This window comes from Oryx dammah, unplaced genomic scaffold, assembly GCF_014754425.2.
Source record: "Oryx dammah isolate SB20612 unplaced genomic scaffold, SCBI_Odam_1.1 HiC_scaffold_13, whole genome shotgun sequence".
NCBI lineage: Eukaryota > Metazoa > Chordata > Mammalia > Artiodactyla > Bovidae > Oryx > Oryx dammah.
The window spans coordinates 8,002,555-8,063,926 of record NW_024070197.1 but is presented as its reverse complement, the minus strand read 5'-3'; the positions used below and the strand labels follow the sequence as shown (position 1 = coordinate 8,063,926).

The 61,372-nt window shown below is 51.3% G+C and overlaps 6 protein-coding genes and 1 long non-coding RNA gene across 8 annotated transcripts; 1 reads left to right on the top strand and 6 right to left on the bottom strand.

Annotated features, from left to right (window-relative positions):
• Nucleotides 1–2,271: 2,271 nt before the first annotated feature.
• On the bottom strand, nt 2,272–15,021 carry ETFB (electron transfer flavoprotein subunit beta). The gene is made up of 6 exons (XM_040252175.1): nt 14,833–15,021; nt 9,104–9,262; nt 8,819–8,977; nt 8,017–8,079; nt 6,225–6,383; nt 2,272–2,482 (listed from the first exon to the last, which is right to left on the bottom strand). Exons 1-6 carry the CDS (start codon nt 14,887–14,889, stop codon nt 2,312–2,314), a joined length of 768 nt encoding a protein of 255 aa, XP_040108109.1. The 5' UTR covers nt 14,890–15,021; the 3' UTR covers nt 2,272–2,311.
• Nucleotides 14,396–15,367, top strand: LOC120872099. Its single transcript, XR_005723180.1, has 3 exons — nt 14,396–14,539; nt 14,700–14,759; nt 15,260–15,367. It is a non-coding gene; the product is annotated as an uncharacterized LOC120872099 (long non-coding RNA).
• A 279-nt stretch (nt 15,368–15,646) lies between these two features.
• Nucleotides 15,647–17,716, bottom strand: CLDND2 (claudin domain containing 2). Of its 2 annotated transcripts, XM_040252201.1 has the most exons (4): nt 16,766–17,716; nt 16,292–16,429; nt 15,978–16,097; nt 15,647–15,765 (listed from the first exon to the last, which is right to left on the bottom strand). In XM_040252201.1, the coding sequence occupies exons 1-4, from the start codon at nt 16,977–16,979 to the stop codon at nt 15,692–15,694; spliced, it is 546 nt and encodes a 181-aa protein (XP_040108135.1). In that variant the 5' UTR covers nt 16,980–17,716; the 3' UTR covers nt 15,647–15,691. The 2 variants fall into 2 exon arrangements, with proteins under 2 accessions (XP_040108135.1, XP_040108134.1); XM_040252200.1 differs by lacking the exon at nt 16,766–17,716 and adding an exon at nt 16,548–16,630 and having other exon boundaries at nt 15,647–16,097.
• Nucleotides 17,717–19,077: 1,361 nt separating this feature from the next.
• On the bottom strand, nt 19,078–21,788 carry NKG7 (natural killer cell granule protein 7). The gene is made up of 5 exons (XM_040252191.1): nt 21,693–21,788; nt 20,325–20,558; nt 20,101–20,250; nt 19,865–19,999; nt 19,078–19,740 (listed from the first exon to the last, which is right to left on the bottom strand). Exons 1-5 carry the CDS (start codon nt 21,778–21,780, stop codon nt 19,682–19,684), a joined length of 666 nt encoding a protein of 221 aa, XP_040108125.1. The 5' UTR covers nt 21,781–21,788; the 3' UTR covers nt 19,078–19,681.
• A 3,913-nt stretch (nt 21,789–25,701) lies between these two features.
• Nucleotides 25,702–32,116, bottom strand: LIM2 (lens intrinsic membrane protein 2). The gene is made up of 4 exons (XM_040252203.1): nt 31,942–32,116; nt 27,761–27,910; nt 26,286–26,420; nt 25,702–26,048 (listed from the first exon to the last, which is right to left on the bottom strand). The coding sequence occupies exons 1-4, from the start codon at nt 32,114–32,116 to the stop codon at nt 25,987–25,989; spliced, it is 522 nt and encodes a 173-aa protein (XP_040108137.1). The 3' UTR covers nt 25,702–25,986.
• Nucleotides 32,117–32,937: 821 nt separating this feature from the next.
• On the bottom strand, nt 32,938–34,881 carry CUNH19orf84 (chromosome unknown C19orf84 homolog). Its single transcript, XM_040252198.1, has 2 exons — nt 34,762–34,881; nt 32,938–34,095 (listed from the first exon to the last, which is right to left on the bottom strand). Exons 1-2 carry the CDS (start codon nt 34,794–34,796, stop codon nt 33,591–33,593), a joined length of 540 nt encoding a protein of 179 aa, XP_040108132.1. The 5' UTR covers nt 34,797–34,881; the 3' UTR covers nt 32,938–33,590.
• Nucleotides 34,882–41,776: 6,895 nt separating this feature from the next.
• LOC120872064 (sialic acid-binding Ig-like lectin 10) lies at nt 41,777–49,103 on the bottom strand. Its single transcript, XM_040252215.1, has 11 exons — nt 48,997–49,103; nt 48,530–48,904; nt 48,075–48,359; nt 47,402–47,449; nt 47,044–47,307; nt 45,725–45,772; nt 45,339–45,596; nt 44,969–45,253; nt 44,361–44,454; nt 44,107–44,248; nt 41,777–42,729 (listed from the first exon to the last, which is right to left on the bottom strand). Exons 1-11 carry the CDS (start codon nt 49,031–49,033, stop codon nt 42,469–42,471), a joined length of 2,097 nt encoding a protein of 698 aa, XP_040108149.1. The 5' UTR covers nt 49,034–49,103; the 3' UTR covers nt 41,777–42,468.
• Between the last annotated feature and the right edge of the window lie 12,269 nt (nt 49,104–61,372).

Here is a 61,372-nt window from a genome sequence, read left to right as displayed (position 1 = left end):
GTTTTCCACCCAATCAAATCTCCTGAGACCCACCCAGAGCTGTGTCTCCTTGACCCCTAGACCCCTAGTCACACTCTCTGTCCCACTAAACTTAGGATCTTTCCTCTAACCCCACCCTCAGGCGTTCTCCATCTCCATTCAGCTCCACCTTCTAGAGGGATGCTGGAAGCCTTCCTCCTGCCTCTCTTCCCCTCACTGCTGTCAATCTCCAGATCCCATACCATCCCCTTGGCCCCCTGAATCTCTCTGCTCCATCCCTTCCTCCCTTTCTACTGGCATGACCCCAGCACAGGCCCTGACTCCTCTCTCTATCCCCTTGCCTAGCCTCCTCCCTCCAGCCCATGGATCCCCAGATGGTCGAGTCTAACCCCAGAGCTGCTCCCCTCAACCCCCGGCCAACCCTCACAGCCCTCCTACAGCTCCCCAGCACCTGCCCTGGGAAGACAACCAAGTTCCTCATCCAAACATCCAGGCCCTGCATCAGGTAGAGCCACCCACTCCTTTTCCCCTCCAGCACTTACTCTTTGAACACTCTGCCATTCTTCAGCTCATCTCTTCCCTCCCAGCCTTGGCCTGGACAGTTTCCTCTGCCTGGAATGTTCTGGCTCACTCCCCCACCCCCTCCCACCTAGCTAACCCACAACTTGTCCCTCAAGTCTCACCTTATTAGGAACCAAAATAATAATTACCCACTTATCATGGGCCAGGAACTGTGCAAAATGCTTCTCCGGCATTACCAGCTAGAGCCCCTTCTAATCGCTCTATGAGCTGAGTGTTTATGAACCAGGATACTGCGGCTCAGAGATGTGAAGGGACCTGCTGGAGGTTGCCCAGGCAGAGGGAAGAGCTTAGTCTGTGACGGTCAGGCTGCTCACTCCTCCTGAGAGCTTCCCCGCACCCCCATGCTAATGATAATAACGGTCATAATACAGAGGGAGCATTTTCTGCACATCAGGTATGGTTTCTGCACATCATGGAATACTGCTACTGTAATTAACCCTTCAAAATCCCATGGGGTAGGTTTTGTAGCTTTAAAATGGCAAAAAAGGCCACGTTTCTTCTATTAAGAAATAGAGTCTATGCCCCCTTTCCTTGGATCTGGGTGGGCTCTGGGACTGTTGGACCAAGAGAGGGTACAGCACAAGTGGCCCTGTGCGTTTCTGTATCTAGGCCTTGAGAGACTGGCACTGTCCACTCTCTGTACTGTGGGGCACTCCCTCTTGGGAGTCAGCTGCCATGCTGAGAGGAAGCTCAATCACCCCCATGGAGAGGTATCGTGGCCAACAGCCAGCTCAAGTCAACAGCTCCAGGCACGTGACTGGGGCATCTAGGACTTCCCATTAGAGCCACCCAAAGAGATGCTGCGTGAAACGGCAAGCTGTCCCTGCCAAACCCTGCCCAAACTTCAGATTTATGAGCAAAGTAATTGTAGGTTTATGCCACCAAGTTTTAGAGAGGTTTGTTACGCTGTGATGGGTTTCCCTGGTGTCTCAGTGGCAAAGAATCTGCCTGCAATGCAGGATACTTGGGTTCAATCCCTGGTTCGAGATCCCCTGGAGGAGGGCACGACAACCTACTCTAGTATTCTTGCCTGGGAAATCCCGTGGACAGGAGACTGGCGGGCTACAGTCCATGGGGTTGCAGAGTCAGACAATACAGAAGCGACTTAGCATGCACCTTATACCATAACAAACAAGCAGAAAACAGGTATCATTACTGACTCCACTTGATGGAGGAAGAAGCCCAGGCTCAGAGAATAGGAGTCTGCCAAAGGTCCTCCCAGAGCCAGGGACTGGGCAGGCTGGGAGCTGAACCTGGGTTAACCAGGCCCTTAACCACTTTACCAAGCTCTTCCTGTTTCGATTGTCCAAATGAGGAAACTGAACATCAGAGACAGGAAGTAACTCACTCAAGATCTCACAACTGGTAAGTATGAGAGTGAGGCTCTAAAATCACCATCTCTGACTCCAGGGCTCAGCTCTTCATCCCCACCCTAGGTTTGGATTGTCTGTGGCTTGCCTGTCTGCCCAACCAGGACCAGAGCTTCCGGCATCATTCCCTCTTGTAACCCAAGTCTCAGCAAAGGCCAGGCACCCATGTCTGTCCCTCCTTCATCACGGAAGCTCCTCAAAGGCAGGGACCTGACAAAACTCACTTGGGTCCCCAGTGTTGCCCAGCACAGGACCTGGCACATGGGAGACTTGAATAAATGTTCACTGAATGAATCAAAGAAGGGATTCCCGGGGAATGAGTTAATGGAGACAGACGTCAGAAGAGTCATGGTTTTATTGCTGGGTTTCAGGGAAGGGGCTCAGATGCGCCCAATCTCCTTCAGTTTGGCCACCAGGTCCTCTGTGGTCTCCACCTTGACACCAGCCGTGCGCTGGGGCGGGTCTTCCACGCTAATCACGGAGAGCTTGGAGGTCAGGTCCACGCCCAGGTCCCCTGCCTTAATCACCTCGATCTTCTTCTTCTTGGCTTTCTGCACTCAGGAGGCCACGATTTCATACGGCTGCCCCAGGCCCTGCCCACCCTCTTGCAGCCCCTTTGCATGTGTGCTACACCTGCAGAACCACTCCCATCGGCTGAACCCTTCTGGATCTGCCCACTGGCCAGGGCACATGTGACCTCTTACAGGGCCACACTTGGTGTGGACAATTCCTGCTGGCTGGGGTGTCCTGGGGAGCCCTCCTATTGTGGAAGCCCCCCTTTAGTTAACCACCATGGGAAGTCCTTCACTGGCTGGAAAGGGTGGGAAAAGTCATCCTCTGGCAATAACAACTCAATGACCTTTGGCCAAGATGACCAATTGTACTCACCTTGTTGGGATGACTCAGTGAACCCTCCCTGTTAGATGAAATGACCTACTAAACACTCTCTATTGGCTGGGATGACACACTGATACCTTCCCATTGGCTGAGATAATTCACTGAACTCACCTATTGGCTATGATGAGTCAATGAACCTTCCTTGTTGGATAAATGACAAACAGGAGAACTGTTTGGCTGAGAAAACACAATGAACTCTCCCTATTGGCTGAGATGGTTCATTGAACGCACCCTATTGGCTGAGATGGCCCACAATGTTCTCCACATGCTAGAATCTAGATGAACAGTGATTTCACCATATTTGCCAAGAGACCCCATGAACTTTTCCTAGTTAGGCCTAGATGGCCTAAATGATTCTTCCCTGTTGGTAATGATTACCAGTGGAACCCTCCCTGATGAACCAAGATGATCTAATTGGCTAAGATTACACAATCAACTTTTCCTATATGTTGGAATGACGGGTAAACCTTCCTATTGGCCAGTGAAGCCTTTCTGCTGGCTGAGGTGACCAAAAACCTGCTCCATTCACCAAAACAGCACCCTCTCCCGGAACTCTCACTATTGGCAGAAATGATTCAGTGAACCCTCTGTCTAAGAGCAGGAATCCCTTAGAAGAAATGGAGTAGCCATCATGGTCAACAAAAGAGTCCAAAATGCAGTACTTGGATGCAATCTCAAAAACTACAGAATGATCTCTGTTCGTTTTCAAGGCAAACCATTCAGTATCACAGTTATCCAAGTCTATGCCCCAACCAGTAACACTGAAGAAGCTGAAGTTGAATGGTTCTATGAAGACCTACAAGACCTTTTAGAACTACCACCCAAAAAAGATGTCCTTTTCACTATAGGGGACTGGAATAGAAAAGTAGGAAGTCAAGAAACACCTGGAGTACCAGGCAAATTTGGCCTTGGAATATGGAATGAAGTAGGGCAAAGGCTAATAGAGTTCTGCCAAGAGAACGCACTGGTCATAGCAAACACCCTCTGCCAACAACACAAGAGAAGACTCTACACATGGACATCACCAGATGGTCAACACCAAAATCAGACTGATTATATTCTTTGCAACCAAAGATGGAGAAGCTCTATATATTCAGCAAAAACAAGACTGGGAGCTGACTGTGGCTCAGATCATGAACTCCTTATTGCCAAATTCAGACTTAAATTGAAGAAAGTAGGGAAAACCACTAGACCATTCAGGTATGACCTAAATCAAATTCCTTATGATTATACAGTGGAAGTGGGAAATAGATTTAAGGGACTAGATCTGACAGACAGAGTGCCTGATGAACTATGGATTGAGGTTCGTGACATTGTACAGGAGACAGGGATCAAGACCATTCCCAGGGAAAAGAAATGCAAAAAAGCAAAATGGCTGTCTGGGGAGGCCTTACAAATAGCTGTGAAAAGAAGAGAGGCGAAAAGCAAAGGAGAAATGGAAAGATATAAGCATCTGAATGTAGGGTTCCAAAGAATAGCAAGAAGAGATAAGAAAGCTTTCTTCAGTGATCAAGGCAAAGAAATAGAGGAAAACAACAGAATGGGAAAGACTAGAGATCTCTTCAAGAAAATTAGAGATACTAAGGGAACATTTCATGCAAAGATGGGCTCGATAAAGGACAGCAATGGTATGGACCTAATAGAAGCAGAAGATATTAAGAAGAGGTGGCAAGAATACACGGAAGAACTGTACAAAAAAGATCTTCACGACCAAGATAATCACGATGGTGTAATCACTCACCTAGAGCCAGACATCCTGGAATGTGAAGTCAAGTGGGCCTTAGAAAGTATCACTATGAACAAAGCTAGTGGAGGTGATGGAATTCCAGTTGAGCTATTTCAAATCCTGGAAGATGATGCTGTGAAAGTGCTGCACTCAATATGCCAGCAAATTTGGAAAACTCAGCAGTGGCCACAGGACTGGAAAAGGTCAGTTTTCATTCCAATCCCAAAGAAAGGCAATGCCAAAGAATGCTCAAACTACCGCACAATTGCACTCATCTCACACGCTAGTAAAGAAATGCTCAAAATTCTCCAAGCCAGGCTTCAGCAATACGTGAACCGTGAACTTCTAGATGTTCAAGCTGGATTAAGAAAAGGCAAAGGAACCAGAGATCAAACTGCCAACACCCGCTGGATCGTGGAAAAAGCAAGAGAGTTCCAGCTGCTACTGCTGCTGCTGCTGCTGCTAAGTCGCTTTAGTCGTATCCGACTCTGTGCGACTCCAGAGACCGCAGCCCACCAGGCTCCCCCGTCCCTGGGATTCTCCAGGCAAGAACACTGGAGTGGGTTGCCATTTCCTTCTCCAATGCATGAAAGTGAAAAGTGAAAGTGAAGATGCTCAGTCGTGTCAGACTCTTCGCAAGCCCGTGGACTGCAGCCTACCAGCCTCCGTCCATGGGATTTTCCAGGCAAGAGTACTGGAGTCGGGTGCCATCGCCTTCTCCGAGAGAGTTCCAGAAAAACATCTATTTCTGCTTTATTGACTATACCAAAGCCTTTGACTGTGTGGATCAAAAAAAACTGTGGAAAATTCTGAAAGAGATGGGAATACCAGACCACCTGACCTGCCTCTTGAGAAACCTGTATACAGGTCAGGAAGCAACAGTTAGAACTGGACATGGAACAACAGACTGGTTCCAAATAGGAAAAGGAGTACGTCAAGGCTGTATATTGTCACCCTGCTTATTTAACTTATATGCACAGTACATCATGAGAAACGCTGGGCTGGAAGAAGCCCAAGTTGGAATCAAGACTGCAAAGACATTACTTTGCCAACCAAGGTCCGTCTAGTCAAGGCTATGGTTTTTCCAGTAGTCATGTATGGATGTGAGAGTTGGACTGTGAAGAAAGCTGAGCGCCGAAGAATTGATGCTTTTGAACTGTGGTGTTAGAAAAGACTCTTGAGAGTCCCTTGGACTGCAAGGAGATCCAACCAGTCCATCCTAAAGGAGATCAGTCCTGGGTGTTCTTTGGAAGGAATGATGCTAAAGCTGAAGCTCCAGTACTTTGGCCACCTGATGTTAAGAGTTGACTCATTGGAAAAGACTCTGATGCTGGGAGGGATTGGGGGCAGGAGGAGAAGGGGACAACCAAGGATGAGATGGCTGGATGACATCACTGACTCAATGGGTGTGAGTCTGAGTGAACTCCTGGAGTTGGTGATGGACAGGGTAGCCTGGCGTGCTGCAATTTATGGGGTCGCAGAATCAGACACGACTGAGTGACTGAACTGAACTGAACTGAACCCTCTGTCAGCCAGACTCACCAGGTGGCCCCTTCCTTTGGAGACGTCCCTTGGGTCTGCTCTCCTCCCACCTGACCACCAGTAAGGCATGGGGCCTGCAGCACTCGCCCCTTCCCAGCCCCGCAGTGGCCCCTCTGCTAAGTACTCACCATGATATTGGGCAATGTTGCATAGCGGGGCTCATTGAGCCGCAGGTCAGCGGTCACCACAGCAGGCAACTTCAAGCGCAGAGTCTCCAGGCCCCCATCAATCTCCCGCTCTACTTTGATCTTGTCCCCTTCCAGTGTCACCTGGGAGGCGAATGTGCCCTGGGGAGGGACAGCGTGGGGGGACACAGGAGAGGTTAACTAAGGAAGTCACAGAGAGGGATCTCAAAAATCCAGGGGAGGGTGTCTTTCATGGGACTCAGAGTATAGTTCCTAATATCCTAAACCTACCCACTGGATCTCCCTTTCTCAATGATAACGAACACATGTTGAGTATGGGACACTGTTCCAAGTGACTGAAATGTATCAAGTCATCAGATCCTCCTAGGAACTCTATGAGGGAAGTGCTATTATCCCACTTTACAGATGAGGAAAACTGAGGCAGAGAGGCTCAAAAACATGTCCAGGCTGGTTCAAGGCTCGTGTCATGGTCTCATTTACCCATCTTTCTGTCCCCAAGAGCTCCTTTGAGGCCTCTTGACAACAGAAGCTCAAGTGTACCTTGATCCTCAAAACAGCCTCTGGGGCCCCACCTTCTTCACATAGTGCCCACCCTCTGGCCCAGGGCTCTTGGGTCCTTCAGTCCTGAATCACCATTTCCAGATGTGACCTACACCCTCTGTCTAACCGATCTGTTCTCTCTATTGTGTCACTTATTCACTGAACAAATCTTTCAGGTCTCACCCAGAATGTCCCATGAGCCTGCTCTTGGAGATACACCATGAACATAACTGATAAGGTTCCAGCTTTGGGGGCATTTATCCTGCAGTGAAGACCACTGGTAACCAAGTAAACATACAGTGGCCACTGGCCACAGGTGGCTTCTGAGCACGTGAAATGTGGTTAGTTCCACTGAGGTGTGGATGGAATTTTTCATTTTATTTCATTAATTTAAATTTTAAAACCAATAAGCAAGATCCATTATCATAACTGTGGGGATGGTTTCACGGGTGTGTAATATATGTATAACATGTATCAAAGTTCACTTAATTGTACACTATATATATGTGCAGGATATTTGATGGTTATTTAAGCCTGTTTGGAACAACTTGGGCGTATGAATCTACTTTTTCAACAATGAGTTTTAGGAATCTGAATATTTCTAATAGAAACTGAGCATCTGAATTGAAATACTCTGTAAATATAAAATACACACTGGATTTCAAAAACCTCATACCAAAAACCAAAAGAATGTAAAATAGCCCAATATTTTTTCTCTGTGACATGTTAAAATAATATTTTTGATATGTGAACTAAAATAACATTGAAATAAATTTGGCCTTTTTTACTTCTTGAAAGTGGCTGTGAAAAATTTTAAATGACTCTTGTCATTTGCATTTCAGTTAGGCAGGAATGGGGCTCATGGGGTTGGAGAGGGGGCATATTTCCTGGATTGTGAGCAAGTAGGCCTCTCTGAAGAGGTGAAACCTGAGGAGAAATCTGGAGGTAAGCCTTGAGGTGATCTGAGAGAACCCTGTTCCAGGCTGAGGGAACAGCAGGTGCAAAGGCCCTGGGGTAGGGCTAAGCTGGGTGTGGCTGAGGAGCAGCAGGACAGGGAAGGAGCACGTGAAGGCCCAGAGGAGGCCTGGACTCTTGCATATGCGACCCCACTTCTGCCCACTGGAGCAGGCGTCCAGCTTCACACCTGCCTCCCTCCAGAAGGGCAGAGATCGGGTGGCTGTGTTCTGAGCCCCCAGGCCTGGCCTTCAGCAGATGGTCCCCACTGTGGCCTCACCTGTGGCCAGTCCAGAAATCCGGCTGTCATCTGCCCTGTCTGGTTACAGTCATCATCGATGGCCTGAGTGGAAAAGAGAGAAGATTGTACAATGATGGGGTTTCTCAGGTACCATTTGGGCTTCTGTTCTAGAAAGGAGGCTGGCAGACGTTTCTATAACAGGCCAGGTGAAAAATATAAACACTCTTACGACCACTCAGCTTTGCCCCTATAGAGCACAAGCAGCCACAGACAATAGGTGTCTACATAAACACATGTGGTAGCATTTCTGTAAAACTTTATTTATAAAATCAGTGGTGGCCATGGACCAATTTGCTGACTCCTGGCCCACAGTGCTCCCTTCCCCTCACTCAGGCCCCAAGAGAGGCAGTTAGTTTTTGAGGAGCACGTGAGGGGCCCTGGTATGTCTTTGCGCCTTCTCTAAATATTCCAGTGGTGTCACTCTAGGCACACCTGTTCTGGTCACACAAAGCAACCACATGGATGGCATCTGGGCCAGTGGGAACGCTTTATCTCCGACCCCAGTGATTAGTTCAAGGATGGGCACGTGACTCCAGCTAGACCAATGAAGAGTCAGCTCTGAAAGTTTTGCTGGACTCCTTGTAATAGAGGTTCCTGTCTTTCTGCTAGGGTTCTCAGGCTGCTGGGACGTGAGCCTGGAGCTACAGAGAGTAAAGCTAACACAGAGTTACAGATTATAGCATGTGGGACCCAGATCAAGCTGTGCCTGAAGCTTCCTTACAAGAACTAATAAGTTTGCTTTTTGGCTTCGGCCAGTTTGAATCATGATTCTGCCACCTACCTGCTTTCCCAGCAGCACCAGGTCCACCTTCTCCTTCTCTGCCAGCTTGGCCAGGACCCGAGCCACCTGCAGGGGACCCAGGTGATTCGCTTCTGCAGCGGGCACCTCCACGTGGATGCCCCGGTCTGCACCCATGGCCAGAGCGGTGCGGATTGTCTCCTGCCGGGCAAAGAAGGGGCTTGACTTGGCTTCTAGCCCGAAGGGGACCCAGGAGCACAGGCCCCCAGCCCCTCCTCCCTCTCACGCAGGACGTGGGGCCCCAGCCCCTCCCTAGGCCCAGAGCACCTGGCACTGGGCAGGCCCGCAGCTGACGGCAATGATTTCCTTCACTAGCTTCTTCTCCTTGAGCCGCACGGCCTCCTCCACTGCGATTTCACAGAAGGGGTTCATGGAATGCTTCACGCCATCCGTGACCACACCCGTCTTGTCGGGCTTCACCCGGATCTGCTCAGCCAGGAGGGGAAGGGGCAAGGTCAGAGGGAAGCAGGTGAGGAGGCAGGGGCTGAGACACCAAGCTCCACCCAGGCTGGATGGGGACCGCGTGCGTGCGAAGCTAAATCACTTCGGTCTTGTCCGACTCTTTGCGACCCTATGGCCTGTAGCCCGCCAGGCTCCTTTGTCCGTGGGATTCTGGCAAGAATACTGGAGGAGGTTGCCACTTCCTTCTCCAGGGAATCTTCCCGATCCAGGGATCGAACCTGTGTCTCCTGCTTGGCAGGCGGATTCTTTACCCTGAGCCACCAGGGAAGGCCCCGAATGGAAGTAACTGTCCCACAGTCATGTGGTCAGTCGGCAGTGCCCTGGGCCCCAAGCACTCTAGCCTCCTTCGGTACCACCTGACAATCCTAGAGGAGGAGTCAGGGAGCTGTAAGACAGGACGAGGGGGGCCCTGCCCAGGCTGATGTTGGAGGCTATCGGGGAGGATTCCCTGAGGCAATGGCAGTTGAGCTGAACCTGAAGGGGAACTGGCATTGAGGGGGTAAAGTGTGTGGGAAAGTGTCAGGGGTGGGAGGAGCACATGCAAAGGCCCTGGGGTTTGAGGAGTCCCAGGGAGCTGGTGTGGCCAGAGGAATGCAGTGTGCTGTTGCAGAGGCTGGCAAGGGCTGGACCAGCATGATCCTCAAGATGCCCACATCCTAACCCTGTGACTGTCACCTGCATGGTGACTGTAGCCTACGTGGTAAAAGGGACTTATGCAAAAGCGCTTACATTCAGGATTCTGAGAGAGGTTACTTGGTATGAACCAGGTGGGCCCAAACGAGTCACAGCATTCCTTATAAGTGAAAGAGGGAGGGGAGAGAGTGTCAGGGTCCAAGAGAGACTGAAAATGCTATGCTACTGACTGAAGACAGAAGAAGGGGCCACAAGCCAAGGGATGCAGGGGACCTCTAGGAGCTGGCAAAGGCAAGAGACAGATTTTCTCCTGGAGCCTCTGGAAGGCACACAGCCCTGCTGACACCTTGAACTTAATCCAGTACACTCACTGCAGACATCTGACCTCCAGAACTGGAAGAGAAGGAATCTGGCTTGCTGGGAGTCACACAAGTTTATGGTAACTGGTTTCAGGAGCAACAGGAAAGGAATATGACTGTCCAGGGCCCAGCAGGCCCTGCCAGGGAGCTGGGCCTTGATCCAAAGAACAGCATAAAGAGGTGAGTGCATCCAACTTAAGTTTGCACCAGGTCATTCTGGATCCTTGGTGGAGAAAACTGGAAAAATGGCAAGAGCGGAAGTGGGGACTGGGTGGCTGTCGGTCACTGAAATCAGAAATGACTGCTTTGGACAGCTGTGACAGGGGTGATGGGAAACTGGATGCACTGGAGGTCTTTGGAGGTGAAACTGACGGAATGCCAGGGTGGAGGAGGGGAGCGGTGAGAGGGAAGAGTCGAGTGGACTCTGGGGTTTCTAGTGGGTACATTAGCAGAGAGGGGGACACTGAATTGGGCTCCAGCCTGAGAGAGAGATGCCCAAATACTTACAATGCACTCACCTTGTGCCAGGCACTGTGCTAGGCCCAGGGGATATGGGAGGGGAGCTTGGCTTGGGAGCCTACAAAACTTGGCTCAGGACCTCCCTCTCTCTTCTCCTTGAACGGAGCAGATCCAGGGTGACAGCATGGCCCAGCGGGGGACACTGGGATTCTCTCTCTTACTATTTCCCTGCACCGGTTTCTGTGGGCCTGGCGGAGGTGTGGCTGTTCCCCCCATTCACAGGACAGAACTGAGATGGGAGTGTGGGATTTGGGGAGGGGTCTCCCAGTCTGCCTGTGCCTCAGGGACTGGTAACATTAAAAGGAGGAGGAGGGGAAAGAGAAAAAGAACAACCCTATCCCAGTTTTGGAAAAGTCATCTTGGCACCAACCGTAGGGCACAGACTCTAGAACTCAATTAACTTTACAGAAAAAGCCATGGAGCAAACACCATGCACTGAGTCCATGTTTTGTTCTTCTTTTCCTACTAGAACCTCTACTGGGTGGATCACACAAGATTTCCCCAGACATGCCCTTGGCTCCATCCCTCACCTCCTTCTGCCTTCCCTGGCCATCTTCCTCAAACTGCAACCCTCTCAACTCTCCCTGTCTCATCTTTCTCTGTCTCTTTCTGTCACAATGGCCAACCCCCTGCCACATGACATATGTCAGACCTGTCTTCTCTCCAGCAAAATGTCAACTCCACGAAGACAGGAATTTATGTGCATTTTGGTCATGACCATATCCCCTGGGCCTAGCACAGTGCCTGGCACATGGTGAGTGCACTGTAAGTATTTGTTGGATGACTAAATGACAGCCTGCTCACAAGGGCACCTGTCTGCTGATCAGTCACTTACTAAACAGCATGGAAACTAAAACACCAAAGCCCTTTCTTTCATTTAAAAAAAAAAAAAATTCAACATAGGCGCCTCCCCTTTATAAACAGGAAAGTGGCCCCCCTAATCAGTACAAGGCCTCACTGGGGGTAGTCAGCGGGGGCCAAGGGAGCGCCCTAGCCTGTGCCAGCCCTGGCAGGACGCCCAGCCCCGGACTCCCAACTCCCAGGGAGAAATAGATGTGAGTTCTCTGGTAGCGGGGACCTGTGCCAGCTCATCTCCAGGGAAGACCTTTGAAGCTTGAGTCGTTTCCAGGCTTCAGAAACACTGCTTACTTAAATTACTTAAGTCGGGAAACAATGGTTGGCCTGCAAACTCAGTATGGTCTTTTTTTCTTTTTTTGAATAAAGATGTTTTTATAAATTGAGGGAGATGATTCAGTGAAGCATCCAGGCTTTCTCTTTAAGGTGCAACAAATTAACCCTCAACAGAAACAGGCAGGCAAAGCTTCCAAGGGCTTTATAAGCCTTAACTCGTTTAACCATCCAAAGAGCCCAGGAGGCTGGTTACTGCCACTGCCTCCCCACTTGCTAGATGGGGCAACCGAGGCACAGAGAGGCCGAGCAGGTGATCACGGAAGGCCTCAGAGGCTAGGGCAATGCTGGAAACACAGAGTTGGGTCAGGCCTTGCACACGCCCCCCCCCCCCCCCCCCCCCCCGCAAAAAAGCTGTCAATCTGGGGGCGGGGGGTGGACATCTGGGCAAACAGAGGATCTTAATTAATCCAGTGTGGGAAGGGCTGAGACCAAGCCCAGGGGGCTGCGGGAGGGCCAAAGGACACATCAGAGTAGCCTAAAAGGATGAGGCGGTGGGGGAGGGGGGATTTCCGGGAGGTGGTGACGTCATAGAATCCCTTAGCCCTACTGCAATAGATGAGACGGGAATTAGGCAGGACAAGAGACGGATAAGCAGCAGAGGTGGGAGGGTGGAGCTGGAAAGGCACCCAGGCAGAAGGCACAGCAGGGGCAAAGGCTCAAGGCAACCAGCAGTCTGGTCTGTTGGGAAAGTCTGAGCAGTTTGGAGCTGCGGAGGCACCAAGGAGGGGTGATGGAAGGCCAGGGGGCCAGGGCTGGACCACTGAGAGGCCTGAGTCCCAGGCTGAGGGACTGGGACTTTGTCCTCCGGGAGCTGGGGAAAACCAGGATGATGGTGGGGGCACAGGGTCAGCCCTGGGTGTAGGAAGCCCCCTCCAACTCCGAGGCTGGGAAGGGATGAACTGGAGGGGAGAGACTGGGGAACTGGGGAGGAGACGACACTGAGGGTTCAGGTAGAAGAGGAGGCCTGAACCGCCGGAGAAGAGGGAGCAGGGCAGAGAGATGCAGAGAGCACAAGGCACCGGGCTGAGAAATGACAGGCTGCGGAGGTGAAGGAAGGAAGCTGGGGTGGAGTTGGCACTGTTTAAATCACTTCTTTTTTGAACAAGGAACATTAACAAACACATCCAGGGAGACACCCTGGGGCACTGTGGGAGGGGCAGGCAGCCCAACACTTGTCGGGGGAGGGGGTGGGAAGGACAGGAATTCACATGAGGAATTCACACTTCGGCATCGGCACACACACACCAGAGGCGCCCATGTGTCAGGTCCTGTGCTGGGACCTAAGAAAACATTAGTCACTCAGTCGTGGCCGACTCTTTGCAACCCCATGGACTGTAGCCTGCCAGGCTCCTCTGTCCATGGAGTTCTCCAGGCAAGAATACTGGAGTGGGTAGCCACTCCCTTCTCCAGGGGATCTTCCCAACTCAGCGATCGAACCCGGGTCTCTAGCACTGCAGACAGATTCTTCACCTTCTGAGCCACCAGGGAAGCCCAAGCTGAGACCTAGAGCTGAGTCAAATGTGAGCCTGTCTGATGAATGAGACAGGTATCTCAGGCCAGTGACTAGGGCTAGCGCTGAGGGAGGCTATGGAAGCCCAAAGGGACAGTCAGAGTGGGGAGCACACCAGAATTGGGTCGCAGGACCCCAAAATGAGCTTGCCCCCCAAATGTTGGAGGCAACTCCCCAGTCACATGGTGCCAGAGCTGTCATTAGGCCAAATGGTTGTCAGGTAGAAATGAGAGGAGGCCCTGGCAACCTTTAGATCCTGACTGCTGCTGCCCTGCCGGGTGATCCGACGACCAACAGAACCTCCATGGGCCTCAGTGTCCTCACCTGTCCAATGGGATTCATATCTAGACGGCATTGAAAGGACTGAATCAATTCATCTCCCTGTCTAGTGCACAGCAAGGACCCACTTAATGTGAGCTGTCAACAATCACAGAAGTTTTCATGCGCAGACAGGCTTCCAGGCCCTGTGTTGGGCAATGCTGGGGACACAGAGGTGTACTCAGGTGTACTGACGGGAGTGGGGAGGTGGGGACAGACATGGATGGACAGTCACTGCCTTCAGTCTGGTTCAAGCCAACTATTGAGACAAAGTGGCTTTTGTCTGAGGGAGTCTGTCTGATTTACCTCTGTCCAGACCAGCTTCCCTGGGGACAAGCCCGGTCCTCAGGGACCCTGCCCTCTACCCCATCTCGTGGAGGCTGTAAGCTATTTCCATCAGCTTGTCAGACTGGCTTTCATCTTTAGCAAACCTTTCTCCTTCTGAGCTACAGCCTCCTCGCTCGCCCTGGGGCTGGATAGCTTCTGGGTTCCCAGAGGACTTCCATTATAGCACATTGCCTGTGCCCAACAGTCCTTTGAGTGTGCAACGCAGCCGAGTGAGTGAAATCCTGGCTCGTGTTCAAAGGCACTAATTGGGGTGAGGAGTCAGCCGGGACCTGGCTAGGAATCCCGGCTCAGCCCCTTCTCAGCCGAGTGGCCTCTCTGTGACTCAGTTTCTTCGTGCGTTAGAGGCCACGGCTCTTCCAGCAGGTAAGAAACAGAGACGGTAACTCGGCCCACACGCAGTTCTCAAGACACTGAGTATAGAAGTGGCGGAAGGGGGACGGAGTCATGACCCCAGAAGGGCTGGGTTTAAATGAACCAGGACGGGAACCTCAGAACCTCTCCGTTTGGTGATCTCCGCCCTCAGATGTGACTCGGACGTTTGGGAGAGCGGCAGACACGGGAGGTACCAGAAGACCCTCATACGGTGGGCGCTCGTGACCCCGGAAGTACACGACCGCAGGGTTCAGGGAGGAGGGTGAGGAGGGGGGGGCGGTCACCTTCACCGCGAAGTCGATGACCCTCTTGACAGCCACGAGCGCGCGCAGCTCCGCCATCTTCCCGCCACGGCGACCCGCCGGGTCCGAACTCACCTTCTGCCTCCCGGACCGCTCGCCCCGCCCCCTCTGCCCTCCTCTGCGCCTGCGCCACGCGCCGCCAGTCAGCCAACCGCTGCGGCGCCCGCCTCCTCGCCCCGACAGAAGCCGGGAGGCAGAGTCTCCAGCAGACGTGGGCCAATGGGGAGCGGCCCCTGAGGAGGGAGGCGGAACCCGGAGGGGAAGGGACAGGAGCTTCAGGAAGGGGGCGTGGCCGGGAACTGGGGTAAAGGTCTTGCGGGGGAGGGAGGCGTCCCAAACTTTTTTTCCCCGAAGCCCTCGGGAGTCGGCCCCTTCCCTGAGGTCCCCACCTCTTACTCTCCCTCTCTAGAGTGGTGAGAGCGGAAGTGCCCGTGTCCCCGAGCCTCTGAGTCTGCAGGCCCCTCCGATCTCTCCACGCTCGTATTCCTCATCCCCTCCACGATCGCACCTCTGCGTTCCCTCCGGTCCGTCCTCCCCCGCCCCCGCCTCCACTTTCCCCGCAAGTCTGCGTCCCTACCTCCTCTCCACGCGCCCCCTTGTCCCCTCCTGATTCCACAACCCCCGTGTCCCTGTTCCCATCAAAACTCATGTCCTTGGTCCTACCCACGTCGGAATCTCTCTGCGTCCCCCAAGTCTCCACTTTCCCTGTAGGTTCGCGTCCTTACTTCCTCCCCGAGCCTCCAAGTACCCCCGTGTGCGCATCCTCGGGTCCCCCAGAAAGTCATGTGAGGCCGGCTGGCAGTGGGAGCCGATCCTTTATTCTGCACCCAGGCAGCTGCGGTCATAAGCACACGGGGAATCCACTGATGGCATCCGTGCTCTGCATGATCATGTCCGCCAGCAGAAAGCAGAAGCCTGGCAGAAAGGGGAACGGAAGGCGGGTGGAGCAGGGTGGGTCCTGGCGCAGATGACCAGGAGGGCCCCGGGGACTGGGGTTTGGGACTCCGAGGGTCCAGAGTGGAGGGTGTTAGGAAGTTCCTGGGAGGGCAGCTGGGAAGTCTCTGCAAGGAGCGGGGCGGGGCCCTCGGGGAAGTCTCCTCTCCACCCTCTTCCGCTGTCCAGGTTACCCGCGAGAATAGAGAAGGGTAAAGCCAGCCACCCAAAAAAATAGGACCAGGAATAGAAGACGTCGTCTTTCCATGCATTCTTCACTGTGTAGACTGTCAGGGCGATCAGCAGAAGCAGTCCTGGGCCCCACCCCGCCGCTAGGTGAGCGTGGCCGGGGGGCACCCAGGCCCCACCCTGACCGCGCCCACCGCCCTGGCCACGCCCTTCTCGCCCACCCTCCGTCCCCCTTCAACCCGCCCCCTCGAAGCCTGTCCTCCAGAGCCCTGCCCCGCTCCTGGGCTTTCTCTTCCAGGCCCACCCTATGCCATCTCACCCGAGATAAAGAAGATGGCACACGTGGTCTGACCCCGGGAGTAGCCCTCACTGCACAGAAGCCGCAGCCCCATCACCAAGCCCATGATGCCGCAGCCCGCCGCCAGCACCATGCACGCCCCGGTCACCGCCAGCATGCCTGGGGAGAAAGGACCGCGTCAACAACCTCCGCTGGCGCCGCTCCTGCCCATCACCCCCAACCGCCGGTTCCGGGCTGGGAGCCGAGTCAGGGGTTTGGATGGGGACTCGGAAGTTACATCATGAGGGGAGGTTAATGTTTCAACAGAGAAGCAGGTCCCAAAGTGGGGGTTCGTGGTGGCCTCGGTCACGGAGGGGCCGAAGTGGAAAAAGCAGGGGGTGGGGGGCTGCAGGATGTGGTGTCAGGTGAGGGGACAGCTGTGGTCAGTGCTGGGGGCTGTCTGTTCACGGGGGGGTGGGGGGGCGGGGGTCTAACAGCTGGGCCCCCGGGCCTCACGATCGCAGGGGATGTTGGAGCAGACGCCCTTGTTACACTCCTGCCAAAGGCCACTGTGGCCCCCGGAGTAGCGGATCCAGTAGTTGGAGGCAGCGGACAGAACGATGAAGCAGTTGGCCAAGAAGCCCAGCACGGTGCCCCCGCTCTGAAGGCTCCGCTTCACCCCCATGCCAGGGGACTGCTGCCAAGGATCACGCCTGCAAGACTGACCCATGCCCTGCTCACTCCCAGGTCCCTGGGACCCCCTCCTGCATGTCTCTCCGTATCATGCTACGGAGTAGCCATCAGATGGCTACTCCTCCACCCCTGCCTGGGGCTTCTCATTCTGGGGACCCCTCTCAGGCCCCACCCAGACCTAAGACTGACCACCTTCCCCTCAGGCACCACAGCTTAGGAACCTTCCTTCTGTCCAGAGACCTCTGTTCCCTAGTGGGTGTGCCTTCCTAACACCTCACCTCTGTGCACACTCACCTAAATGACTCACCCCCAGCTCTCCCAGGGCTCTTGGACAGGGCCCAGAGGTGTGAGAGAAGGGAGACTATGTCTCTATGCGGCAGAATTCCAGAACCCCCCCTCTCCTAGCAGCCATTTAAAGAGATAACCACTCACCCAACTATACACACACACACAGGAGCAGCTCTTCTGGCAAAGTGACAGTCAATGTTAGGTGGCAAGTCCGAGGGAGTCTGAGGGCCTTGACACGGTAGCCCATGTCCTTCTAGAAACTTCCCTTCTCTTGACCCCCATAAGCTCTCCTGGTCCCCAGCTCTTTGTGCCCTCCCAAGCCCCCAGGCAGCCTCCTGCCCCTCCTCCTCCATCTGCTTCTCAGGGCCAGTTCTCCTGGAGAACTCCATTCTGCATCTTCTTACCAGGTGAGCTCCAGGGATGTCTGATGTTCTGAGAGCATCCCAAACCCTATCTCCAGTCCAGGTCCTCATCTGCTTCTGACCATCTGTCAGACCCTGACCCTCAACCACATCCCCACTGAGCTTGGCGTGTGACCATGCTGTGGCTCAGTCATATCTGACTCTCTCTGACTGCGTGGACTGTAGCCCATTAGGCTCCTCTGTCCGTGGGACTTTCCAGGCAAGAATACTGGAGTGGGTTGCCATTTCCTCCTCCAGGGGATCTTCCCCACCCGGGGAGAGAACCAGAGTTTTCTGCATGTCCTGTACTGGCAGGCAGATTTTTTTTTTTTTTTTTTACCACTGAGCAACCTGGGAAGCCCAGTTGAGCTCAGCATTTTCCACCAAACCAGGGAGGCCCCTGGCATCCCACCCAGTTAGTTGGACCACACCCTTGGGCACTATCCTTGTTCCCTTCCTGCTCCTTGCCCTACAAAGTCCTTGGATCCCTGAGTCCAGTTCCTCCTGCCCTGCCTCCAAATCTTTTTTTTTTTTTTTAATAATTGTATTTATTTATTTACTTCTCTGTTGCACTGGGTCTTTGTTGCTGTACTCAGGCTTCCTCTAGTTGCCGCGAGCAGGGGCTACTCTTTGATGCGGTGCCCTGGCTTCTCATTGCGGTGACTTCTCTTGTAGCAGAGCACAGATTCTAAGCACAAGGGCTTCAGTAGGTACAGCGTGCAGGCTCAGTAGTTGTGGCTCGTGGGCCCAGTTGCTCCAAGGCACGTAGAATCTTCCTGGACCAGGGATCGAACCTGTGTCCCCTATACTGGCAGGCGGATTCCTGTCCACTTCTCCACCGGGGAAGTCCCTCCCCCGCCCCGAATCTTTCTGGCTCCTCCTTTCCTTCTCATGCCCTGGCCCCAGTGCAACCTTGTAATGTCTCATGTCCCTCCTGTTGGATTGCAGTCTTTTTTCTCTCCCCTTCTGGCCTCCAGAGTGGGGGGAGGGTGCAGAGTGGGCGGCTTTCTGGCACCCAAACCAGATGTTGTCCCTCCCCTGCTCCACCCTTAGCTCCCCATCACCCTCAAGAGAGTCAATTGTGGGGTTCGAGGTGCTACTTCTCACCCATCCTCATTTCCTGTCACCCCCTCACATTCGACAGTGGACCACAAAGTGCTGTTCCCCATCTTGTGAGAACTCCCAGCCTCTCCATGCCTCCACTTTGGGGTCCCTCTGCCTGCATTACCTTTCCTCGGCCCTGGAGAAGTTCCTAAACACATTCTCCCCAGAAAGCTCACCCCCACATCCCACCTCTCCCCCAGACACAGCCAGTCCTCCTGCAATACCGGCCCTGGGCTCTGCCTGCCCCCATGGGACTTGGAGCCCCTGGCAGGCAGGGCCCAGTCTGAGTCACCTCAGCATCTACGGTGGGAAGGCCCAGCAGAAAGGATGCACTCAGGAAAAGCCAGCCAAAGGAGTGAATTTATTAATGAAATGAACAAGGACTAAGGATGAACGCCGGGGTGACTAAATCAGAGAGGGAGCCAAACGACAAGAACTAAAAGGAGGAAGGTACAGGGAAGACTTCTCTGTTGGCCCAGGGGTTAAGACTCTGTGCTTCCACTCCAGGGGGAGCAGGTTCAATCCCTGGTCCAGGAAGTTTGCATGCCATGCAGCCAAAAAGAAAAAAAAAAAAGACACAGGGAAGAAAAGAGATGGAAGGACAAAGAAGAGAGACAACAAGGGCCTTAGGGCCATGTCCGAGCCTAGACTGGTCCCCACACTGGGTAGGAGCTCCTGAAGGGCAGGGCGGGTGGCAGGACTGACTCCCCTCTGGGTGCCCAGCGTCACCCACCATGGAGCTGGCATGTCATCAGTTTATGTCGTAGCTGCATGACCCTTTGAATAACCAGATCCCAGCAAATTTTTGTTGAATGAATGAAGCTACAAAGGAAGAAGCTTGTGGAGGCTGGGAGTCAGGGCAGGCTGGCTGGAAGGAGAGCCAGCTGTTGCTTTCAGGATTCCTGATGATGCCTTCAGAGAACCGAGATCTAAGGCCATCCTGCGGTCACATGGCCTCGTACCCAGGCCGGTGGGTCGTGCAGTGAGCGCCCAGACTCAGGCCACCTGGGGTAGCAGAGAAAAGTTAGATACTTGCTCCTCTCCTGCTCCCTCCAAGCCCCCAGCCAGCCCCAGCCCCAGGGGCACCCCCAGCCAGCCCCAGAACTCCCCAGGCAGCAATCACAATCACCTGTACAGAGAAAGAGGAGTGTTGAAACCCAGCCCAGGTAGAAGGACCATGAGAAGAAGCTCTGGACCTGGGGGTTTCCAGGCTGGTTCCACCGCTCAATGGTGTAGACCGTCATGGCCACTATCAGGGACAGGGCTGGGGATGGAGACATGAGGGTCGGCTCAGCCCCCCTGCAGCAGCTCCCCCTCCTCAGCACCTCTCCTCCCCGCCCCCCAAGCCCAGCACGGAGTCCTCACCTCCAGCAAAGGCCATGAAGGTGGAGACAATGGGGCCGCGTCCGGGGGCAGACAGCGAAGGGATGCAAGACATGACCAGAAAGGCCGTGGAGATCAGGCCCCACAGGACAGCCAGGATGCAGAAGCTCTGCGTCACGTGGATGTAGCCTGCTCGGAAATGGGACCTCTGACTGCCCGTCCCCGCAGGCTTTTCCCCGCACCAAGACCACACCCCCAGCCCTTACCTACTACCGAGACTTGATCCTTGCTGGGCCAGAGGCCTGAGTGAGATGAAGACTTGGGCCCCTGGGCTGCAAACCAGAAATTCGTGCTCAGAGCCACTAAGAGGGACACCAGGCCCAGGGAGCTGGTGAGGAGGGCCAGGGACCGGCAGGGCTCCATGGGGGTGAAGTCTGGGTTTCTGGGTTCCTGGGTCCCGGGTGGCGACGACGAGGCTGGTGATCTAGCCTCCTGGGTCTCTGAGAGAGGAGGAAGTCTGTTCCCCCTCCGCCCCAGACTCCTGGGTCCTCTGGTCTCAAGAAAGAGAAACCAGCAAGCGCTAGGGGTGGCTAGGGGGTGGTCTTTGCTCCTCAACGTCAGGCCCGTTTGGTCTCAGCCTGTCCCAGGCAGCTGCTCTGTGTGACACACCCTGCCTTCCTGGCTTGCATGGACACCCGTCCCCCCAACCCCGCCCCCTCTGAGGTTTCCCTCCCCCTGCGGCAGGGGTTGGCCCTGAAGATGTCGCATTGTCACTGGTTTGGAACTTGTCTGTCTCCACAGAAGCCTCTCTACCTGCTGCCCTTGGGGGCCTCCGCACCAGAGGGGCTTCCTGGAAAAGGTGAGAGAAAGAGATGGGGGGTTGGGTAGAGGAGTGAGCAGAGGGGGCATGCGGTGAGTGAGGCTGGGGTGTGAGTTAGATGGGAGGGGAGGTGTGACTAGAGGGAGACAGTTGGGGGAATGCATCATGCTTTCCTGTAATTCTGCAATTTTCCGTTCTGGGAGGTGGGGGCCCCTAATTCTAGGGTCTCTGCAAAAAGAGAGGGGGCAGTTGGCAAGGATGCTGGGAGCTGCATGAAGAAGGTGCTAGAAGCCTAGACTCCAGGTGCTGAACTCAGACTCCCAGCTCCTTGCTTGGAGCTTGTGCCGGGGGGAAGGTAGACAGTGACCACAGTTCTGAAAGTTTGCAGAGGGGAAGATGTGCCCACATCCTGATACAAATGAGTTCACAAACAGCTCGGCCAAGAGTCAGGCGTTCAGCCTGGTGGGCTTCATCACCGGGATCGGGGTTTCTGTGGTGAGGGGGCGAGGGGGGATGGGTAAAGGATGTCAGGGCAAGACTTTCCGGCTCTCCTCACCTCAACCAGCGTCAGGCCCTGGGCCCCACCTCAGGCACAAGGGGAAGGTGTCACGGCCCAGCGGGGAGGCGCAGATCCTAACCCTATCTCTGTGAAGCAGGAGTGACCTGGAACAGGACGGCTGTCCTGAAGAGGAACTGAGCCGACAGCCCCAGGACAGCCGGCGGAGGGGAGAACGAGAGTGACTGCAGGAGGCCGGTCCTCCTCCTTGGCTGGAGACTCCAATTTGCAGAGTTCGGCCCCCATCTAGATCCTTACCACCTGGGCAATTGGTCACTCCTGAGAACACGCTTGGGAGGACAGGCTCCGGGAAGGAGATCCTGGTCATGGACAGCTGGGGCACCATCTCGAAAGCGGTGATGGACCCGGCTCCTGTGAGGAGCAGCTGGACAGGCTTCAGGAAGTCTGGGCTGAGGGCTTGTGATGATCACATGCTCGGAACCCATCTGTGATCTTCTGTTTTTCCTCTTTTTCTCCCCACCACCTCTCTCCCATTTTCTCTTTTGGCCTTACTAAATGGTTTGTGGGATCTTAGTTCCTCAATCAGGGACTGAACCCGGGCCCCTGGCAGTGAGAGTAGAGTCCTAACCACTGGACCACCAGGGAAATGTCCTCCTCTGTGATCTCGACCCCATCCCAAGCCCAACCTCATCCTGACCACAGCTCCAATCCCATTTTGAGCCCCATTCCTATCCTCCAACACCATTCTCATTCCCAAACCCAACCCCAAACTCATCTTTTCTTTTTGGCTGCACCCTGAGGGTTGCAGGATCTTAGTTCCCTGACCAGGGACTGAACCCAGGTCCCTGAATCCTAACCACTGGACCACCAGGAAATTCCCTCAATCCCATCCTTAACCCCAGTTTCAATCCCAAATTTCCACTCCAACCCCAAATTCAACCCCATCTCAAACCCCAAACATAACCCCATTCTTGTTCCCAAACCCAACTCTATATTCAACCTGATGCCCAAACACAACCCATATTAAACCCCTGAGTTTAACCCCAGCCCTCTCCTCCCACCTAACCACTTTCTTAATCCCAAACCCAACCCCAATCTCAACCCCATCCCCAAACCCAAATCCATCCTCACATTTAACCCTCTTCTCATTTCTATACTTACACTGGTTCCACCCCTACTTCCTTCTTCATGCCTCTCCCCAACCCCAGTAATTCCTACCTCAATCCACACACTCCTCCATTTTTACCTTCATCCTACCTCCAGGTCCAAGCCACTGGAGGACTTAGAGGTCAATAGGGACAAGATATGAATCATGTTTTAATAAAAATTCCTTTAAAAGTCTAAAAACAAAGCTGCAGAAGGTGCAGAGAAAAAGGAACCCTCTTACACTGTTGGTGGGAATGTAAATTGGTACACCCACTATGGAGAACAGTATGGAGGTTCCTCAAAAGACTAAAAATAGGACTTCCCCGGTGGCACAGTGAATGGGAATCCAACTGCTGCACACCAGGCTTCCCTGTCCATCACCAACTCACAGAGTTTATTCAAACTCATGTCCATTGAGTCAGTGATGCCATCTAACCATCTCATCCACTGTTGCCCCCCTTCTCCTTTTGCCCTCAATCTTTTCCAGCATCAAGATCTTTTCCAATAAGTCAGCTCTTAGAACTAGGTGGCCAGAGTATTGGAGCTTCAACTTCATCATCAGTCCTTCGAATTAATATTCAGGGTTGATTTCCTTTAGGATGGACTGGTTTGATCTTGCAGTCCAAGGGACTCTCAAGAGCCTTCTCCAGCACCACAGTTGGAAAGCATCAATTCTTCTGCGCTTAGTTTTCTTTCTGGTCCAGCTCTCACATCCGTACACAACTATTGGAAAAACCATAGCTTTCAGCCCCTATAAATTCCTGGAGTAAGTCTCAGTAAATATTTCTACTTAAATAGGCTTCAATAAATTATAATTAAAGAAGACTTTGTGCTTGCTTTGGCAGCATATATTCTAAAGAGGAAAAGAGAAAGACTTCAATTGTTATAATTACTAGAGGAAGCCTCTATAAATACAGTATTATTGTTATTTGAGGAGGGCCTAATAAATATGTCTAGAGAGTAAGCCTCTATTAATATAACAGTTCCTAACATAGGCTGCAATAAATATTCTTATTATTGGAACTAGCTTTCTAAACAGTCTTATTGTTTTATGATAAGCATTAGTAAATCTCATGGCAGTAGGCATGAGTTTGTTGAGTGAACTAATGAATGAGTGAATGAAGAGAAGGTTAAGGTCAAGGTCATGAATGATGGATGAAGAGGCAGCTGCAGGAGGAGGTGCAGGTCAGACTTCTAGTGTTTATTCTTGGAGGGGCTCATCCAGGGAGAGACAGGAAGTTGGGAGAACCAACTGGAGATGGCATGAGTAGGCAAGAAAATTGTTTTTTTCACAGATTTTTTTTTGGCTATGCTATGCAGCATGTGGGATCTTAGTTCCCCCATCAGGGATTGAACTCAGGCCCCCTGCATTGGAAGCTCAGAGTCTTAACCACTGCACCACCAGGAAAGTCCCACAGCTGTTGTCATTTATCCTATTATCCTCTTGTGATATTGTGATTTATAAGTATATAAGTGGGGTCTTTGTCCCCACTTCTGGCATCCAGAAAAAAGAGGTAAGTTCTGGTGGCTCAGATGGTAAAGAATCTGCCTGCAATGCGGGAGACCTGGGTTCAGCCTCTGGGTTGGGAAGATTCCCTGGAGAAGCGAATGGCTACCCACTCCAGTATTCTTGCCTGGGAAATCCCATGGACAGAGGAGTCTGGCGAGCTACAGTCCATGGGGTCACAAAGAGTCGAACACCACTGAACGACTAACACTTTCACTTTCAACTTTCTGGCATCCAGGTGTTTAAAGTCTAAAATTTCCTAAATTGTGAGGGCAATCAAGGTGTCTCATGTTATATTAATGTGCTGACTTTGGGACCACCCCTCCTTAACCAAAGGGAGCGGGCTGGTTGCCAGGGGGACCAAGCACTCCGTTAGAGGGTCAGAACTTGCAGTCCCAACACCTGACCTCCTGGGAGGAAAGAGAAGTTGGAGATTGAACTCAGTCACCAATGGCCAATGATGTTCTCAATCATAATTGTGTAATGAAGCCTCCATAACAACCCAAAAGGAGAGGGTTCCGAGAGCTTCTGAGGTTGGTGAACTTGTGCTTTTGGTGGGAAGAGTGATCTATTTGGAGAGAGCATGGACATTTCGGGCCCCTTCCCGCTTACATTGCCCTGGGCACCACTTCCATCCGGATGTTCTGAGTTAGATTCTTTTATAACACACTGGTGACCTAGTAAGTACAATGTTTCTCTGAGTTCTGTGAGCTGCAAATGAATCAAACCCTATCAGGGGGCCGTGGGGACCTCTCATCTACTGCTAGTCCTTCAGAAGCACAGGTGGCAACCTGGACGTGTGACTGCTGTCTGCAGTTGGGGTTGGTCATACAGGGCTGTCTTTAACCTGTGTGATCTGTCAGTTTCTTCAGGTAGATTGTATCTGAATTGAGTTAATTGCTTGGTGATGTGGGGAAAACACACACATACATCAGAACATACGGGGACCTCTCTAGCGGTCCAGTGGCGAAGACTCCATGCTCCCAATGCAGGGAGCCCAGGTTCCATCCCTGGGGAGGGAACTAGACCCAGAATGCCACAACTAAGACCTGGTGCAGCCAAATAAATTGAAAAAAAAAAAAAAAAAAGAATTGGATTTACACACATCAGCTTCCTAGCAGTTGTGAGCCTAGGAAATTCCCTTGCAGTCACCCTGTGGTTAGAACTCCACGCTTCCACTGCAGGGGACCTGGGCTCCTTGCCTGGTTGGGGAACTAAGACCCACAAGCTGCCCTCGTGCCTGTGTGCTAAGTCATTTCAGTCATGTCCCACTCTTTTTGACCCTATGGACTGTAGCCCACCAGACTCCTCTGTCTGTGGGATTTTCCAGACAAGAATACTGGCATGGGTTGCCATGCCCTCCTCCGGGGGATCTTCCCAACCCAGGGATCAAACCTGCGTCTCCTAGGTCTCCTGTGTTGGCAGGTGGGTTCTTTCCCACTAATGCCACCTGGGAAGCTCCTACAAGCTGCACGGTGTGGCCAAAAAAATAAAGAAGTGGAACCCAGTAGCAAGGGCCTGTGTGGTTTATTCTGGTGCTCACCCCTACAGGAACTGAACAGCTTGGGCTACTATAATGCAATCACCCCTGCCCCATTCACCACAATCACCCCTCTTTCTCTCTACCCCAAGCCCTCAGGGACCACACTTCAGTAGTTTCAACCAGTTTTATTAGACTCCAAAAAGCCGCTCTAATGGATATCCCATTTCTCTAACAACCCCTTGGCGGGTGGGGTCGTAGGTCTTCTCAACTGCCTACCCCAGGCCCCAGTCTTGCTCCCTTCCCCTTGGGACAGGAGTCAGGGGCCCCCACCCAGGGTCCGTGACCAAGCCTCCTCACGCCCCCTAGGAACCAGGATTTCAGGCCTCTAGGCCCTTCCCCTCCTCTTCAGTGACCGGACTTCTACTTCCAGGTGCAGTCGGGGCACACATTTGGGCTCAGCGGGGAGTGGACAGGCGCCGACATTCATGCATCCGGTAGGCACACATGTAGAAAATTCCTGTACGAGAAGAGACCCCAGTGGACCCCGCCCTCAAGCCCTCCCATCCCTCCATCCCCCTCAGCCAGCCCAAGATCCCAACACAGTATTCCCTTTCTCCCTGATTGTCTGCAGGGATTGGAGTCTGCCTTCTGGCTCAAAGCTGGGCGCCTCATCTGGGACTCCCCATCATTTCAGCCTCCTGGGTGCTGCCAGCTGGGACACAGACACTGACCTTCCCGCCCCCAAACCCAGTACCTGCAAAGAAGGTCATGAGCAGGGCTACCCAGCCCAGGATGTAGGACCAGGAAAAGCGCCAGTCCCCAAAGCGGCGACCCAGAAAGCTGACGGTGACTCCAGTGTAAATGGCCAAGGCCAGCAGGACGAAAAAGGCTGGAGAGAGAGGGCGGGGGATGGGGATGTGTGTGGGAATGGAGTTGGGTTTAGAGATGGGGCTTCCCTGGTGACTCAGAAGATAAAGAATCTGCCTGCCATGCCGGACAGCCAGGTTCGATTCCTGGGTCAGGAAGATCCCCCGGAGGAGCGAATGGCTACCCACTCCAGTATTCTTGCCAGGGGAATCCCATGGACAGACGAGCCTGGCAGGCTACAGTTCCATGGAGTCGCAAAGAGCTGGACGTAACGTTTTGCTTTTAGAGATGGGAGTTGGAATGAGATTGAGAAGGGGGTATGGATGCAGAGAGGGATAAGGGTGAGGATGGTGGCTGAGTTGAAAGTAGGAGTAAAAATGAATGGGGAGTAGGGTTAAGGGCAGGGATGGGGTGGGGTCACGTTGGGTCATAAAGAGTCTGACTGGTCTTCGTCTCTCGTTCCTGGGAGGGAAACTCTAAATCCTTGGAACTTTCTGAGTAATAGGAGTGTCTTTGTTTCTCTTGAGCCTCTCGAATCACACCTGAGTTTATATTGATGAGCAGAGATGACTCAGGGTGAGAGCTGGTCACCAGAGAGACCAACCATAGGATGGAGGGTTGAGACGTGGAGCCACCTGGGATCACTGCAACCTCTGGGGAGGAGAAAGGAGCTGGAGATTGAACTCAATCAGGTGGTCCATGATGCAATCATTCACGTCCTTGTAATGAAACCAAAAGAAATGCAGGCCACCGGGGCTCACTGGGGCTTCCTGGTTGGTGAGCATATGGATGTGCTGGGGTTGGAGGGTAGGGTGATGAGCCCCAACTCTGTAGAGAGAGGCCATGGGAACTGTGTGTTCAGGACTCTCTCCAGCTTCACCCTATGCATTTCTTTAGTTGGCTGGTCTTGAGCTGTATTCTTGGTAATAAAACTGAAATGTTTAAGTATTATGCTTTCCTGGGTTCTGTGAGTTGTTCCAGCAAATTTTTGAGCCTGAGTGGATCCTGGGAACCCCTGAATCTGTAGCTGATAGATCAAAAGTGCATGTGGGCTGGGGACCCCACTTGCAGCTGAAGTAGGGGCAGTCTTATTGGGAACTGTGCCTTTAAGCCTGTGGGGTCTGATGCCAGCTCCAGGTGACAAGTGCCAGAATGGAATGGCAGTACATTTAGGTGGTATAGGAATCAACGAGCATTAGAAATAGTCATGAAGTTGTTGGGAGTGGAGGTGGGATTCCGGTGCAGGTGGAGTTGAGAGCAGGAGCAGTGGGGAATGGACGCAGTATTGGGGGTGGCATGGGTGCGGTTGGAGCTGGGCAGGGAGTTGGGGAGAGGGGTAGGTGTAGGGTGTGGTTCACTCACTGGAGGCGAAAAACATGATGCCTGCGGAGAAGGGCCGGGAGAGGCGGGTGAAGGTGGGCTGCTGAGCAAAGGCCACGATGCCCATGATGATGCCGGAGGTGGCACAGAGGGAGGACAGGATCATGAAGGCCCGGGTAGCATTCCAGTATGCTGTAAGAGCACCCCACGGTCACTGCTGTGCTGCCCCTGCCCTCGAGGAAAGGCTGCTACCTCTGAGGGCAGGAATGCCTTCCCCCTCTCCATATCCCTAACCCAGCTCTTCCTTCACTGCTCTTCAAACACCCCCCTCTTCACCTGGCAAACTCCTATGCATCCTCCAAAGCCCACCTCCCAAATCCCCTCCTCTAGGAAGCACTCGCTCACCCCTCAGGCACCATCAACACTCCCTCCTCTGGTTTGAGACTATCTTTGTCTGTCTCCCTCTCCAGCCTGATTGCTCCCTGAGGACAAGTACCTGGTTGATTCTCCATCACAAACATGCCCAGCAGAGGCTTGTGTGAACAGGAGTCTGGAGAAATGTTTGTTGGATGAATGAATGAGTAAATGAATGAATACCAATTTCCTATATCCCCCTGCTACTCACTGTCTACCCTCTGTCTCATGCTCCCTTTCCCTTCCTTCATACCACTTGCCCATATCTAAAAACGTCCCACTTGTTTATTTCTAACTTGTTTATGATGTCTAACTCTCTGCACTGAGTTTTTGGCTCTGTAGGGACAAGGGTCTGGCTTTCTCATTCACTGCTGTATCCCCAGCATCTAGTGCCTGGCATGTAGTAGGTGTTCAATAAACATGTTGAATGAATGAAGATCCCTGAGAACAGTCTTCATGATCTCAACTTCCACTTGGCAACTATCAAGTATGGACCAGTTTCTCTTTTCCTGTATGACCCTATTTATTCCTTCCAAGAGTCCTATGCTGTGTTTTCCTGCCCATTTTTTTCAAGTAAAGGAAGGAATAGAGGCTGAGAGGTTCAGTGTTTTGCCCAAGGTCCCACCATTAGCAGAGAGACTAGAGTTGAAAGTCAAGCTCAAAACTCTCAGTCTTAACTACTTGGGGCCACCTGCTGGTCATACCCAGCTGACCATGAACCCAGAGAATGCTTGAAAAACCGGAATTTTCAACAAGAGCTAGAAGTCCAGATTTTAATGTAAAATCTCCAGATTTTTTAACACTGGTGTATTATAAAACAAAGACATCTCTTTGCTGACAAAGGTCTGTATAGTCAAAGCTATGGTTTTTCCACTAGTCGTATTTGGATGTGAGAACTGGGCCATAAAGAAGGTTGAACGCTGAAGAACTGATGCCCCTGAACTGTGGTGTTGGAGAAGACTCTTGAGAGTCCCTTGGACTGCAAGGAGATTAAACCGGTCAGTCCTAAAGGAAATCAACCCTGAATATTCACTGGAAGGACTGACGCCAAAGCTGAAACTCCAATACTTTGGCCACCTGATGCGAAAAGCCAACTCATTGGAAAAGACCCTGAGGCTGGGAAAGACTAAAGGCAAAAGAAGAGGGTGGCAGAGGATGAGATGGTTATATAGCGTCCCTGCACTGACTCAGTGGACATGAATCTGAGCAAACTCCAGGAGATAGTGAAGGACAAGGAAGCCTGGTGTGCTGCAGTCCATGGGGTCACAAAGAGTCGGACACGACTTAGTGACTGAACAATGACGACGACTTTGGAAACTTTAAAAATGTTATGAATACACATCTAAGGTTGGGTTTGGCCCTGGGGAAGCAAGCTCAGGACTCCTGCTTTGGAGACTGGATTACATCAGTCATGCAATGACTGAACAAGTTAAACCAGTTGTTTGGACAAATACTCAAAACTCTTTCACGGTGAGGTTGTTCCTGAGGCCCTCAGTCTCGGGGTCGTGAAGATGTCAAATGAACTTGAAGACCTCCATCCAGCCTCCCTCTTTCCCATTCCCAGCAAAGCTAAGACAGAGAAGAAACTCGGACCGTCCCAGGGCGGGGAGTCAGGTAGGGTGGTTACCAGTCTGAATCAGGAGGAATGGTAGAAGTGTGACAGTAGATGCAGCCAGAAATGAAAAAGATACATGAGCCTTTTCCCCATGAGATACTTTTCCCATGAGCCATCTCCCATGGGATACATGGGATCCTAAAAAGATACATGATTGGCAGATGGGGTTCTGAAACCCGTAGCCCAGGGCAAGCTTTTCCACTCCCCCTGCCTCAGTTTACTGCTCTAGTGAGTGGGCAGGTTTGGTGAGATGGGGTAGATGAAATCTCCTGTCACAAGCCTGTCACATTACAGGGCTCAGAGAAGGTGGGCTCCTCCTCCCAACGCCCTCCCCTTGCAAAAGAATTGGTTTTTCAAGGTCATGTATTCTGTCTTGTTCATAGACGCAAAGGAACTGCCTTCTTAGTGTTGTTGGGACAACTAAGGGAGTTAATCCAGGCAAAGTACTTAGTATAGCATGTAAGGCACAGTAATAATACGTGCCAGTTATTATTATTATTATTACTGTTATCACTGGATACATATAGAACATGTGATACAGTGTATATCATTAATATATTACATAACACATATTATATATGTGAGGTAATATAGTATATATCTCTATGTATCTCTCTCTCCAGGTATGAGATTCCCAGGTGGCCCAGTGGTAGAGAGCCAGCCTGCCAATGCAGAAGATGCAAGAGATGCAGGTTCAAGCCCTGGGTTGGGAACATCCCCTGGAGAAGGCAATGGCAACCCACTGCAGTATTCTTGCCTGGAGAATCCCATGGACAGAGGAACCTGGTGGGCTGCAGTCCATGGGGTTCTAAAGAGTTGAACATGACTGAGCACTCACAACTTCCATATATATGTGTATATATACACTTGACCCTTGAACAGCCCAGGTTTGAACTGTGCAGGTCCACTTACACACAGATTTTTTTTGCAATAAATACACACAGTACTATACGATCTGGGGTTGAATCCATGGATGCAGAATTGTGGCTATGGACCCATGGCTGTGGAACAGCAGATACAGAGAGCTGACTATGTGACTTGAGCATCCAGGGGTTTGGGTATCCACTATGGGTCCTGGAAACAATTCTCTGAGTATGCTGAGGGACTGAGGGATGACTGTACATACATACAAATATATATAGATAGGGAAAGAGGTACACAGAGATACATAGTACATTACAATAATTTATATTATATAACATAGATTGTAAGCGGCTCAGATAGTAAAAAATCTGCCTGCAGTGCTTGAGACTGGGTTCAATCGTGAGCCAGGAAGATCCCCTGGAGAAAGGAATGGCTACCCACCCCAGTATTCTTGCCTGGGAAATCTCACGGACAGAGGAGCCTGGTGGGCTATGGCCCATGGGGTAGCAAAGAGTTGGACCCGACTGAGCGACTGAGCACGCATGCACATTAGTCCATCTACTGTAAGAACTATTTTTATCCCATTTTTACAGTATGTAGTGTAACGCATACACTATATGGGCTTCCCAGGTGCCACTAGTGGTAAAGAACCTGCTGCCAATGCAGGAGACATAAGAAACGCAGGTTCTATCTCTGGCGTGGGAAGATTCCCTGGAGGAGGGCATGGCAACCCACTCCAGTATTCTTGCCTAGAAATCCCATGGTCGAGGAGCCTGGTGGGCTACAGACAATAGGGTCACAAAGAGTCAGACAGGGCTGAAGCGACTTAGCAGCAACATATACGCTATATATCTGTATACACATATATACACACACACACATATATATATACACATATGTATTACATGGCTTGGCTCACAACAAATATTTTAAAATACCTCAACTAGCATAGCAAATTTAGGGTCTATATTGCTTCTGCATCCTCCTAGTACTGAAAAGAGTTCTTGACACATAATAGATATTTAGAAAATGCTCTTTTGTCAGCCCCAGCCCCAACTGCTGTTACCTGACCTCTATTTCATGCCAGAAAATGTCACCTCTCTCCTTAACTTCTAAATCAGTACATCCTGTAATTGTACCAGAAAAAAATACTGGACTCCCAACTCTGTCCCTTCCCTGCTGTGTGACCTTGGGCTGGACACTTTCCCTCACCGAACCACAAGGTTCTCCATCTGCAAAACGGGGGGGAGGGAGCCCTTCTGCTATAAGGTTCTGCCCTGCGGGAGGCTCTGGTCCCAGGCAGAGCCCAGATCCCGTTCCGGAGCCTCACCGATGCTCTCCGTCTGCAGGTAGCACTTGGTGCCCAGGCAGTATCGCCACAGGCCCTGGTGGGCAAAGGCCCCCGACAGCCGGTACTGCATCCAGTGGTCTGTCGCCGTGGCCACCACCAGGAGGATGGTCCCCACCCAGGCACAGAAGAGGCCGCCTCCCATGAAGCTGTACATGGTGACCTGTGGGCGAGGGGAGAAATGAAGTCACGAGCTGGACTCCCGGGTCCTGGGAGAGGTGAGGGCTGGGGGATCTGAGTCCTGGTTTGAAGAAGGAGGACCTGGGGACCTAGACTTCCAAATCCTAGCGTGGGGAGGGGGGGTGGGGGCTGGGACATCAGGTCCCAGTGGGAGCAAAGACCTGGGCACCTGGACCCCTGGCTCTGGGGGAGGAGAGCTTGAGGACCTAGACCTTTGTGTCCTGGGGGAGACCAAGACTGGGGGCCTAGACATCCCTGTCCTAATCTGGGAAGGGGCTGGACACTCCCTGCCCCTTGGGGCACCAACTCTCTGGGGGTAAGGAGAGGGCTGGGGCCTGGACCCCCAGATCCGAGGTAGCAGGGGGCTAGGCTAGGACCCCACCGAGTCCTGGGGAGAGAAAGCAGTCCCGGCCGCCTACCTTTGAGGGGAGGAGGGGGCCACGCCTGGTCCCTACCTGAGCAGCAGATTTTGCCCTGAGCCCTCCGTCTGCCTCGGCCACTCTGAGCAGACTGAGCCCAGCCAGGTCACTGGCCTCTTGGCTCCCTGGGTTCCCCCAAATCCCTTAAGCCTCCCCACACAATGGCTCCGCAGCCCAGCAGCTTCCAGCAGGCAGAGGCCCCCAGATGGAATTCGCTGAGGCAGGAATCCAGGCCCTGCCTCTCCGCAGCCCCTGGCCCCACTGGCCTCTCTCCGTGACCCTCCCAGCCACCCTGGCAGCCTTTCACCGGCCTGGCTCCCAACACCCACGGGGTTAGCCCAAGCTGCGTAAGCACACACAGACACAAGACATAGGGACACTCAGCCATTTATTGTGCAAGCCAGTCCCCCTACCCCAAGCTGCAGTTGCCTGGATAGGTTGGGACAACAGGGTTTTCTGCAAGTGGGGTCACAGGGCATGTCACCTGGGGGCTTGGGACAGGAAGGGGGTTGAGGATGAGGCGGGGCTGGCTGGGGTGGAGGACACGGCTGCATTGTGGGCTGGAGCTTCAGTGAAATGAAGGATGACGGCCAGGCTGGCCTTTAGAAAGAAGGGGATGAGGGAGCTGGGAACGAGCCTACGAGGGTGGGTCAGGGCAGAGATGGGAGCAGGAAAGGGGATGAATGGCTGGGGCCATGGGGTGGGGCTGGCGGGAATGGCTTTGGGCTTAGGAAGGGGACTGGAGATGTTCCTGGGCGTTGGGAGAGAAGTGCAGGTTGGCACTGTAGTTAGGGATGCTGTCAGAGATGGGGAGGAGCTTGGGTTTGGGCATGAGGTTCAGGGTTGTTTCCCTGGCTTGGGATCCGAAGTCAGGAGCCCCTCCTGAGGCTGCGGTTTTCAGGGAAGAGGGATGGGAGTGCGATGTTCCCTGGGTATCTCTGGCAGGGCTAGGGTCACCCCGGGCTCCAAGAAGACTCTCCTGGTGACCTCCAAGGCTCCCTCCAGAATCTGGGGTGCGGGATCCTCAGGGTCCTAGTACTCGGCCTCCCAGTCCTCAGCAGGTGGCGGCTCCACGGGTGGCTCCGGACCCTGGGTGTCCTTCCAATCCTGGGCAGGCGGTGCTGGTGATGGCGGCGTCACCGGCGGGGTCTTGGGGCCAGCCCCACGGCCCCTGGCCCAGGCCCTCTCTGCCTGTTGAGCCCTCCCAAGTCCCCATCTCCGGTGGCCCCGGCCCGGCCTGCGCAGGACGTCCCAGCCCCCGCGTCCCTTGGGTGGCCTCTTGGCAATGCCCGGCTGGGTGCAGCACGCCTGGGGGACACAGGGGCAGGAGGGCAAGGACTGCTGAAGTGAGTAGGCCCCCATCAGGGCGCTGTGCAGGAGGTAGGAGAGGGCATCCAGGCGGACGGGGACAGTCACAGAGGCCAGGCTCTTGGGGAGCCCCAGGTGGGCTGGATCTGGGGCACCCAGGAAAGAAGTGGGCAGAGCTGGGAAAGATGGAGGCGGCCACGACCCAGTCCCAGGGGACGGCAGATTGTTCCTACAACAAGAGGACAGGTCAGGCAGGGGATGTCCCCAGTCCTACACACGCTTTTCCTTTCCGCAGCCTCGCTGCTTCCTGCCTTCTCCCAGGCTTTCATTTCTCACCCTCAGGACCGTTTGCCTCTGATTTCTGGCCCCTTACTTTCTCTCTTTCTCTGTTCCTTCCCTGTCTCTCTTTACAGACAGGCAGACAGCTCAGCTGGAGCTTCAGCGTCCCACGGAGCCTGGTTCCCATTCGAGGCTGCCCTCCTTACCCCTGTGTCTGGGCGAATCATTTCCCCCTTCCGAACCTTAAGTTTTCACACTAAGAGAGCTTCTGGTGGTATCAAAGGTGCCTCTGAAAGGGCTGGGTTTGGGAAGTGTTGAGTACCTGGGGTCAATTATTATTATTATTTCCCCAGACAATTATTAGTATCTTCAATTCTCCTGGTTCCCGCTAGAAACTTCTCTTCCATTAATATCTGCTTCTAGCTCTCTCCCTATTTCTCAGTATCTCGCTCAGCTCTGTCGCTAAGATCCTCAAAGATTCTATGTGATAACCAGAGGCTTTCCCCGCCCCACCCCCGCTGTCTTCTCTGGATCTGCTCAACTCTCTCTCCGATTTTCTCTGTCCCTCCTCATTCTGGGTCACTGTCCTTCCCGCGGGGAGTCTCGTGTCTCTCACCCCTCAGGCTCAGTCTCTTCCTTTTGCTGTTCCATCTTTACGGGGGTGTTTCAAGTCTTTTCTAGCACCTTCGCCTCGATTTCTCCGGCGCTCAGAGAGAGGGGAAGGGTCTGGGAGGAGGTGGGCGGGACTTTGTTGGGAAGGGGCGTGGCTTGCGGGGCGTGCGGGGGCGAGGCGTGCAGGCGTGCGGGGACGGGGCGTGACTTGAGGGGTGCGGCTTGCGAGGTGTGCAGGAGAGGGTGCCGCGGGTCGTGCTGAGCAGCGCGGAAGCGTGCGACGGTTGGCTTCTACACGTGTCTCAGGTCGCAGCTCCCACCTCCCCGAGATCAAAGACCGCGGCCCCGAGTCCACTCCTCCCTCAGACCTAGAAGTGCAGGCCCCCAGCCTGTTCCTTCCTCAGGTCTAGAAGACTCTAGCCTCCTCTTTCTTCATCTGTATTTCTGGACGGCGTCCTGGAGGGAGTCAGGGTGGGGCCAGTGGTGTTCTCTAGGACTAAAGGGGCATTAAAGGGAGTCTGAACATTGGATGCTCGCGGGGCAGAGGGGTTAGTAGCTGGGCTGCGAATCTTCGAGGCTGGATTTCAGTCTAAGCTCTGTCTCTAGTTTTCGTGAGCGTAAACCTTTCTAGTCGCTGTTTTTTGAGAAACAGGGTTACTATTACCTTCTAGGATCTCGTGAGGTTTAAAGGCTATATCGCATGTATAAAGTAGTCAACATGCGATCTGGACTAAAATTCATCTCAACCAATGAGCGTTTCTTATTGTTATTGCTGATGACCATGGTAGTATTTTATTGAGAAGCAATGGGGTGCTTGTATCTATTTAAGAAATATCCAGTGCCTGCAATACTCTAGGCGCCAGGTTGGGCACCCGACAAAATAGATGCACACTTATGAAACTTACATGCTGGGTGAGCAACACGCAAGGCACAGATAGTACATTTCCTACATGAAAGACGGCTTTGGAAGTGTAAAGACAGGACAAGGGATACAAAGGCACAGGGGATTATTTTAGTTAAGATAGTTAGAGAAGACTACTTGTGGGATGGAACCAGCCGACCCGGGAGCTGAGTATTCCTGGTAGAGAGACCAGCAGGTGCAAAGGTCCTTCAGGGTGAAACAAACATAGTGTTTGAGGGACTGGGAAGCCATAAGCTAGGAGATGAACAGGTCTATTTTTTAAAAAATATTTTTTAAAATTTTGGAATACCTTCACATTAACAGAAAAGTTACAAAGATAACTTTGTAACTCACCCTGCTTCCATTCTTGTTATTTCCTTACCTGGTCGTGGAACATTTGTTACAGCTAAGAAATCAGCATAGCTCTTTTAAAAAATAATTATTTTAGTTATTTATTAGACTGCACTGGGTCTTAGGGTTCTAGTTCCCTGACCAGGGATCGAACCAGGGTCCCCTACATTGGGAACTGAGTCCTAGCCACTGGACCACAAGGGAAGTTCCCTTATATGACTCTTACCTAAAACTCCAGACTTGATTTGGATTTCCCCAGTTTTTACATGAATATCTCTTTTTTTCTGTTCCAGAATCCAGTGCAGGGTCTCACTGAATCATCACATCTCAGTCGCCTCTGATTTGCAGCCATGTTTTTCCCAACTTTGACAGCTTGGAGGTCTACTAGTCAGTTTTTTCCTTTTAATAAAACAGAAAGTGAAAGTGAAGTCGCTCAGTTGTGTCCAGCTCTTTGCGACCCCATGGACTGTAGCCTGCCACACTCCTCTGTCCATGGGATTTTCCAGGCAAGAGTACTGGAGTGGGTTGCTATTTCCTTCTCCAGAGGATCTTCCCAATCCAGGGATTGAACCCGGGTCTCCCGCATTGTAGGTAGAAGCTTTACTGTCCGAGCTGCTGCTACCAGGGAAGTAATAACACAGAGGTCTATTTTAATTAATAATTCCAACTTATTAGTCCTCATTTCACAGAGGTTCAAACTGGGCCTCAGAGAGGCTAAGTAAGTTACTTAAGGTCACAGATCAGGTAAATAGCACAACTGGGACTTGAACCCTACCTCCAGAGTCTGCTTTTAATGGAGACACAAGTAGAAGCTAGATTGTATAATACCTTATAGGCTGCATTGAAGACTATGGAATTTTTAAAATTTTAATTCTGGAACATTGAGATGACTTTGAACGTTTGTAGGCAGAGGTGTGACATAATTTATGTTTTAAGAAGAGCTCTTTGCCTGCAGTTTGGGGAATGGATTGTGGTGGGGCAGAAGACTGGACGCAGGAAGCCTAGGGAGAATGCTGTCATCCTATAGGCAAGGGTGGTGACCACCCCAAGGAAGGTGCGGTTAATGGGAATGGGAAGATGTGAGTGTATTTACAATGTATTTTGGAAGGAGAACCATCAGGATTTGCTGTAGGGCTGCTGGAGGTGAGGAATGGGGAATCAAGGATGATGCAAAGTTTTCAACCTGAGTGACGCCTTTCAATATGAATTTTCTTATAAAAGCTCAGAACATCCCGCTTTAAGGAGGATAACTCACTTTCCGAGTTCTCTTGAGCTAACTCTACACCATGCTGGGGACTCAGAGTAGATGCAGAACCAATAGCTGCTCTTCAAGGGCTCTCAAGGTTTGAGGGGGTGAAATCCATAGTAGCATTCTGGGGTGATTGGGACACTGGGAGGGACAGGACAATGAGAGCCGGAAGTGGGTTAAATGTAGCCTGGAGGCCAAGAGGTGGAGGGTCAAGTCGGGGGCCAGGAGTACAGTTGCTCGCCTGCTAGAGGCTGGAGAAGGTAGGAGAGGGTTTTTTCTTTGCTTGTTTTTACAGAAGGGGCCTTTGGGCTAGGTCTAGAGTGAATGGAGGTAGAAAAAATGGTGCAAGCAAAGGCCAGGTGGCTGGAATCGAAAAGATTTTATCAAGAAAGCTGGCTTTCTTTTCTGGCAGCTATGATTGGCATTCAGGTCTCATTAATCCGGTTACAGTCTATCCCAAAGAAGAAGCTTTTGTTGAACAGGGCTTCGAAATGACGGTTTGAATCCTCGCTCTGCTTCTTACTAGCTCTTGCCCTAGAACAGGCTAAGTCTGTTTTTCCGAAACATAAAACTCAGTCCCAGCGTAACAGCACTGCTTCTGGTTTGTAACGGGTCCTCCTATTTCTGCGATCAGGGTCTGACCTTGTCACTTACCAAGTCAGTCAGTTCATTCCCTCAGTCGTTTCCAACTCTTCTCGACCCCATGGACCACAGCACGCCAGGCCTCCCTGTCCATCACCAACTCCTGGAGTTTACTAAAACTCATGTCCATTGAGTCCGTGATGCCATCCAACCACCTCATCCTCTGTCATCCACTTCTCCTCCCGCCTTCAATCTTTTCCAGCATCAGGGTCTTTTCAAATGAGTCAACTCTTCACATCAGGTGGCCAAAGTATTGGAGTTTCAACATCAGTCCTTCCAATGACTATTCAGGACTAATTTCCTTTAGGATTGACTGGTTGGATCTCCTTGCAGTCCAAGGGACTCTCAAGAGTCTTTTCCAACACCATAGTTCAAAAGCGTCAATTCTTCAGCGATGAGCTTTCTTTATAGTCCAACTTTCACATCCATACATGACTACTGGAAAAACCATAGCCTTGACTAGACGGACCTTTGTTGCCAAAGTAATGTCTCTGCTTTTTAATATGCTGTCTATGTTAGTCATACGGAGACGGCAATGGCAACCCACTCCAGTACTCTTGCCTGGAAAATCCCATGGACGGAAGAGCCTGGTAGGCTGCAAGTCCAAGGGGTCGCTAGGAGTCAGACACGACTGAGCGACTTCACTTTCACTTTTTACTTTTATGCACTGGAGAAGGAAATGGCAACCCGCTTCAGTATTCTTGCCTGGAGAATCCCAGGGACGGTGGAGCCTGGTGGGCTGCCGTCTAGGGTCGCACAGAGTTGGACACGACTGAAGCAACTTAGCAGGAGCAGCATGTTAGTCATAACTTTTCTCCCAAGGAGTAAGCATCTTTTAATTTTATGGCTGCAATCACCATCTGCAGTGATTTTGGAGCCCAAGAAAATAAAGTCTACCACTGTTTCCACTGTTTCTTCATCTATTTGCCATGAAGTGATGGGACCGGATGCCATGATCTTAGTTTTCTGAATGTTGAGCTTTAAGCCAACTTTTTCACTCTCCTCTTTCACTTTCATCAAGAGGCCCTTTAGTTCTTCACTTTCTGCCAAAAGGGTGGTGTCATCTGCATATCTGAGGTTACTGATAGTTCTCCCGGCAATCTTACCAAGTATCTGGCCCTTTAAGGCCCTCCCCGCGGAGCTAGGAGAGCGGAGGCTGGCTTTTGAGTCCTTAAGGAAGTACGCTTCGCCCAGCTTCCAAAATTGACAGGCAAGTTCTGAAAAGTGACCAATCAACTCCTGCATCGGGTGGGAAGGACGTTTCCGATTTATTGGGGGAAAGGGCAGTCATCGGCCTGAGCTCCGCCCACTCCTTGTTACGCACGACAGCGCGAGGCGTCATCCTCAGCTCTGATTGGCGGGTGAACTCGCATTGCTTCCGGGCCCCTCCCTCCAGCTGTCAGATCCAGGTGGGGCTCGGAAGCAGTGCGAGGCTATCATCCCAGGAAGGTTCAGTTCAGTTCAGTTCAGTCGCTCAGTCGTGTCCGACTCTTTGCGACCCCATGAATCGCAGCACGCCAGGCCTCTCTGTCCATCACCAACTCCCGGAGTTCACTCAGATTCACGTCCATCGAGTCAGTGATGTCATCCAGCCATCTCATCCTCTGTTGTCCCCTTCTCCTCCTGCCCCCAATCCCTCCCAGCATCAGAGTCTTTTCCAATGAGTCAACTCTTCGCATGAGGTGGCCAAAGTATTGGAGTTTCAGCTTTAGTATCATTCCTTCCAAAGAAATCCCAGGGTTGATCTCCTTCAGAATGGACTGGTTGGATCTCCTTGCAGTCCAAGGGACTCTCAAGAGTTTTCTCCAACACCACAATTCAAAAGCATCAATTCTTTGGCGCTCAGCCTTCTTCACAGTCCAACTCTCACATCCATACATGACTACTGGAAAAACCATAGCCTTGACTAGACGGACCTTAGTCGGCAAAGCACCCTCATTCTTTGATTGGCTACGTTTCTGAGCACAAGTCTCTCTCTCACCCTCTGATTGACTGTTTCCTTTCAGCGCCTGGGCTGTAACTGAAGGTTTTGCCCTGGTCTTTAGCGGTGTCCCTTGTCTGCTTCTCGGCGCGGTGGCAGCCTAGACCAGAAGATGCTGAGCGAAGCTAGAAAGGGAGAGAGGTCCCCAGGCTGAGGGAAGTCTTCTTCCTCTAGGGAAGCTCATTGGACTCTCCTGATGGCTTAAGTGGGTTAGGAATCCACTTGCCAACACAGGAGCCATGGATTCAATCCCTGGCTCCAGAAGATCCCCTGGAGGAGGAAATGGCAACCCATTTTTCTTTCCTGAAAAATTCCGTGGACAGTGGAGCCTGGCGGGCTAGTGCTTGGGGTCGCAAAGAATCGGACAGGATTGAGCAACTAAGGACAGGACTGAGCAACTAAGCACGCAGCCAGTCTTAGGACGAATCTCTTCCTTCCACTGCCCCCTACAGGCCTCCGACTGTCAAAGTCCCAAGATTCCATCTTCAGAGCCTTCCTAGTCCACAGGACTCAAGGATTCCCTTAAATTCCTTCCATCTCCCTCCCTGCAGGAGACCCTTGGGCACCTTCTTCTCTCCCTTGAGCTTTACCCACTCGTTCAACGCCTCCAACTTAGGAGCCCTTCCGGTCTTGGGGTTTTCCACTATCCTCAGAAATGGTCGGGATGCTTTGGCAAGGGGTTACTGGAGTGAGACTGAGTTTAAGGGGTCAGATTTGTGGGCTGAAGTCTGTGCTGGAATGAGTGCCCCTGGGTTTACGTGGCTCTCATGATTGCTTTTTTTCCCTTAATATTTTTAAATATTGTTCTTTTGAAAAATTATTTGGCTGTGCTGAGTCTTAGCTGTGGGGTTTGGGATCTTTGGTGCAGCACGTGGGTTCTAGTTCTCTGACCAGGGATGGAACCTAGGCCCCTTGCATTGGGAGGGTGGAGGCTTAGCCACTGGACCACCAGATAAATCTCCATGATTGCTTTTTAGATTGCTTGGTAGTCAGGGTTTGTTAGAAAAGTCCGCTAAAGTGGCAGTGGGAGTCTGGAGGTGAAGGGCCCCAGAAAGGGAGATCACTGAGATACTTGCATTAAATCATTTAAATTCTCACAATCTTTTAAAAAGTACTCAAAATATTTTGCATTTGTATTATTTACCTTCTTTCAAGTACAGTAAAATTCACTCTTTTTGGTGTGCAGTTCCGAGTTTTGACAGATGTATAGAGCTGTATAGTTTTGACAGATGTATAGAGACAGATGTATGTAACTGTCACTGCTAACAAGATCCAGTGTGTTTTTATCATTCCTCCAAATTCTCTTGTGCTGCCTCTTTGTCATAATAACCTTTTTAAAAAAAGTTTTCAAAAGTTATTTATTGAAAACTCACAAAAACTTAACACTAGAATCATACTATATGTTGGAGGAGTTTATTTTATATAGGTTATAATCATGCTTACTTGAAGGGCTATATGAACTTGACCTTATAGATTTCATGTAAAAGTTTAGTTACTCCAAGTCCTCTTATTGTCTTTAGAAAGTCTTTTTTTATTTTATTCAAATATAGTTCATTTACAATGTTGTGTTTAATTTCTGCTGTACAACAAAGTGACTCATACGTATATGTATTCTTTTTCATATTCTTTTCCATATATATATATAACTGAATCACTGTGATCTACACTTGAAACTAACAGAACATTGTAAACCAACTATAATGTAATTAAAAAAAAAATTTGTTTAAAGGTGCCTACCATTCCAAAAGAAGAAGCAGAAGAACCAGGAAAGCAACTAAACAACAAACTTTTCCTAACTGAAGGCTGCCTTTCTTAGGCTTAGCAAGGCAACAATTCCATTCTTCCTGAAATCAGTCATAGGCAATACAGAAAAAAAAAAAAAAAATGGGCATGACTGCGCTTCAATAAAGCTTTATTTAGGGACACTGAAATTTGAATCTCAAGTTATTTCCATGCATCATAAAACATCCTTCTTTTGATTTTTTTTTTTTAACCCCTGAACCATTTAAAATGTAAAAAACACTCTCGGCTCACAGGTGCCATCAAAGCCGACAGAGGCCCAGACTTGACCCGTGAGGTTGTCTCGGCGACCTCACAAACAGGCGTGCTTCATCCTCTCTAAAGGCTCCCCCCAACCGTTGAGAAACTGAGACTGTGAGTAATTAGCTGGGGCGGGGCCTGGGCTTCTCCGAGAAAAATCTTTTCCTTGCTCAGGAGAGTGTATTTGGAGAAGTGATGGCAGGAGGAGAAGGGGGCAACAGAGGATGAGATGATTGGATGGCATCACCGACTCAATGGACCTGAGTCCGAGAAAACTCCAGGAGATGGTGAAGGTCAAGGAAGCCTGGAGGGCTACAGTCCATGGGGTTGCAAAGAGTCGGATATGACTTAGCTACTGAACAACTCTGGAGACATTCATCAAGCTGCTCCAGGGTCTGGGATGGGATGACCCATCCTCAGAGGATTAAAAAGAGAGAGAGAGACAGACCACACTCTGTTCTCGTCCCAATTACCACACTCTGTTCTCATCCCAATTGTTCTGCCTCTCTCCCTGGCCTGCATCTGAGTCCTCCGGCCCAGCCAACCCTCAGTGGAACTGGATTTCAGCGTACTCTGGGTGCGTGCCCTCGGGTCTCTGGGTCTCCCATGGTCTGAGGGCTGGGAAGTTGAGGACAGCGTAATGGAGCTCCTCTTGGTTGTTCTCTGCTTCTGAGGCTTGTGGGGATGACTTGGGTCCTGGACAGTTGTGGGAGACGAGATGGAGCTCCTTCTGGTTCTTTCTGGCTTCCGGGGTGTGACCATCTGGAGGAGGAGGCTGGGAAGGACTGCTTGGTTTGGCTTTCTGTTTCTGAGCATAAGTGGGGGTAAAAAAAAACCGACCATCCTGCCTTCCTTCACTCAACAAATACTTGAGCTCCTGCCCAGTGCCAGGTACTAATTAAGGAACTGGTGTTACATCAGGCAGTGAAACAAAGACTCTGCCCTCCTTGAGTTCACCTCTTGTCTCGGGACAAGAACAAACTATAAACAGAAGTCTGTTGTTTAAGCCTCCAGCCTGTGGCTCTTTGCTATGGCTGCCCTAGTGAACTGACTAATGCAGGTAGATTGGTGTGAGGACCACCACAAAACACTGAAGCGCTCCATCAACACATCCATCTCCCTCCCATATCCATAACCTCCCTTCTCATCTCCTCCCATCCTGGACCCCTCACAAGTACTAACCTGTCCTCTATCTCTACAGTCGTAACACCCCGTGTAGGTGACCATTTGAAATTTGGCCTTTTTTTTTCTTGGTCCCTAAGCTCTATCCAACCGAGGTGGGGAGAAGTGGTTTGGATGGATTTGGGAAGAGATGTGCTGATGGATTGATTGTGGGAGGATAAAAAAGAGAAGAGTAAGAAGTGACTTTAAGGCTGGAGGCTTGAGCAGTTGGGCCAATGTGGGCTCTTTGCTGAGATGCAGAGGGTGGAGGAGAAGGGATTTAAGCGGTACTTAGTCACAAGTTTGATTTTGGATAGGCAAAGTTTGAGATGACTGTTAGACATCCGAATAGAGACGCAGCTTAGAGAGTTGGCTGTGAGTCTAGAGTTGAGGAATGAGTCTGGGAAATGTAAATTTTGGAGTCATCAGCATCTACATGTTCACTCCTGAAAATATCCAGCATTTAAACCAACACTTATTAGGTGCCTGGTACTCAATGTTCTATGGGTAGAAAATGAGCCTATCAAATACCCAGAATGAGCCTACATGGTCTGTACTACTATTATCCCCTTTTTACAGTTAAATCGAGGCACAGAGAAGTTAAGTGGCTCATCCCAGAATACACAGCGTGGAAAGCAGGAAGGAATCCCGGCAGCCTGACTTCAAAGCCCTGCCCTTAATCATCACTAGGACATACGGACCCTCAGTGATATTAATCATTGTGGCATCATTAATTATACTTAGTCATGTCGTTGGTAGTGGTGATAGTGAAATAGTTATTGCCATCTATCAAGCAATAACATGTGTTGTAATCCTCAAACCGGCTCTCAAGGAGGAAGCAACAGAGGCTCAGCAGGAAGGAAGGATATGGTCAAGGTCTTCTAGAAGTTATGTGTCAGAATCAGGGTTTGAATCCAACACCCGGGCCTTTTCCACTGTGAGGAAAATCGGGCACGGGGCTGGAGAGGAGCGCATACGGGAGTCAGAGAAGGGGAGCAAGAGGCAGCGGCTTGGGAGCACTCACCAGGGGGCCGGCCTTAGGGATCACGTTGATGTAATCCAGGATGGTGCTCCTGCGTGAGAACCTGGACCGCGGAGCCTCTCCGGGGGCCGGGGCCGGGGCCGCGACCTCTGCCTGGGTCCATTTCTTCCTCAGAGTCCTCACTCTGCGGAAACACCCCACTGCCTCCTTGGTGTGCGCCCGGGTCCCGCCCCCTTTCCCGGGGTGCCCCAGATTTCACGCCCCATCCCTCGCTGCCCGCCTGGCTCCTAACTCACAAGATCAGCATGAAGCAGAGGAAGAGGAGAGTGGTGACGCCAGTCCCTAGAGAGATTCCGCTGGAGAAGGCCCCGGAGGCGAGTCCCTTCTCATCTGCACGGAAACGGTCAGCCGTCTCTGAGCCCGTACCATTCACGTGGGTCCTCACGTCCGCCCGCCACTAGGCGCTCAGTCTTCCGGCTCCCATGCCAGAGGTTTTCCCCTGCAGCCCCTTCCCATCGACTTTTTGGAAATTCCACTACACCTCAAGCCCAGATATCAGGCTTTCCGATTTAAACTTCCCCTCTGCATCCCAAGGGGCTTCCTTGGTGGCTCAGACGGTAAAGAATCCGCCTGTAGTGCGGGAGACCTGGGTTCGATCTCTGGGTGGGGAAGATCCCCTGGAGAAGGAAATGGCAACCTACTCCAGTATTCATGCCTGGAGAATCCCATGGACAGAGGAGCCTGGTGGGCTATACATTCCATGGGGCTGCAAAGAGTCGGACAGGACTGAGGGGCTAACGCGCCGGCGTGTCCCCGCCCTCCCCCAGCTCCTGATCCAACCACAAGACCCAGCCCCCGTCCCTCTCAACCCCCGCCTCCACGGGGCGTCCAGTTGACCCCTGACCTGGCAGCAGCAGGACAGACCCGCTCTGGGCCCCGTGGCCGTTCAGGGCCTCGCAGCTGAGTCTGAGACCGGAGCTGAGCCCCTCGCGGAGGCTCAGCGAACTGTTGGCCCAGGGCCCCGCAGAGCTGGAGGCGACCTCAAAGGAGGCGTTGCTGAGCTCCCCCACCAGCAGGCCCTCCCCGAGCCGCCAGCGCAGAGAGGGGGCCGGCTGGGCTCGGGAGGAGCAGCTGCAGCGCAGACCCTCGTCCTCCTGGGAGCAGGAGGGGCCTAGCAGCTGCGGGGGGGCTGTGGGGAGAGATGGGAGGGATCAGGGGCGCCCCTCCCCTCTCTGGAACCCCGGCCTCCTGTCCCCAGGGGACCCCACACTCACAGACCACGGAGAGGCTCAGGGAGATATTTTGGGAGCCTAGCAGGTTCTGAGCCCGGCAGGTGAACTCCCCTTCCTGCTCTGTTTGTATCTGAGGCAGCTCCAGGACCCCGGGATCCGAGGGCTGGGAGGGGCTCACAGTCCGTCCCTGTCGGGCCCAGCTCAACCGGGCGGGGGGGTTGCTGTGAGCGACACAGAGGAGACGCAGGCTTTGGCCCTCCAGGACCTGAAGAGATGCGCCATTCTCCAAGTTTTCCAGGGCTAGGGAGAGAGGAGGCAGGATGGATGAAGAGAGGAGGGCACAGGAACCCTTCTGCCTGTTGATATGCCAGACATCCATGCTGCAGTGTGGCACCCAGAAGCCTGGCTCCTCTGATGCCCTTCCTTACCTGTGCGGTTTGCTTTCGAGACCATCACTTTCAGGTTCTCCGGGGCATCTGAAACAGAAACGGGGGGCTTGGCTGTAAACAGGCAGGGATTTCCTTCTGGGCCAAGTGAACGTCCCCAGGGATGAAGGGCTCGGAAGGGGAGGAGGGTTAAATCACCCTCTGAGTGATTCTCTGAAGAGGAACCCATGCTATGTAATAGAAATAGGTCTTTGGTCTTCGTCCCTACTCCACACACAGAGCTTCTAAAACTCCTGGATTTCCTGAATGGTAAGCATGATAAAGGTGCCTTGTTATTTATAACAAACCCCTTTCCACCATCCCTGAGTATACCATTATTGAAGTGACTTTTGGAAGTGCCCAAGGCTGAGGGCTTGTTGGTGGGGGGCGGAACCGACCATGTGATTTGAGGGTTGAAACTTCCAGTCCCACCCCCTGACCTCTGAGGAGGGGAAAGAAAGAGGACTGGAGATTGAGTTTAATCACTAATGGGTGATTTAATCAAAAGTGACTATGTAACAGGGGCTTCCCAGGTGACTCAGTGGTACAGAATCTGTCTGCTAATGCAGGAGACCCAAGTTCAATCCCTGGGTGGGGAAGATCCCCTGGAGAAGGAAGTGACAACTCACCCTAGTATTCTTGCCTGGGAAATCCCAGGGACAGAGGAGCCTGGAGGGCTACAGTCCATGGGGTCCCAAATGTAACAAAGCCTCCATAACCACCTCCGCAAATGGGGTGAACAGATGGAGATTTGGGGAACACGGTGCCCAGGAAGAGGGCATGGAAGGTAGGTGCTCCTTCCCCATACCTTGCCCTAAGCATCGCTTCCATCTGGCTGTTCCTGAGTTAGTCTTGTTATAATAAACCAGTAATCTAGTGAGCAAACTATTTCTCTGAGCAGCTCAAGCAAATTCATGGAACCCAAGGAGGAGATCATGGGAATCCCCAATTACTGGTGGGTCAGAAGCACAAGTGACACTCTGGATTTGTCATTGGCAGCTGAGGTGGGGGCGGGGCCAGCTTGGTGGGCCCCATCCCTTAACCTGTGGGGATCTGACTGATGCTCTCTCCAGGTATACAGGATCAGAACTGAGCTGAGCTGTAAGACAGCCTGCTGATGTGGGAGAATTGCTTGGTGGTGTGGGGAAAATCCCGCCCCCTCCACTAGCCCCCGACCTGGCTCCTCCGATCAGAGCTAGAAGCAGAATCTTAAGTTCCGTTGGCCTGGGGTTCCAGGTCCCCATGGAGCTCTGGGACTCTACCCCCAGCCCCCTTGCCTCCTCCCTGGCTCCCCAACCCAGGCCCTTGCTGGTCACACTCACACTGCACTGAGAGGTCCAGGCTGCGGCTCAGGAAGCCAAGCCTGTTCTCAGCCCGGCAGGTATAGCGACCCGCATCCTCGGCCTTCACCCTGGGCAGCGCCAGCTCCAGAGCTGTGGAGCCCAAGGGGTGGGACCAAGAGAGGACTCTGTCCTGCAGGGTCCAGCTCAGTGTGGCCAGCGGCAAACTGTCCGCGGTACAGAGCAGCCGCAGGGACTGCCCTTTCTGGACTTCCAGGTGTGGGCTCTCTCCCCCTGGCTCCAGAGCTGCAGAGAGAGAAAGAGAGACAGCAAGAGAAGGACCGCAGGGGGAAACGCCACTCCCCCCGCCCTCCTGACACCCCCAAGTGGCCCTCAGTACCTGGCTCATCGGTGTGGGAGATGCTGATAACCAGGTCTTTGGGGGCATCTGTTAACAGGATTGGGAGTTGGCTTTGGGGAAAGTGAAAGTCGCTCAGTCGTCCGACTCTTTGCGATCCCATGGACTATATAGTCTGTGGAATTCTCCAGGCTACAATACTGGAGTGGGTAGCCTTTCCCTTCTCTGGAGAATCTTCCCAACCCAGGGATCAAACCCAGGACTCTCGCATCGCAGGCGGATTCTATCCCAGCTGAGCCACAAGGGAAGCCCAAGAATCCTGGCGTGGGTAGCCTGTCTATCCGTTCTCCAGCGGGTCCTCCGGACCCAGGAATCCAACCGGGGTCTCCTGCATTGCAGGTGAATTCTTTACCAGCCGAGCTATCAGGGAAGCCCGGCTTTGGGGAGGAATGATACATTCCCCACCGCCAGAGAACACCCCCTCAGGGAAAAGAACGCGTGACAGTCCCCCGGGAAGACAGGGGACGCATGAGTGCCCAAGATGTGCTTGCGGACAGGGGACCACATGGCAGCCGCGTTCCCTTCCTAGGGCTGAGCCCAGCATCGTGAGACCGGGCCGCCAAGAGCTGTCAGTCATCGGTCATCGCCCGGCCGCCTCTCTCCACCTCCCCATCCCCCGAGCCTGGAGCGCACCATCCTTCCCGCTCAGACTCACAGGCCACGCTAAGCCGGACGGTGTTCTCCGTGCTCACACCCTCTCCGGAGAAGTCCACTCTGCAGGTGAGCTCAGTGTTGTGGTCCTGGGGTCTGGGTGTGAAGGTGAGCTCTGAGAAGTAGGAAGTTCTCGGGCTGGCCTCGTGGGGGGAGACGGTGTTCCCGATCCAAGAGAGAGTAGGGACTGGACATTCGTCAAAGATCCAGTTAAAAGTACAGAAGAGCGTCACCTGGTGCCCGGGCTGCAAGATCTCAGGGACGTAGATCTCCGGCTTCAGTGTCAGGGCTGAGATGGACCAAGAGAGGGTGGGATGCCAGCCCTGGATTGGGGAGTACCCTTGGGGGGTCACACATGGTCTGTTCTCTACAGCCCCTCCCCAGTATGAGAAGGTGGGGGAGGGGTCCCCCCCGGGGTCCCCCCCCCGCGCCCCATTCCAGTTCAAGCCAGTTCCATACCTGTCACCTCCAGATAGAACTTGTATTCCATGAAATTATATTTCACATAATCGCCTCTCTCGAACCGGAAGAAGTACAGTGCACTGTCCTCCAGGTGCGCCTCTCTGATGAGCAAGGAGCAGCTCTGACTGGGATCGCCAAGGAGCTGGAATCGGCCCTGGGTGTCTGTGTCCACGTCCTGACCTGGCTTGTTGGTGGCCACTGGCAGACTAGGCTTGGGGGTCTTGTCTCTGAACCAGAAGCCGTAAGCTGGGGTGGTGGGACTCCATCCTCTGGAGGGGTAGAAGACAGAGCAGGGCACGACCACGCACAGGCCTTCTTGCACCATCACAAACTCCTGGACCTGCAGCTTGAATAAGTCCAGAGCCTGCGACCCTATGGGGGAGACAGAGCTTCAAGCTGCAAGCCCAGCCCAGACCACCCCCCCCAAACCCCCGGGCCTCTCCTGGCCACTTCCATCCACTCACCGCCCCACAGCATGGCCAAGAACAGCGGCAGGAACATCTCAGGCACTTGGACCTTCCTGGGACACACTCATTCCCCAGACGCTTTGACGGGCAGTGGGTAAGGGCAGAAGGCGGAAGCTGAGCCCTGGGGGACTGATGCGTGAAGTGCTCTTCTGGTGCACAGACCCACACGACTCTTTTTCCTTTTCTGGACTCTCCCCGCCACCACCTGGCACCCACTTGAACTCACTCTGGGGAGCTCACCTGGTGTCTGGGCTCCCTGAGCTGGTCAACTTTCCCAGTCATCTCTGGGGGAGGGGCTGGAGGGCATGTGTCTAACCTTAGGGCCTGGCTTTGGGTGGGTGGAGGCTGGGGGCTCTCCCACTGGACCCTGAGTCGTTAGGGAAGCAGAAGTGAAAGTCCCCACTAAGCCCTTCCAGGGGCCCCTGGTGACTGCAGTGGATTTCTGGGGCAGAAGGTGGTGGTGGTGCAGGGCTGGTCTTGCCAGATAAAAGGCAGAATGCCTAGTTAAAATTGGCTTTCAGATTAATAATGTATTTTTTTAGTATAAGTATGTCTTAGAAGTATAAGCATGAGATATTCATGCGTGCGTGCTCAGTCGCTTCAGTCGTGCCTGACTCTTTGTGACCCTATGGACTGTGGCCCACCAGGCTCCTCCATCCGTGGGATTTCCCAGGCAAGAACACTGGAGTGGGTTGCCATGCCCTCCTCCAGAGGATCTTCCTGACCCAGGGATCAAACCCCGAGACTCTTATGTCCCCTGAATTGCAGGCAGATTCTTTATTGCTGAGCTACCGGGGAAGCCCATGCATGAGATATGCTTCTACTAAAATTATTCACTGTTTAGATCTGAAATTCACCTTTAACTGAGCACTTTGCATTTTTCTTGGCTACATCTGGCAATCCCAGGCTGGTCTCTGTCCCTACCCCTTCACCCTCCCTGATGGGCTCACTGGAGCCTGTCCCCCAAGATCTCTGTCTGCTTCCCAATCTCCCCTTCTGTCCCACAGTTGGATGACATACATTTGTAACACCTGCTGTGAAAAAAACTCAGGATCCCTGATGGCTCAGTGGTAAAGAATCTGCCTGCAAGGCAGGAGACACAGGTTCAATCCCTGTGTTGGGAAGATCCCCTGGAAAAGGAAACGGCAACCCACTCCAGTATTCTTGCCTGGAGAATTCCCTGGACAGAGGAGCCTGGCGGGCTATAGCCCATGGGACTACAAAAGTCAAATTTAACTTAGAGACTAAACCACCACCCCAGCCAGGGTGATGCTGATGGTGGCATCTTTGGCAGTGTAAGAGGCATGGGAGCTGTGCAGTTAGTCAGTGTTAACTGCCCCAGATCTTGACTGTTGTTCCCTTCACCTTGAAATTGATTCTCTGTTTTGGTCACATAGAGACTCCATGTTTGCCCTCTTGACCTCCACTCCCTGGGACCTTGTGTGTGGCAGGTGTCCTGTTGTGAATGGGGGAGGGGCAAGACACATAGGTAAATCAGACAGTGTCTGACCTCGGGGGATCCCAGCTTGGTAAACGAAGAGCCTTAGAAACGGAAAAGCGCTGAAGTGTTCATAAATGCCCCGCCCCACACGCTGAGACAGATGTCCCCGCCTGGCCCTGGGGAAAGGGTGTTCACTTCCTCCTGGCGGAGTCAGGAGGGGCTTCCTGGAGGGAGTGACTGTAGCTATCCCTGTCTTTGGATCTGCTGTGTTAATCTGCCGTCATAAAACCACACAGAATGAGTGGCTTAAACAAGAGAGATGTATTTCCTCACTGTTCTGGAGGCTGCAAGTTCAAGGTCAAGGTGTCAGTAGGGTTGATTTCTTCCAAGGTCTCTTTCCTTGACTCGGAGACGGCCGTCTTCTCTCCGAGTCTTCAGCTGGTCTGGCTTGTGTGTGTGTGTCCTTCATAAGGACAGCAGTCATATTGGACTGGGACTCTAGCCTGTGACCTCATTTCAACTGAATTAGTTCTTTAAAGATTCTATCTCCAATTGTATATTCTGAGACACTGGGGGTTAAGGCGTCAACATATGAACTTGGAGGCTGAAGGAGCGCAACTCAGCTCATAACATCCACCCTCCTCTTCATCTCCTTCCAGGTCCCCACTGCCCATCCTGAGCTTTCTCTCGGGGATGCCCTTGCGTCCAAGGACAGAGGGGGAAGGGCCTCCCAGAGGGTGGAGTGAAAAGGAGAGAAGAAGCCTGGATCCTGCTAGGGGCTTGCCCTGAAGGAGCCGAGAACTGAAGTTCCCCTTTGAAGACTGGATCTTCAAAGCTTAGATCCAGTCTTTCCCCCGCCTTGGAGCATCTCCATGCCTCTCTGAGGCTAACAGGAGCAGGAACCAGGAGGGTGGCGACATCTCAGGCCTTCTATGGCTTTCTCCGCATTCTTCCATGCTGCTCCGTGAGCCCAAAAAGGGAGAGAGAGAGGACCCTCTGCTACCCTGGGGCCAAAAAGATACCAACCTGTGGCTGCCCTGTTCCTCTGAACCAACCCAGAGGGCTCCCATTCTCCTGTCAATGAACACGGGCCACCGCGGGGTTAGATATGCCTTCGAACCTCAGCGCTGATCCCTGAGATGTGGAGGTGAGGCCTCCTGTACCAGGTGAGGTCATCTGGGCAGCTTTACATCCATAGCCAGGTGGGCAGAGGCAGGTGGAAACTGAGAGGGGCCAGAGGACCCTTCAGTGACCCTGCTTGCGGACCAACCCATCTCCTTCCGCAAGCAGCTGCCAAGAGGTTCCTGGAGGCAGTCCTGAGACCATCAGCTCCCCTCCTCCGCTTTCCTGGAAACGCTGAGGGTCCACTCTTCTCATCACAGGAAAAGTATTTCCGGTCACAGGACCTGCCCTTTCTTTCCTGCCCATCCTCCTTTTCCTGGTCCCATCTTGCCTCCATCCTCATGTCACTCAAACTCTTCCTGTCAAGATCGCTGAAGACCTCAAACACTTAAAAGCCCTAGGTAAATTATGTTCTCATCTCACTTGGATGCTGCCCACCCAGCAGCATTTGATGTGCTCGGTCGCCCCCTGCCCGCCTGCTTCTTGAAGCACTGGTTCAGTCTGGCCTCTGAAGGCACCTGCCGGAGCTGGGCTGCAGAAGACACCGTTGTTGTTATTGTGTTAGTTGCTCAGTTGTGTCTGACTCTTTGTGACCCTGTGGACTGTATGCCCCTCTGTCCATGGAATTCTCCTGGCAAGAATACTGGAGTGGGGCACCATTCCCTTCTCCAGGGGGATCTTCCCGACCCTGGGATTGAGCCCAGGTCCATACTTTCCTGGTTTTCCTCCGACCTTTCTAGACACTCTTCCTCATCTTTAATAGTTCTGCCTCTCCCCCTGACTCCTAAGTCTTAGAATGCATCAGGATCGCTCTCCCAAGATGTCCTATTTCCTCTATGACCTTAGAAACCTTTGCTATGTGTGATTGTGACTTGCAATAAATACATATTTTGGTCTTTGTTCATGTTTCCTGGCCCACAGTTCCCCAAACTCTTGGAATTTCCTGAGTGAGAAGAGCAATAGGAGCATCTTTTGTTAAAAAAAATTTTTTTTTGATCTCTTGTCCTCAATTTCTGAAAACACTTTGGAGCTAGAAATGGGTGTCTTGTTATTCTTAACAAACCCCTTTCCACCATACCAGAGTTTTTGTTAATGGGGTGACTTTTGGAAAACACAAACAGATGAGGGCTGGTTGTCAGGGGGAATGAACCCTGTGATTAGAAGGTTAGAATTTTCCGTTCAATCCCTGACCTCCCGGGAGGGGAGAGGAGCTAGAAATTGAATCAATCCCCATGGCCACTTATCTAATCAACTGTGCCTATGGAATAAAGCCTCCAGTAAAAAAAAAAAAAAAAAAAAAAAGAAGTATGGGGTTCAGAATGTTTTCAGGTCAAGGAGTATGTGAAGACTTGGGAAGAGTGGTACATGTCCCCAAAGAGAAGGCGTGGAAGCCCTGAGCCCTCTCCCCATACTTTGCGCTGTGCACCTTTTCCATCTGACTATTCTGAGTTACATGTCCTTTTATAATAAGCCAGTAATCTCAGAAATAGCCTGCTTCTCTGAGCTCTTCTGCTTTACAGGGGTCCAAAGGTCATGGTTTCTGGTACCAACATCTGCCCATATCCTAGCATCATCCTGATGTCTTTGCCTCAGCCCCATGTACAATCTTATCTGCATGACCCATCAGTTCAACTTTAAAAAAATAATAATTTTGTTTATTTTTGGCTGCACTGGGTCTTTGTTGCTGCATGGGCTTTTCTCTAGCTGCAGTGAGCGGGGGCTACTCTCTAGTTGCAATGTGCAGGCTTCTCATTGCAGCGGCTTCTCTAGATGCAGAGCACAAGCTCTCGGGCACCCAGGCTGCGGTAGCTGTGGCTCCCGGCTCTAGAGCACAGGCTCAATAGTTTGGTGCTCAGTCTTAGTTGCTTCAAGGCATGTGGGATCTTCCCAGACCAGGGATCGAACCTGTGTCTCCTGTGTTGCCAAGTGAATTCTTTACCACTGAGCCACCAGGGAAGCCCTCAACTTTTTAAATATTAAAAAAAAATGTGCTCACTTATCCCCATCCCCACTTTCACTCGTTACCCTAGTCTAATGGGAACACAATTGACAACACAATTGACATTTTGAGTCAGATAGTCCTTGGTGAGTAGAAGCTGCCCTACACGTTGTGTAGAGTATTGAGGAGCATTCCTGGCCTCTCTACTCACTACTCTTTACTCCCCTCCTTCCCATCCCAGGTTCGACAATAAAAACGTCTCCAGGCATTGTCACCTGTCAACAAAATTACCCTTGATTGAGAATGACTGTCTAGGTCCTAATCACCATTACCACTCATCTGTATGACAAAAATCTATCAGTGATTCTCCTTGCTTCCTTTTTTTAAGAAAATGATTGACATATAGTTGAATTACAACGTGTTAATTTCTGCTGTGCGGCAAAGTGAGCCCATTGTACACATATGTGCATTCTTTTTCCGTTATGGTTTCTCACTGGATACCGACTATGGTTCTCTGCTTCCTTTTTTTTTGCTCCTTCCTTAATGCCATTTCAACACAGCAGCCAGAGTTACTGTTAAAATATAGATAAGGTCAAGTCACCCTCTTACTCAAACATTTCAATGGCATTTCACTCTATTTAGGAGAAAAATCTAAACTAATCACCTCAACCCACCGAACTTGACCAGGTGTAACCCCCAATGAACACTGCAAACTCATTTTGAATCCACTTCACTTTACTTCCCGCATTCTCTCCAATGATACCTACCTCCTCTGTTTCTCACATTTACCAAATTTGTTTCCACCTCAGGAACATGATGCTAGCTGTCCCCTCTTCCAGGAATGCTCTTCTTGTGGCTGGCGCCCTTTTTCACCATTTTCAACTCAGAGGCCATCTCTTCTGAAATGTTTTCCCTGAAGTTACAATGAAGGTGCCCCAACATTTCCCCACCTGTACACTTTTTCCCCCCAACTCGCATATTTCTGGTGATTCCTTGGACCTCCTCTGAGCTTTTCACCTCTCCTCTGTGTGACCAGAGTACCTCCCCACTCTACTTTGCAATTGCTTTCTCATCCAAGCCACCCTTCCCCTACCCTTGGCCATACAGCAGACGAGGGGTTACCTGAGTCTGCAAGAACCTTTTTTCAGTCATCCTTGTATCTGTCTTCTCTGCCTAAGAATGTTCAGATTGTCTCAGCCTATTCCTTAAAAACAAACAAACAAAAAACACTCTGCAAGCTTCTGGTTTCCTTCTGGAATTCAACAGATGTTGAGCACCTGATGTCTGCCTCTGAGGTCACAAGGGCAAAGACAGATACTGAGGGGAAGTGAGAGAGGGGTGGGTGGGTAGGTATGGGGTTGGGGAGGTTGAGGAGGAAGAAGAGAGGTCGATAGGTATGTGTGTGTCCGTGTAGGTAGGTGGGTAGGCAGCTTAAGATTCTGTCCTAGGAAGGATGCTGGGTGTGGGTCTGAGGACTGGACTCAGGACGGATGAATGAAACGGGTGTAGGGAAGCATTCCAGGGGTGAATGGAGAATCCGAGTCTGGCTATATTTGAGTCCCTGGGGGTGCTGAGGACCTTTGGTTGGGGGAAAGGGGCTACCTTAGACACCCCCTGTAGGATCAGTTGCATCAGACTCTTTGTGGCTCCATGGACTGTAGTCCACCAGGCTCCTCTGCCCATGGAATTTCCAGACAAGAATACTGAAGCAGGTTGCCTTTTCCTCCTCCAGGGGATCTTCCCTACCCAGGGATCAAACTAGCGTCTCTGGCATCTCCTGCATTGACGGGCAGATTGTTTACCTACTGCGCCACCTGGGAAGCTGTTGTTGCGCTTAGTCATGCAGTTGTTTTCGACTCTTTGTGACCCCGTGGACTGTAGCCTGCCAGGCTTCTCTGTTCATGTGGGATTCTCCAGGAAAGAATACTGGACTGGGTTGCCATGCCCTCCTCCAGGGGATCCTCCCAACCCAGGGATCGGACCGAGGTCTCCCGCACTGCGGGCAGATTCTTTAGTCTGAGCCACCAGAGAAGCCCACCTGTAGCTAGACGGGGTACCCCCTAGCTGGCATCTTGGTGTCATTCGGATACACCTGTCTGTGTGCAGTCGCTTGTACTGCAGTTCATAACGCTGTCCCCAGGGGCGCTCCACTTCCCCTGGCACAGACTGACCCCGGTGCCCCAGTCACCAGGATCTGTGCTGTCCAGAGTCCTGAAGAACTGCAGCTCCCTCAGGAATGTTTCCCAGGTTCTGGACACATTTGCAAATGATGCTTGCTCAAAAAGGGTGCATTCATACTCACTGAACCTAGGAACAAGGACCCTGCTCCTCTCACTGAACCTCAGTACAGCCGAGTCTCTGCTGGAGGGCGCATATCAAAGCAAGCACTTAGTTACCACAACCACCCCACTGTCCTCACCCTTCCTGAAATTTAAAATACCTCAATATCTACCCCACACACACTTTCACAGTGTCATTCTCAAATGACTTCCACCGAGACACATCAAACCTGTGATGTCTACACCAGAAAATGTTCCTGTGGTGTTTCAGTCTGTTCCTGCTGCTGTATTAGACATACCAAAAGCAAGATCTGAAATCATGAAACTCTTAGAAGAAAATATAGGCAGTAGTGTCTTTGACATTGGTCTTAAAGACATCATTTTGTCTCCTCAAGCAAGAGAAACAAAAGCAAAAACAAATCAACGAAACTCTAAGAAACTAAAAAGCTTTTCCACAGTGAAGGACAAAACAAAAACACAGCCTACTACATGGGAGAAGATATTTGCAAACAGTATACCCGGTAAGGGGTTAATATTCAAAATACACAAAAGCCTCATGCGACTCAACATCAAAAAGAAAAAAAAAGCACTCTGACTAAACATAGGCAGAGGACATGAGTAGACATTTTTCCAAAGAAGACAAACACATGGCCGAGAGACACAAGAAAAGATGCTCAGCACCACTCATCTTCGAGGAATGCACATCAAAACCAGAATGAGCTACCACCTCACACCTGTCAGAATAGCTGTTATAAAAAAGACAACAAATAACAAAGATGTGGATAAAAGGGAACCTTTGTGCACTGTTGTTAGAACTGTAAGTTGGTATAGCTGTTATGGGGAACAGTACAGAGGTCCCTCAAAAGATTAAAAATAGAATTGCCATACGATCCAGCAATTTCACTTCGGAGTATTTATTTACTCAAAGGAAACAAAAACAACAAGTTGACAATATATATGCACACCAATGTTCACTGCAGCATTACTTACAACAGTCAAGATATGAAAGCAGCGTAATGGTCCATGGATAGATGAATGAGTATATACTATACATATGACATTACAATATACTCAGACATAAAAAATGAAATCTTGCCATTTTTGACAATTGGGATGAATCTACAGCATATTAAGGGGGCTTCCCTGGTGGCTCAGAGGGTAAAGAGTCTGCTTGCAAGGCAGGAGACTCAGGTTTGATCCCTGAGTCAGGAAGATCCCCTGGAGAAGGGTATGGCAACTCAGTGCAGAATTCTTGCCTGGAGAATCCCATGGACAGAGGAGCCTGGTGGGTGATGATCCATAGGACTGCAGAGTTGGACATGACTGAAGTGACTTAGCACACACGCATGCAGGGCATATTATGCTAAGTGGAGTAAGTCAGGTACAGAAATCCAAATGCCATATGATCCTGTGCACGGAATCTAAAAAATAAAGCATACAGACAAAACAAAATGAAAACAGGCTCAGAAAACAAATGGGTGGTTGCTGGAGGGGAGGAAGTGGTGGTGGTGAGGCCAAACAGGCAAAGGAGATTAAGCGCAAACCACCACTTATAAAAACAAGGAGCCATAAGGATGCAATAAACAACACAAGGAATATGGTCAACGATACTGTCATAACTTTGTGTTGGGACAAGTGGTTACTAGACTTGCCGTGGTGATCAGTTCATAATGTATGCAAATGTCAAATCACTATGTAGCACTCCTGCCACTAACACAATAGTGTACATCAATGCTATTTCAGTAAAAATTAAAGAGCCCTTAAAATATTGACCCCCCAAAAATATATTGACCCAACATACAAATAACTTAACTGCCATCAAGAAAAAGACTAGTATTATTTAAAGAAATACAAGACCACGTCATCAACCACATAAAATTGACAATGTCCAGCAATCAGTGAAAAATTACTAGACATAAAGAAGTAGGAGCATATGACACTTAATGAAAGAAAAATTACTCAATGAGACATGACAGAGGAAACAGACCTAGCAGATAGATACATTAGAGCATTTATTACAAATATGATCCACATACTCAAGGACATAAAGGAAAACATTAACACAATAAAAGAAGAAATATGAGATTAAAAACTAAGGAAGTGAACTTCTGGAGATGAAAATAAATGATCTGAGGTGAGAATTTCACTGAATGAGACTAAGAGCTGATTCAACATTGTGGAAGAATAATCAGTAAACTTGAAGATCTAGAACAGATCCTATTCAAACTGAAGAGTATAGAGAAAAAAAACTGGAAATGGTGAACAGATGCTCAGGGCCAATAATGAGATCATACTGGGCAATACCACATATGTAAAATTGGAGATGCAGAGGAGAATAGGAGAATAGAGACAGGAAGACTAGAAATATATACATATATATAAAAGAATAGAAATATATATAATAAAAATATATATAAATATTGACTTAATTTCACAAATTTGATCACAAGTATAAAACTTCAGATTCAAGATACTTAACACACTCCAAGTAGCATAATCTCTGTCTCCCTCTCGCTCACACACACATACATACACATTTACACACCAAGGCACGTATTAATTAAATTATTTAATTTATTTTTAAACCATGCCTCATGGCTTGTGGGATCTTAGTTCCCCAGCTAGGGACTGAACCCATGCCCTTGGCAATGAAAGTGGGGAGTCCTAACCACTGGATGGCCAGAGAATTCCCTTAATCAAATGTTTTAAACCCAGTGAAAAAGAGAAAATGTTAAAACCAGCCAGAGAAAGATATAAACTACAGAGAAAGATATAAACTACAAAGAAAGATGAAAGTAACAGCAGAATTCTCATAAGAAACTAAGCTAGCCAAAATAATTTGAACAACAGAAAGGAGGAAAACTTAACCTAGAATTCTTAATCCAATAAAAGTATCTTAGGCAAAAACTGATAGGCAAACAATGGCCAAGAGAATTCATTACCAACATACCTACACTACAAAAATATAGGGAAAGACCTTCAGGTAAAAGGAAAATGATTGTATAGAGAAAATATTTGGTTTTTGTTTAGTTGCTAAGTCGTGTTCGACTCTTTTGTGACCCCATGAACTGTAGCCTGTCAGGCTCCTCTGTCCATGGGGATTCTTCAGGCAAGAATTCTGGAGTAAGTTGCCATTTCCTTCTCCAGGGCCTCTTCCTGACACAGGAATCAAACCCGCATCTCCGCATCTCCTGCATCGGTAGACGGATTCTTTACCACTGAGCCATCTGGGAAGCCCAGAGAAACTATACTCTTGTCTTAAATGACAAATAAATCTGAGAAACGAAGCAGGGTTACCTTAAAACGAAAGGGCAGCTTTATTGTTCACAGGGTTTGCAAACCAGGGATAAGAAGCCTTTGGCTGTAACCAAAAGTATGTTCCTTGGAGGTGAAGGGGTGAGGGACTTTGAAAAGCACAAACCATAGAAGCAATAGGACTTGCAAAAAGAGACTGGCTGGTCCCGGCAGACCGGCCACAAGTCCTTGCTGGCTGACCTGTAGTTTCCGATGATGGCTGTCATCAGAGCATGTCCTGAGTGGTTTTTCTGGTAAAAGTCTTAGCACAATCAGAAGTTCTTACCATTTTTGTTTGTGGTTTTTCTAAGAACACAGTGTATGTGACTGAACCCTATGTCTGTCGTGCCTGCCTGGCTCCAGTTTATTTGGGGTCCCTGTTAGCCACAGTGGGTCCATTTTCCATGTTCTCTCCACAGGAAAAGCCTCTTATGTTTACTCTTCCTTGTGTGAAAGTGTTAGTGGCTCGACTCGTGTCCAACTCTTTGCGACCCCTCTGTCCATGGGATTCTCCAGGCAAAAATACTGCAGTGGGGTGCCATTCCCTTCTCCAGGGGACCTGCCTGACCCAGGAATTGAACCCACATTTCCTGTGTCTCCTGCATTGGCAGGTGGATTCTTTACCACTGAGCCACCTGGGAAGCCCCCTTAGGGGATGTTGTTTTTACAATAAAATAATGAAGAGCAACTGAAATGATTCATATATGCCTTAAACATAAAATAGTTAATTTTTCTAAAAAAAAAATCTCCTTTGGGACTTCCTTCATGGGCTAGTGGTTAAGAGTTCACCTTCCAGTGCAGGGGGTGTGGGTTGGATCCCTGGTCAGTAAGCTGAGATCTCACTTGCCTCACGGCCCCAAATCAGAAAACAGGAACAAGGGGCCTTCACTGGTCGCTCAGCTGGTAAAGAACCTGCCTGCCAATGCAGGAGACCCAGGTTCGATCTTTGGATTGGGAAGATCCCCTGGAGGAGGGAATGGCTACCCACTCCAGTATTCTTGCTTGGGAAATCCCATGGACAGAGGAGCCTGGCGGGCTACAGCCCATACGATTGTAAAGAATCGGACGTGACTGAGCAACTAACACTTTCACACATTATGTTTTTACGGGTCGCGTTATGGGCATATCAAAACCACTCCAAGGTAAGCACACAGAAGAAAAACTATTACATGAGGCATAGTTCAATTTTGTAATAAGAACATCTATTTCCTCCTTGCCCTCCCAACCATTCCTGTAGAACTATCAGCAAGACACCTGGAGACCAGATGTGACGAGATGTTACTCCTGGGTAGGGCTTGGGGCCAGATCCTCTAGTACTTCCTTATCCACAGGCCTCTGGAGCACCCCAAGGAAGGACCAGGCTTACTCACACCTCCTAGCCCCACTCCCCCATGACCTTCTGAACCTGTAAGGGAAACACAGATCAGAAATAAGAGGTCAGCTTGTTGGTTTCTTTACCAGATATGTTGGAGTCAGTTTCATGGAGGGTTTGCTCTGGAAAGGACAAGACAGAAGGCCACAGGAGGTGTCCCTTTCCCCTCCCCCCAATCCAGGGACACCTTGAAAGTGCTTCTCACCTGGTGTAGTAGATCCAGCTGAGGCCACAGGTAAGAAGGAAACCAGCTCCCAGCGGGCCACCCCTAATGAGGGTGAGGACCAGGGGCCAGGAGCCCTGATTCTCCCCCAAAGTCTTGGGGGCAGAAAGAGGAGACACCTACAGGAGGAAGAGAGGAAGAAGGTAGAAGTGAGGTGTGAGTTCACACCGTAGCCCCGCTTACGGCCCCAGCTCTGAAAGAGAGCATCCGGATGTCCCTAGTGGTTCAGTGGTTAAGAATCCACCTGTCAATGCAGGGGACACCCATTCCATCCCTGGTCCAGGAAGATCACATTTGCTGCAAAGCAACTAAGCCCGTGTGCCACAACTACTGAGCCCATGCATATAGAGCCTGTGCTCCGCAACTAGAGAACCCACCGCAATAAGAAGCCCAAGCAAAGCAACCAGAGAAAGATCTTACACAGCAGTGAAAACCCAGTGCAGCCAAAAAATAGAGAACTGGGGCATCCTTGCTTCTACAACTAGGTTTAAGGACACATGGCTGGAGCCGCTCGGATGCTGAGCTCCGCAGTTGACCTCTCCTTCATCCCCTAAGACCACTTGGGTCAGCTCTAGGACCCCAGGATCCAAAGGCTGGGAGGGGCTCAGGGTCAGGCTCCCCCAGGACCAGCTTACATTGGCGGGGGGGTTGCTGTCGATAACACAGACCAGGCGCAGGGACTGGCCCTCCCAGACTCTCAGGG

Excerpts from the sequence above, each read along its gene's own strand:
- LOC120872064 (XM_040252215.1), bottom strand. The coding sequence starts at position 49,033 with ATGTTCCTGCCGCTGTTCTTGGCCATGCTGTGGGGCG. Across the intron at positions 44,455-44,968 it reads GTCTGTCCTGCTGCTGCCAG|ATGAGAAGGGACTCGCCTCC; the intron begins GTCAGGGGTCAA and ends GTTTCCGTGCAG. Across the intron at positions 44,249-44,360 it reads CTCTGCTTCATGCTGATCTT|AGTGAGGACTCTGAGGAAGA; the intron begins GTGAGTTAGGAG and ends GTGTTTCCGCAG.
- NKG7 (XM_040252191.1), bottom strand. The coding sequence starts at position 21,780 with ATGGTGCCCCAGCTGTCCATGACCAGGATCTCCTTCCCGGAGCCTGTC. Across the intron at positions 20,251-20,324 it reads GGATCAAGTCTCGGTAGTAG|CAGGCTACATCCACGTGACG; the intron begins GTAAGGGCTGGG and ends CCCATTTCCGAG. Across the intron at positions 19,741-19,864 it reads ACTCCTCTTTCTCTGTACAG|GTGGCCTGAGTCTGGGCGCT; the intron begins GTGATTGTGATT and ends CTGCTACCCCAG.
- LIM2 (XM_040252203.1), bottom strand. The coding sequence starts at position 32,116 with ATGTACAGCTTCATGGGAGGCGGCCTCTTCTGTGCCTGGGTGGGGACC. Across the intron at positions 27,911-31,941 it reads CCTGCAGACGGAGAGCATCG|CATACTGGAATGCTACCCGG; the intron begins GTGAGGCTCCGG and ends GTGCTCTTACAG. Across the intron at positions 26,049-26,285 it reads GCTCATGACCTTCTTTGCAG|GAATTTTCTACATGTGTGCC; the intron begins GTACTGGGTTTG and ends CTTCTCGTACAG.
- CUNH19orf84 (XM_040252198.1), bottom strand. The coding sequence starts at position 34,796 with ATGGAACAGCAAAAGGAAGAGACTGAGCCTGAGGG. Across the intron at positions 34,096-34,761 it reads GAAGAGACTGAGCCTGAGGG|GAACAATCTGCCGTCCCCTG; the intron begins GTGAGAGACACG and ends CTCTTGTTGTAG.
- ETFB (XM_040252175.1), bottom strand. The coding sequence starts at position 14,889 with ATGGCGGAGCTGCGCGCGCTCGTGGCTGTCAAGAGGGTCATCGACTTC. Across the intron at positions 8,978-9,103 it reads GCGGGCCTGCCCAGTGCCAG|GAGACAATCCGCACCGCTCT; the intron begins GTGCTCTGGGCC and ends TTTGCCCGGCAG. Across the intron at positions 2,483-6,224 it reads CAACATTGCCCAATATCATG|AAAGCCAAGAAGAAGAAGAT; the intron begins GTGAGTACTTAG and ends TCCTGAGTGCAG.
- CLDND2 (XM_040252201.1), bottom strand. The coding sequence starts at position 16,979 with ATGGGTCAGTCTTGCAGGCGTGATCCTTGGCAGCAGTCCCCTGGCATG. Across the intron at positions 16,098-16,291 it reads TGCCATCTTCTTTATCTCGG|GACTGCTTCTGCTGATCGCC; the intron begins GTGAGATGGCAT and ends GGTGGGGCCCAG. Across the intron at positions 15,766-15,977 it reads ACCCTTCTCTATTCTCGCGG|GCTTCTGCTTTCTGCTGGCG; the intron begins GTAACCTGGACA and ends CCTTTCTGCCAG.